Source organism: Lithobates pipiens, unplaced genomic scaffold (assembly GCF_037356315.1).
Source record: "Lithobates pipiens isolate NorthernLeopardFrog02 unplaced genomic scaffold, aLitPip1_a1.2 Scaffold_3, whole genome shotgun sequence".
Taxonomy (NCBI): Eukaryota; Metazoa; Chordata; class Amphibia; order Anura; family Ranidae; genus Lithobates; species Lithobates pipiens.
The window spans coordinates 74055827-74127915 of NW_027507790.1; positions in this window are offsets into that span (position 1 = coordinate 74055827).

Below are 72089 nucleotides of genomic sequence, written 5' to 3' on the forward strand. Positions count from 1 at the left end.
CTGATTGGCATCCATTACTATAGTATAACACCAATGCCGCCTATGAGTGCCCACCTGTGCCGCCTATGAGTGCCCACCTGTGCCGCCTATCAGTGCCCACCTGTGCCGCCTATCAGTGCCCACCCATGCCCATCTGTGCCGCCTATCCATGCCCATCTGTGCCGCCTATCCATGCCCATCTGTGCCGCCCATCTGTGCCGCCCATCCATGCCAATCCGTGCCAGCTATCAGTGCCAATTTGTGCCACCTATCAGTGTCCGTCCGTGTCGCCCATCCGTGTCGCCCATCAGTGCCGCCTATCAGTGCCGCCTATCAGTGCCACATATCAGTGTCCATCAATGCCACCTCATCAGTGCCACTTCATTGGTGCCACATTGGTGCCCATCAGTGCCGCCTTATCAGTGCCCATCAGTGTAGCCCCATCAGTGAAGGAGAAAACATACTTATTTACAAAGTTTTGAAACTGAAACAAAAAATAAATTTTTATTTTTCAAAATTTTCGGTATTTTTTTATTTGTAGCGCAAAAAATAAAAACCGTAGAGGTGATCAAATACCACCAAAAGAAAGCTCTATTTGTGGGAAAAAAATGATAAAAATTTCATTTGGGTACAGTGTAGCATGACCGCGCAATTGTCATTCAAAGTGCGACAGCGCTGAAAGCTCAAAATTGGTCTGGGCAGGAAGGTGTTTAAGTGCCCTGTATTGAAGTGGTTAAATAAAACTTTTTCTTTTTTTTTTTGTTACCTGTAATAACTGTCTTGGAATGTTGTGTGCCACATTTGCTACTAACATACTAAAGAAACCATAATAATAACCTTTGATTTGTAGGGGATATTTATAAAGGTCATTCACTGTCCATCAGGCTCTTCTTTAACCAAGCCCTGTGATTTTACAGAAAATTGGATAGTATAAACCTAATCATTTCCTTAAGAATCCATATAGTTAGAAGAAATGATGTAGCTTAGTAAAATGTGTTATCTTCTCCTGGAATATACAGCATGTCCTCAAAATTTCCTGGGTAGCTTTAACAGATTATTGTCTCTCGCATAAAGAAAACACTAATGTGGTTACCTGAAACCTAGGGCACATATACAAAGTAAACTTTTTGAGTTTCTTAAATGCGTGAAGTACATACATTAAAAAAGCAGACTATGCATAACGTACACCTCATGAATGCATTTACTGTATTAAGCATTAAGTCGCTGATTACCATCATTAGCAATATGAAAAAAAAAATTCTGGTATATATAGCATAGCTTGTAGACGCTATAACATTTGCGTAAACCAATCAATATATGCTTAATTTTTTTTTTTTAATTCCCAACATGTCAAATCTGATGGCTGCATGAAAATCATCCATTGCTGTGGCTCTCTAATGCTGCAAAATTTGAACGAAAATATTTTGATACTATTTGCAAAAGAATTTGACCCATGTGTGGCCAGGGGCACTCAAAATGTGCATTGTTATTAGAACAGGTGGGGAGCAACAAAAAAAAACTGTGGAAACATTTTTTCTCAGGAATTACTATCTAATAGACAATGTTTAAGGGTTTAAAGTAATTTGGAGATATTTCTTCTCACTTGTATCTAAAATACAGGAAGTTAAGGGAAATCTTTGAAATAGTACATAGTTAGCAGCCTACCACATATTTTTAATAATTTCTTCATATAAATACTTTAATTCCAGGTGTCTTTTGGCCAGGTAAGTAATGTAACAGGTCATTCATTTTCTGTTTTTAGCGGCAGCAGTGGGCAGTTCTTATTGCATAGCGCTGCGTGTTGTATATAATGTTTTTTTAATATTATTCAGATATTTATATGGCAGCTTGGTTTGAGGTTGGTTTCGGGAGATTGCAGAAATGTTTGAATTTGCTTATCGCAGCACAATAGGGTTGATTTACTAAAGGCAAATACACTGTGCACTTTGCAAAGTGCAGATATACTCTGCAAGAGCAGTTGCTCCAGCGCTTAGTAAATGAACCGAAGCTCTGCTGACTTCTGACATCCAATCATATGCAAGCAAAAGTTCTCCCTGGAGAAGAGATGCTATTCTCCCTGGAGAAGAGACACTTGAGAGAAGATATGATAGTGTTATACAAATATCTCAACGATGATCCCAGCATGATCCCAGCATAAATATGAGACTTTTCAGCGGCCATTCCGGCCGTGTGTATGCCAGTCCGCCGTACTTTTGAAATGAGCTGACTTTTCCCGCCCGGAGGAAAGTCCGCTCATTTCGAGCGCGTCTCCAGGTATTTATTAAAGGGGGCTCCCGGATTCCGATAAGCCCCCTGCCCGCAGACCCCGACAACCAACGGCCAGGGTTGTCTGGAAGAGGCGCTTGTCCTCATCAACATGGGGACAAGGTGCTTTGGGGTGGGGGGGCCGCGCGGCCCCCCCTTCCCCAAGGCACCCCCTATGTTGAGGGCACGCGGCCTGGTACGGCTCAGGAGGGGGGGCGCTCGCTCGCCCCTCCTTTCCTGGCCGGCCGGGTAGCGTGCTCGGACAAGGGTCTGTTGTGGACTTTGGGGGGACCCCCACGCCGATTTTTTTTGGCGTTGGGGTTCCCCTTTAAGTCCATACCAGGCGGCGGGGCCAGCGACGTCTCCTTCGCGGGCCCCGCCTACCTGGAGACCCGCTCGAAATGAGCGGACTTTTCTCCGGGCGGGAAAAGTCAGCTCATTTCAAAAGTACGGCGGACTGGCATACACACGGCCGGATTGTCCGCCGAAATGCGAGTCCGGCGGGAAGATTGGAGTGTAAAACTACATTCTAAGTCTGCCGTACTTTCGGGTCAAAAAAGTATGCCGGAGGCTACACACGGGGGGATTGTTTGGCGGACTTGAGTTTGCCAGACTTTTCCACCCGCTTGTTTGATCGTGTGTACGCGGCATAAGAGAACACAGGGCCACACGATTTTCACTGTCAGGGCGGTAAGAATGTGGAACTCTCTTCCACAATCTCTGGTGTCGGCAGGAACTATGGATAGTTTTAAAAGACTCTTGAACAGGCATCTTAGCAAAAACAATATACAGGGATTTGGCAAATGATTGGGACACCAAGCAGCTAAATTTCTTTTCTAGATTATCATTGAATAAATACACCCAGACAATATATTTGGATTACAGTATTAAATGTAAAATCAGTCAGCGCAAAACAATACCTTCTGTTTGGAATATGAGTAACGCAGCAGCTGAACACTAAAGGCAAATATAACAAAAACCTCAAGGTAACATCGTAAACAAAGCAGTGCAGGGCTGATAAAAACCCCCCTATTAGTTATACATAAAGTTTCTCAAAATGAACAACAGGAAAAGGAAAAACTATAAAAAGTTAATGGAGAGTCTCTAATGGTAGTAATCAACAATACTTGATTCCTCTCAATAGGTGAAAATGCATACTGATATCCTTAGCAATCACGGAAATCAGGTGCTCCCACCACCAGACAGCCAAACCGCTCACCTTAAAAAATAGACCTCTGACTGAGCAAATAGGTCAAATAGAGCATTCACCATTGCCAGTGGTCATACACCAGTATTCAGGTGGATCAAATGGATGTAGCTCAGCTCCTTGGATATCAAGGCGTTGTCATCAATAATGGCTCGGACTCCCCACATGGACATCTTGCAACATTTGTATCCTTGCAGATGGCCCTGATTTCTTGCTCTTAAGTTGAGATCCATCTGTTGTTATACTGAAGTAATAGCTGTTTGTTTATCTCTTTCCATCTCTTCGGCACATGGCACATCTCTTTGTACAAATAATTCCTGACCATAAGGTCGCACACTAAGATACTTTCTTAAAAGTTTAACTGGGCAAATTACTGGATTATTACAATTATATAAAGTAATCCATAAAACTTTGCCTAACTGATCGTTTTTCGATCTTTGCAATAAAATTCTAACACAATGGTCACTATTTTCCACTGCTACAAACCGAAGGCCATTTGAGCCTTTCTTGTTGTGAAATTCTCAAGGCTGCGAAAAAAATTATTGAAAAAGCCACTTTGGACAAACAAGCCTCAAATTTGGAAAAACAAATACTGTCTGTACTTAAACAGATTTTTTCTAATAAATCTCAAGAAATTGGGTGTCTGTCATTGACTGAAAATTTTGCTTTTCTATAACCTTTAATAGCTTGACGCATGGAAAAAAACTAAATAGTGAAGGAAATCCGTATAACTTGAGAAAAAAAATGAAACTCCAAATAATATTTGTATAATAATAATAATAATAATAATAATATTTGCCACAATACTGGCTACATCTTCAATCCCTATACTTTGCATAAGTCAGCCCCTTTAATGCAAATCCTTGTGACTATTCTAAGCAGGAGATTAACTTTTTCCCTCAAAGTTAAGTATTGATTACGGATTGGCCTCCCTTCATTGTATATCCCAGCATGGGATCCTTTGAAGTGAGTATGTGTAACACAATGAGATTTGGATCCCATTGTTTTTATTGTTTGTATAGACAAGCCTAGGCACTGACTTGTCTGGTCTACCAGAGATTTCTGTAAAGATAATATTTTATGTCCTACATAGATACAAGCTAAATAAAATATATTCATAATTACAATGTTTTACAGCTATTAATGGAGATTTCACATACACTAATAAGGCAACACTGACCAAGGTATAGTATGTGAAATAAATTCATGCTGCAATATGGTTCTTCCATTAAAGTGTTTCAAAAATGTTATCCACACAATAATGTTTTCCTTCATATCCGAGGACATGCGTATGTGAGAATAAGGACTTTTTAAACCAGCTATAGCAAAATAAAGCCTTCTGGAAAAAATCCTACCAACCAGTAAAATCCTTTTAGCAAAAGCTAATGATCCTAGTGACTTTTATTTCTTTCAATAACACCTTTTCTTATGAATTAGATTTATGAATAATTCAGAAATAGTTTCTAATTTTTTTTAGTGGGAGTTGAAATTCCAGAGATGTATTGACTGTAATTCCTAAAAATTCTAGGCCATTAGTGGGTAGGACTGTTTTTTCTTTTAGTAATGGAATTCCAAAATTCTCACAAATGTTAAAAAATAACTGTAAAAGATTCATACAATCTTCCGACCCATAGGAACCAAGAAATAAAAAAAATTGTCTAAGTAGTGTATTACATATGAAGACCCTGAAACTACCCATTCAATAAAAGCGGAAAATGCCTCAAAATACTGACAAGAATGGGAACATCCCACAGGTAAGCATTTATCAAAGTAGTGCATTTGTTCAAAATAAAATCCCAAAGAATTTAAACTGTTCCGATGAATAGGCAATAATCTAAAAGCCGATTTCACGACTTTAGCTAATAACGCATTTGAACCTAATTTTCTTACCAATTTTATCGCTTCTTCGATTGATGCATTCTCAACCGAACAAATCTCACCAGGTATTTGATCATTAAGGGACTTACCTTCGGGAAATTATAGATGTTGAATAACTCTAAATTTAGTAGGTTCTTTTTTTGGGTAATATTCCTAAAGGAGATATTCTAAAATCCAAAAAATGTGGATTTTAAAAAGGACCTGCAATTTTATGAGCTTTAATTTCATTGTTAATTTTTTTTCTTACTATATCTTCTATTGTATTCACCGATTTTTTTTTTGATTTTTTTTTACAACCCTTTCCATTAAATGATGGGAACTCAAAACCATCCATAAAACCATTATAAAGCATGAGTGCCATCTGCTGATCTGGATACTTGTGTAGCCATGGCAGTATGTTTTATATGATCACTGGCGATGGAGATTTTAAGAAAAGAAAAACTCCTTGCTCTATGATTGATTGGAAGCCATTTTTGAAGCATTTCATCAGAGTGTGGGCCAGAGCAAAAAGCACACTCATGTCTGATGACACACCATCTGAGGTTTTTGTGACAATAAAAGATCTAGTAATAAACTAACGTCTTTACTTGCCCATGGAAGCAGTGGCAGAACTACCGCCATAGCGACCCATGCGGGCGCTATGGGGCCCGCAGCCGAGGAGGGCCCATTGAGCACGCAACGGTTGAGCCGCCAAGCTGCCCTTTCCGGCGGCACTGGTACAGTCACACTGACTGTATGAGCGGACACAGCTGGGTGGCTCAGCGTGGGGGGAGATGACATCATCTCTCACTGCCTGGCACCCACCCTACATCCTGGCAGTTCCACCCTCACTCACTGTGCAGGCAGCAGAGAGATTACATTCTTCTCTGTGCTGCATGACTCAGACAGGGAAACGGAAGTGACTGACAATCCCCATTCCCCACCTTAGCAGGAAAGTGACAATCTGCAACTTGTGGCAGGTGATATGGCAAGTGGACAATCCGCAACTTGTGGCAAGTGATGTGGCAAATGGACAGTTTGCAACTTGTGGCAGGTGATGTGGAAAGTGGAGAATCCGCAATGTGTGGCAGGTGACGTGGCAAGTGGACAATCCACAATGGGTGGCAAGTGACATGGCAAGTGGACAATTTGCAATGTGTGGACAGTAAAAAAAATTTTTTTGTTGCGCTAGAGATATCAAACATAAGCAAGGCTGTATTATATGTGGGAAAGGGGGGAGAGGGGTTAAAAAATTGTCTGGGATTAGGGCACAAATAAAACAATGTAAAAAGTCAATGGAAGGTCATTCAAAAAGGACTGGTTCCTGATGTTAGTTCAAGTATTGGGAAGATTAAAGTCCCTAACCTGGGTGAATGACCACAGGGAGATGTAACTAACACAGACAGGAGTCAGCATGCTGAAGAGTAGAAAAACCTTTAGGAGAAATATAAAAACAGAAAACAAGAAGCGCCAACCTGAGTGTAGTAGTTTAAAACATACTTTTAATTATAGTTTAACATGCACTCACTCTGTGTAAGATGTAAGCAGGCATATCATAAAGGAAATCCAAATGGACAGCAGGATGGACAGCGGAGCTTCACAGGAGATGATCCTCTCAGGCTGTATGCTCTTGTCTGGCGGTGCTGGTGGCTTCCAGTGTCACAGATCGAGTAGGCAGGGCACAGCGAGAAACATTGGTCCGCAAAGTCCTGGGACACGATCAGATGATGCTAATGTCACGATCGTATGATACTAATGGCGTGCTGTCATGATCGGATAATGCTAATGGTGTGCATGCGTTTGGAACATGCGCGTTCCTTCGCCAGGCATAGTGATCCTCCATTTTGGATGTGGTATAAGAGGGAAAAGGGGGTGGACAGTTGAGCCAATCAAATCATAGCACCACCTTATCAATAGGTCACTGGGTTTGGCTAATTCAAATGAAATGAGAGACGGGGTGTTTTGGGCTATGATATATTATAGAATCTGTTCATTTGAAAACATAGTATAGAACAAGAAAAGAGACTGTGGGAAACAGTGAACATATATACTAATATTCAAATGGGTGGAATAGAAAGCATGCACACACACCTCAATTTATATTAAAAACAAACAGTTACTATTTTCTATTTTCTATAGAGGTAGATTATCTCCTAAGTCTTAAAAGGCTATGTGAAAAAACTAATAATAATAATAGGATAAAAGAATATAATGCTACTAAGATATGGCAGCAAATTATAATGGGCATTAAGAACACAAATATTCACTCAGAAAAAACAAAGAAGCACACACACCAGGCTGCCAACCATGGACAGAGAGAAAAGTGTGTGTGTGTGTGTGTGACTCTAAAGAGGGGGTTTTCCAAGCTTTCGCCACAGCTTGTTTTGCTGCTGTGAGAAAAAATACACATAGTTTAAATTGGGCATGAGTTAGACACTCTGGTTTTAGGCATAGTAGTGTCGTTGTAGGGTTAGGATGAAGGACAATATTAAACATTTTGGAGGCATATGTAAATATTTCTTTCCAAAATGTCTTTACTATTGGACAGGACCACCAAATGTGTTTATATGTACCTTTTTTCCAAACAGCCCACAAAAACATCTGAGTATACAGGGGTAAATTTAGCGATTTTGGCAGGTACTAAGTACCACTGAGTTAGTACCTTATAGTTGGTTTCCATGGCTCGTACATTAGGGTAGGAATATTTCATTGTGGACCAAATTTTAATCCACTCTGCCTTGTCTAGAATGTATTCCAAGTCTTCCTCCCATTTTCACACATAAGTAGGTATATCTTTATCAGAGTTTATTAGTAATTGAGAGTAGAGGGAGGAAATTCATCCTCTAGCATGTGGGTTGTTCTTGCATGTGGATTCAAAACTGGTTAAGTAGGTCAAAGGTACATCAGAAATGTTATTAGGTGTGAAGACATTTTTTATTTGTAAGTATCGGAGCAATTCCGATTGAGGAATACCGTGTGCTTCGCAGAGTGAAGGAAAAGGAATAAATGATGACGAGTTAACAAAGTTGTCGAAGTTCAGTATACCTAAAGAAGACCATGCTTTAAAAGAGAGAGGATAAATCCATGCTGGGTAAAATGTTGGATTTTTGAAGAAGGAGAGGAGGGGGTTGTGTGAAGATTGCAATTTATATTTGAATTTAAGCCTGTCCCAAAGCATGGGGAATGATATAGGGTTATCCTCCTCATAAATATCGGTAATGAGTTGAATTCCTCTATCCTGCCATTTAGTAATGGAAAGGTTTGGAATTACCTGTGAGAGGGCCATTAAAGGTATAGGGACCTCTACTAAGCTAGTAGAAGTTAATGATATTTTTTGGAGATTTCTCCAGGCAGCTAGTGAAGCTTGAATGGTAGGTGCATGGGGAATGGTTGTAGGGCGTCTAGAAATAAGAATAATTTTAAGTTGGTAGTAGGGCACAAAGCCCTTTCTATTTTGACCCACAGAGTTTCTGAAGCAGGGTTGATCCATGCTTTGAGTTGCGTGAGGATGGATGCATTGTAGTAGTCTTGTATATCTACAAGTCCCATACCTCCCGCTGCTCTATGTTTGACTAGAAGTGTTTTTGCACATCCTCGCCTTCTAGCACCCCAAACTAGCAGTTTAAGAATAAAATTTAGGGATTTAAAATAAGAATTACTAAGGGGGATTGGGAGTGTGCGAAAGAGATACAGGACCAGAGGCAACACTAGCATTTTAAACGTGGCTAGATATCCTGACCAAGTCAGCTCTGTCTTTGCTAGTCTCATAACTTCCTTCCTGAGTTTCCCTGTCAGAGGTGTCAGAGGTGTAAAATTGGCTTCAGCTAGGTGTTGTAAATTGGCTGTTAATTTTATTCCTAGATAAGGTATATTGTCCCTGCTCCAGATATATGGGAACTTCTTCTGTAATTTATTTCTGAGAGGGGGTGGGATACCCAATTCTAAGATAAGTGATTTTGTGGCATTAGGCCTCATGCACACAGACGTTTTTACAGCCGCTTTTTTGAGCTTTTTTTGCAGCTTAAAAAGGCCTGTCCATGTTAGTCTATGGCTTCATGCCCACCTAGGCATTTTTGAGCTGCAAATGGCATAGGCGTTTTTAAGCTGTAAAAAAAACCCAGGACCAGTGCGTTCCGTGGCGTGGAGCTAGAGCTGTAAAAACGCGAATTGCGGTAAAACGCGCAAAAACGCGCACAAACGCGCAAAAACGCGCATGAACACGCAACATATTTTCTTTGTTTTCTGAGTCCTATAGCCAAGAGATGTGTTTCTTAAAAAAAGCTACTTAACGCTAACGCTAAAAAACGCGCAAAAACGCCAATGCAAAACGCGGTAAAAATCACGTTTTTAACGACGATTTTTCCAGGCGTCGGAGCTAGCTTTGCAGCCAGTTTTTTAAAACGTCCGTGTGCATGAGCACTTAATCTTATAATATGAGACCCGACTGAACTCCTCCAGAGTGCTATGTGCCTGTTGTATGGAAGTGGCCGGTGAATTTAAAAACAAAAAATTATATCTTCAGCAAAAAGGTTCATAACATGTGTATCCCCCCTACATCAAAGCCCATGATATCAGGGTCTGTTCTGATCTTTTCCGCCAGTGGCTCAATGAGAAGATTAAAGATAGAGGGAGAGAGGGGGCACCCCTGCCTTGTGACATTTGTAATTTTAAACGTGATCGAGAGCATATTAGATGTGTACACTTGCGCACATGGTAATGAGTAAAGAGAGGATGAGTCCGGAAAAGCCAAACTTCTGCAGTGCGAGCCTCATGTATCCCCAATGAATCCTGTCGAATGCCTTCTCCACATCCAGAGAGAGGAGCAGAGAAGGCGTCCGACAGGCCCTCGCATACTGCATAATGTTGATAACCCTCCTCGTGGCATCGGAGGCCTGCCTACCCGTGGTGAAACCAGACTGATCGGGACTAATGAGAGAAGGAAGAATCGGGAGGAGTCTTTGTGCCAGTACCTTAGCGTATACGTTCACATCCATATTCAGGAGAGAGATCAGCCTAAAATTGGCAGGGGATGTACGGTAGGCTCTTTTCCTGGTTTAGGAATTGTGACCACGCTTTGAGCATCTCTGAAGGAAAAGAGGCTGAGGACACAGCAGCTGAGTAAACATCTTTCAAGTATGGGGTTAAATTGTCATGGAAAATTCTATAGTAATCGTTAGGTAGTCCATCGGGACCAGGGGACTTCCCCAATGGGAGTGACTTAATGATTTTTGTTGATCTCAGGTTCCAATATAGGGGAATTCAAACTAGAGAGAGTTGCTCGGAAGAGAGAGAAGGCAGACAAATTTTTGCTAGGAATGCCTGTATGACTTCTTCAGTTGGTTGGGGGGTATTAAGATCTTTCTCTAGATTGTATAGTGAGGCATAGTAGGAAGCGAAGGAATCTGCAATTTCCTTAGGATTACAATTTTTCTTGTTATCAGGGGACTATATCAAATATGGGATTTTAGATTTAGTGTGAACATCCCTAAGCTTTTGAGCCAGAAGCTTGCTGGCCCGGTTGCCAGAGGCATAATGGGACACTTTAAGTGAACGTATGTGTTTGTCATATTGTTCAATGAGTAGGAGCCTGAGATCAGATCGTGATTGGGCAAGTTTTTGGGCCAATCTAGTATCGGCATTATTTTTATTTAAGGATTCAAGGGCTTTAATATTTGCGAGAAGTTGGTTATGTTTTTGCATCCTCTGCCTCTTCTCCCCTGCACAAATCTTCAACATCACCCCCCTAATAAACATTTTATGCGCACACCACAGCACACTCGGATCGCCCACTGAGCCCTCATTTAAAGAAAAGAACTCTGATAGGTGTCCCACTATATCAGCGGCATGATTAGGCATCTGAAGGATTTTGGAATTAGCTCTCCATATATACGCAGGGTTGGGTGTGTGCCCCTCCACCACAGTAATAGAGATAGGCGCGTGGTCAGACCACAAGATGTTATGTCTGGTGGAGGAGGACAAAGCCTGCAGAAGGCATTTATCTACTAATATTAAGTCAATTCTACAGTACGATTTGTGTCTAGACGAATGGTAGGTATAATCACGTTCATTGGCATGTTGACATCTCCAGATATCATAGAAATCCACTGAATGCAGGAAAGGCTGCAGCTTGGGCAGAGGGCGATTGGCCAAAGAGGTAGTGTCCATTGTGTAGTCAAGTGATAGGTTATGATCACCACATATCAGAAGTGCCCCCCACTGAATGGAGGTGATTTTCTGGTAGAGCCTTTTTTTTAAATGGAGCTGATGTGAGTTAGGCACGTAGAGGTTATAAGGTTTGTTGTTCAGTTCACCCAGTAGTATTAAGAAGTGCCCAGCAGGGTCAGTGTGAACTTCTTTCAAGGTAAAAGCTACCGTATGCTTAATAGCTATAAGCACCCCCTTCTGTTTTGTAGGCGCAAAGGCCATGAAAATATATGGACATTTTTTGTGTTGAAAGCGAGGGATATTATTTACCATGAAGTGGGTCTCTTGGATACAGAGAACATCTGCCCGGACAGATGTCTTCCAGACAGAGGCCCTCTTTGCTGGATGATTGAGCCCATTAACATTGAATGACATTATATTAAGAGACATGGGTAGGAAATAAGAAACAGAAAATAGCAATAGTACCTTCCAAATTAACCTCCAAACCTTTTTGCCAAGATTCTGTAGTAAGGTGTTGATAGAGGAGATTCTTCGATGGTGGCCACCTCCGGACATTGGTTAGAATGAGCAGACCGTGAGTAGGAAAATAGGAAAAGGGAAGAATCAGAAGGCATATACAAGTCTGAAAAAAAAACATAGTTCAATAAGAAAAATAGGATTCAACATGAATCTGGGGACAGAGCATCCGTCCATTACTTCAAAAAGGAGGGGGAGGGAGCGCACTATACGCTCCTTAGTGCAATTGGGACCATGCAAGGTAAAGATGATTCCATATTCCAGTACTGTGTGCTTATGGCTTGCATTTTTTTATTTTTTTATTTTTCCTTGACACCGTTTGCCAGTCAGACTGTAGGTGTGTGGTTACCTTAGGGGAGGCAACCTCCGTTGTTTGTGCAGGAAGGATATCCAGGATTCAAAGGAGATCCAGCCCTTCTTCTAGGTTGAAATAAAAGGAGAACAAAGTTGGGACTTTATATGAGACCTTGGACATCCCGCACAAAGGTCTTTATCCCTAATCTATAAATACACAATGCTAATTCCACCTTTTGCGTACTGTATGGAGAGGGGTTCGGGTGTCTACAAATAGGCGGGTATCCTGCCTGTTTGTGGCTGCCTCCTCTCTCAAAGCACGGTACTACGTGGCGTTGGTGCTGACTATTGTTGGCTGGCAGGTTAGTTTCCCTTTTCCATCACGCATCCAGAGACCTTCTAAACTATTCACGGTGGCATTTTCACTTTCACCATTTCTATCTTAATTATAGGCAAACTCATTTTCTTTTGGGGCACATCTTTCCCTCCCTTGGCACTTGAATTTCAGTCTTTCTATATCAGAAGTTGTCCACTAATGCACCCTATCACACAATTAGTTCCTTCCCACCCCCTCTTGTTTATTCCCCCCTCCTCCACTTTTGTATTACTTTACCTATATGCTTACCATATATATATCATTATTTGTTACAGTACACCCTCATGATCTATATCGAATATTACTGCATTGGAAGGGGGATCCTGTCTACACACCTTTCTCTTTTTTGTCCCTTGGATGCCTCTGTCCTGCTGCCACATTCGTCACTACCTCAGCTCCCGGGTGGACAATGGTTTATCATCCCCCGATACATGTAATCCCAATTACTATTTATTATTATTTTTTACCTGTTTTTTACCATCACATTATATTACTACAGGTAAGAGGGCTAGGATCATAGGTGTTGCTCCCTCTCTTTCCTGTATCAATTGATTTTAAACCATTATTAACTTTTTGCATATAATTCATTGTAGATATTCCCAACCAGCTGCTCCTGAAGAGTTGATATAAGTCCACGAAACGCGTCAAGCTATTACCCTTGCTGCTATATCACAGTATCCATAGTTTATACCATGTGCTCTATTAAAGGGCGGAGACATTGATTTATTTATCATTTATTTATTTTTTATTACAATATGTTCACCATGGTCGTGTCGATTCTGGGTGTACTGCTGCTATTTATTTTTACTATGTGATATATTATTTATTATATTATTATGTTATTATACTTATTATTATTATTATTATTATTATTATTATTATTATTATTATTATTATTATGATATATTGTATGATATAAAATTATATTGTGAGATATTATACTAATCATATTTTATTTATTATACTATTGATTTAATTAATTACATATTAATATATTGTATTTGTATCAATTATTTCTTATTGTATATCTTACCGATTGATTTCAATTAAATACTCGATGAATTATTGCTTTATGCCCATTATTGTCACCTCAGAACACTATTTATACTATAATTAATGTCTCAGCCAACCCTGAGTGTTGTATTTCATATAAAGTCCCCTTGTCCCCCATGTCCCCCAGCTTTTTTCCCCCTTGTGCATCTTCTTCTAGGTTGGTTACCGCCGTGGTGTTCCCTTCATGGGTGACTGATAACTTCACTGGGTAACCCCAACGGTATGGGATGTTGTGGTTGGGCAATGCTTTTGTCATCGAAAGGAAAGATTTCTGTTTCTGCATTGTGAACTGAGAAAGATCCGCAAACAGTTGAATATGAGCATATTTCTCAGGTGGGTGTTGATGTTTATGGAAAGCTGACATGAGTTGTTCTTTAGTTTGGTAAAAGTGAACTTAAAATATCACACAGTATGTTGTCAGGGAGATGCGACGGCTTTGGCAGTCTGTGTATGCATCTCTGATTTGGGTACTGAGGGTAGATATTCTTTCATCAGCTCATGTGCATACTGTTGGAGTTGTGCAGGGAGGATCATTTCGGGGACCCCTCTAATTTTTACATTATTCCTCCTTGACCTGTCTTCCAGGTCTGCGATTTTGGCCTTTAGCGATGCGATTTCATCTGCATGATCGTTATGGGCGTCTATCAGCGTGTTGTGCGAAGATGCAAACTCCCCCATTTTATTTTCAATATGCTCAACTCTCCTTCCTATATCCCCCACTTCTGTTTTGAAATTATTAATGCATTTAAGCATATCTGCATGCATAGATGTGCGGAGTGAGACCAACATGTCTTTTAACGTAGTATCTGACACTGGCTGATTGTTGGTGGGGCACGCAGTAAAAGGATCTACAAGCTCCCTGGTGTCTTCTAAAGAATCCTGCTCTGTGCTCACTGTCTGATGTCTTCAGCCATCCGTGGCTTGGATTTTACAAGGTTGCAGGAGTTTGGCGTAGATGCGGCAGGAGAGCGGCAGAATTCTGCATTATGCCCTCCAGGGCTTGACGCTGCAGAGTGGGAGCTGCCTGAAGAGGAAGGAGAGGAGGCTCCTCCGCCGGCGCCATCTTGCTTGATGACGTGGCCCGTCGGCTTGAAGAAATCCACCAGTTTCTTTGGCTTAGATGCGTCTTTCCATTTGCGGGACATCCTCCCTGGTTCCCCGTGTCTTCGGGTAGGCTGCGGTGAGGTTTTTACTTAATGGAGCCGCCTGAAAGTCGCTCGGGACCCGTTGCTGGAGCGGAGCTGTCGGCTCACACTTCCATCCACCAGTGAGTGGTAGCCACGCCCCACAAATGCATTTTTTAACAAAACAAAATAAATAAAAACAAATTTTGGGAGTAACTAAATAAATGTATTTTTTGGACCAAAACAAAATTCCGAAACAAACTCCTATCCTCATATTGATTAGTGGTTCCAAATTAATAATAGCTACTGCAGTAGGGAACAGCAGACACAAGATATGCTCAGCATCTTTTCAATTAACTGTTCTCCTTTATTATGACGCAATTGAAGGTTTTTATAAACATGATTATGTAGGTATCACACTAATTACAATTGTACGTTTATGGTAACAAGGGGCGTTACATAGGCAGGCTAATTTTAATCAGGACTCGAAAGAATGCAAAACGTGTACTGAAAACATTATTAGTGCTGTGTGCACAGTGAGGGTATTGTGCAATACATACAGGCATACCCCACTTTTAAGTACACAATGGGGTTTATTTACTAAAGCTGGGAAGTGCAAAATCAGGCTCACTTCTGCATAGAAACCAATGAGTTTCCAGGTTTTATTACCAAAGCTTATTTGAATAAGCTGGTGTTAGAAGCTCATTGGTTTCTATGCAGAAGTGAGCCTGATTTTGCACTTTCCAGCTTTAGTAAATAAACCCCATTGTGCATTTAAAAGTGGGGTGTGCCTGTATAAAATAGAATACAATTATATACATAACTTACAAATTTTCATTACAATGTAATAATATAAATAATGTGTTTCAATCATCCTGACACCATAACAACCATGGTGCCATGATGATTGAAGCGCCAACATCAGCCATTGGCCCGATAAATTGCCCCCCAAAAAATAATAATTCTGGCAGTGAACCTCCCGAGACTAGATTCTGGATCCGCCCCTGGGTGAGGGTGAGGGGGGGCCCATACAACATTTTTCTATGGGGCCCTGTGATTTCTACTTACCCCCCTGCATGGAAGGTTTTTGTGCCATGCTAATTTCTGTCTAAATGACTCATCATAGACGAACCAACCAAATCCTCTGAAAATTTTATAAGCTTCTAGAATGATGTCTATGTAATGAAATAGGCCCATACTTCGCTCAGGGTATTTTTCACATATTATACTTGCATAAATGCAAAAGGCCTGAAGCCAGTTGTTAAAATTCCTAGCAGCAGGCCTTCTCCTATCATCTTCAGTTTTTTCTTTATCATTCCAAAGAAATTTTTGCTGGAAGGAATCAATGATAATAAATCAATGAATTCTTAATTTCATATTTTTTCTTTAACCATTGAACTTAAATGTTCAAATGTTAAAGTTTCTTTTATACATATTTAAGGTATGTATTTTAGGTAGCACAACTCCTAACTAAATGTTCTGAGTTAGATGTTGTAGCTTTATTTTTAACAGCTAATTTGGCATTAGAATATAACTGATCTCAAAAGGCACATTAAAAAACCCAAGCTAGCCATGTCCTTACTGCAGAGATCTAAGGAGATGGGCGGTCTAGGCCTCCCGGACATTCGTCGCTATTACAGAGCCATTGCGATTCAACATATACTAAACTGGCGCCACCACTCTGCCACCAAACTGTGGGTCCCCCTGGAAAAAAGCCTAGCTGGTCGCAACCTGGCATATGCCCTTTGGCTTCCGCGGGAACACAGAGGACTTTCACAGATGACTTTGCCACTGACCACCCATGCCCTCAGGGTATGGGATCGATCCAATGCTCTGTATGCCCTAGTGCCCCTGGGATCTCCATTGGCTCCTCTGGGAGGGTCCAGGTGGTTTCCCCCTGGAGAGCAGGTAGCTTTTTTGGGTCATGGGCCACTGATGGTAACTATAGCTGTGGCAAATTCATGGATAAGGGTAAGCTGATACCCCTAGACACCTTGAGGGATAGATATGGAAGATTTCCAATGAACCGGTGGAGACACAAACAGCTTCAACACTTCATTGCAAACCTAGGTGCTGCGATAAGAGACAAAGACACTCTTACCTCGCTTGAAAAAGTGTTTATAGAAGAGGAACCCACTCCCCATTTAGTTTCTGAACTTTACGAGCTCCTGGGGGCAGTCCCTAGCACCCATTGACCGGCCTTTATGAGGGAATGGGAACGTGATCTGGGGGTTGAATTCTCACCAAGCCAACAATCGCATATATATATAGACTCACACACTCCAGCTCCATTGATTCCCGGACACAAGAAACCAACTACAAACTTCTGACCCGTTGGTATCGGGTACCGGCAGTACTGGCACGCATCTATCCCTCGGTCACGGATCGTTGTTGGCGAGGCTGTGGTCAGAAAGGCACTCTCCTACATATATGGTGGGATTGTCCTGTAATACACCCATTTTGGGTTGAAATTCACACCTTTATAAAAAATGCTCTGCAGATCGAGACCCCTTTTTCCCAAACACATTTTCTCCTGCACCTCCCCGCCTCTTCCTCTGAGCCACTACAAGAGGAGCGTACTCCCTCACCTCTTAAATGCCGCTAAGCGTCTAATACCTCTCTATTGGAAACGCTTACAGATCCCTACCATAACTGATTGGCTTAAGAAGGTGGATGATATTAGGGAGGCGGAGGAATGGGTGGCGAGGTGTAAGGACATGAGTGACCGTTTCAATGGGATCTGGGTTCAGTAGCGGAGGCATACTGCTGACACGGGCCCAATGCCATCTAGCCTAGATGTTGCGCTGTTGGAGCTAGCGAAGCCCTCACTGAAGCTGAAGAGGCCAGTGAATAGTGATGTACATACCTGATCATGGTGTCTTACCGACCTAATCGCAATGAAATTACCTGTACCCTCTCTTCCTCTTTAAGGTTCTCAGGGCCCAAAAGGGAGAACTACCCCTAGGTGCAGCACACCCTTTGTGACCTGTCGACCCACACCTTCAGCTGCTGTCTTTTGGGCATTCTGATAGTTGCATCGGATGGAGGTCAGGCTGGTTGCCCCCAGAGCCAGAGCGGGACCCGTGCCCCCAAGAAGGCTGTGGTGGGGTTCCAGGGGATGCTCCCCCCCAGACGGAGGTATGATGGAGGCTCTTTGGCCCCACTCCGGGGGGGTGTTGGTCGGGACCCTGCCGATGGCCAGGGATGTTGTGCCCCATTACAGGTACTGACAGCTGTTGGGTGGCGTGAGCCTTGTGTCGGGTCTCTGGGGGGGTCCCCCCTCCATGTTGTAAATTGTCCTATTCCCCCCTTCCCCCTCCCGATGTTTTTCCAGTTGTATAGTTACTGTTTTTTCTTTTTCTGCCCTGATCTTACTCAGGTGTTATACAATGTCAGATCTCTTTGGCAAGATTAGCCACGTAACACCCATGATAAAGATACGTTGTCGACTTTATTGTGCATTATATGTTTTTGTACGTTTTACGGAAATAAAATAAAGATTATATAAAAAAAAAGAATCTAACTGATCTGGAACTGTCCAGACACAAGAGACATCCTGTGAATTACTATTATTACCAACTTGATTTGTTGATACAACTCTGATAAATGACAAAGAAGAAGCTAATTGAGAAATTGACCTATACAAAGTAGTTATCATATCAGTATTATCTAACTCACCTTCTACAGCAGCAGAAAGCAAAGGAATCTCATTTCTGCTGGGAAATTCATTGCCCCTCTCTGCTACTGATTGAAAAGATTTGTCTGTGCTGACACTTCTTCTGGGTATGTCTCCGCTGCAGCTACTGTTTGCCCTTGGTTCTTGTGTATTCGGTTGCCTAGCAGTCTTTCACATGTCTTCTGCACCTGCTTCTCCTTCTCTGCGAACACCGCTTCAGCATCTGTTGCTGCTCACATCTTGAGCCGATGCTTCAGCCTCCAGCAGTCCAGTAAGGTGAGGCACTGTGAGGCCAATCTTCTCCTCCTACTGTCTCCGCTCTCTCAATCAGTCTTCTTAGTAGCATCTTCATGTCACCTCAGGAGTTAGCAGCAATGAGTATTACAGCCCTTTTGCAGAGCACCACCGATGACCACTTCCTGAGGTGACTTGCAGTTGAGCTCTGACGGAACCCCCTTTATATAAGGGCCCTCCAGGCTTCTAGAAGCTTCCAAGACCAGAATATGGGTTTCAATGATCTAATTTTTTAACAGTTTCAAGGCACCTCACTACCTTGTGTGACCTACTTTCCAGGGAGAGCCCTGAAACCCGTTAGCTGTTGCTGTCCCCCTAGAAACTTGAAACCCCCTATTCCTTTTCTTTCACATTCTCTACACACACACACACACCTACACAGGTTGAACTAGGGTAGGCTGTTTATTCAACCTTACCAACTATGTGACTATATAAAAATGCATTTTCTTCATTTTCCTTGCATGTGATTGGGTGTTCTTTGTAAAGTGAAGCTTTACCTCATTTACTAAGCTCTGGAGCAACTGCACTTTTCAAAGTACAAACTCTATTGGCCTTTAGTAGATCAACCCGAATATGTCACCCTGTGAGTGGTGTCCTGTGCTGTTGTATTATGAGCTTAGGCTTGCTATTTTTATTATTTGAGATTTTATTACATAATATTTTTTTATTTTACTCACAAGATAAAATAAAGATATTAGGCTGCTTTCTTTTGGGTAAAATCTTTATGAAAATATACAACAAGGTTTGTTTTTGTTAGTCACCATCAGTACAGTCTATATCAGGTATGGGCAAACTTGGCATGCTAGCTGAACTACAAATCACACTATACCTCTGTCTTTTGAAATCATGCCTATGGCTGTCAGTCTTGCAATGATTTATGGGACTTGTAGTTTCACCGTAGCTGGAGTGCCAGTGTTCACAATGAAAAAGGTCATCCCTACAGGGTGGTACCGTGGATGCAAATAAGATAAGAAGGCACCACATCGTTAATTGAAGACAAATTTGGGGAAAATTAACTCTAGATGGACTTTATAGGCACCACAATATACACAGTCATCTAAAATAAAATAATTTATTGATACAAAAATATATAAAATTTACAAAGTTCAGTTTAAAATTCTCAGCAACTACTGTATATGCATCCCCATAACCACCCTTAGGCCACACTGTAGCTTAGCGTGAAACTTCTACAGATCTAATCATCAATATCAGAAATGGACCTGATGTAGGTGGATGTCAGTGGTAGGAGGGCTCAGCACTCTACATGTTTTGCTCTTGCATGCTTATTCAGGAACTTCAGGTAAGTACTATAGAAGGTAATAAAATGGCACGGGGAATCCTACTGTTGTAAAACGTACGCCAAGGAATATGGCGGCTAGGGTTTAGGTAGTAAGTCCACAGCAGTACTCAAAAATGTAGTGAGGCAAGGAATGGATAGTGGCAGGGAGGATGGGGGGATTGTCTTGTTAAGAAGGAATTAGTATGTAGATATCATATAGGGTAAATCAAAAGCACCAAGTACTTGTGAAATATCCTCTGCCCCAATAAATCTCAATAAACCTGCCGCCCACTCCAGAAAACAATGGAAATCCGTTTCACAGTGTATGAGGCAAACTCCTATTGTCCGCTCACCCAGGCAGCATACTTGGGGCTTTTTATTTAACCCATATGGTATCTACAGTATCTCACAAAAGTGAGTACACCCCTCACATTTTTGTAAATATTTTATTATATCTATGTGACAACACTGCGGAAATAAGACTTTGCTACAATGTAAAGTAGTGAGTGTACAGCTTGTATACCAGTGTAAATTTGCTGTCCCCTCAAAAATAACAACACTGCAGAAATAAGACTTTGCTACAATGTAAAGTAGTGAGTGTACAGCTTGTATACCAGTGTAAATTTGCTGTCCCCTCAAAATAATTCAACACACTGCCATCAATGTCTAAACCAATGGCAACAATAGTGAAAAAATCCAAATTGGGCCCAATTAGCCATTTTCCCTCCCCGATGTCATGTGACTCATTAGCGTTACAAGGTTTGAGGTGTGAATGGGGAGAAAGTGTGTTAAATTTGGTGTTATCGCTCTCACTCTCGCATACCGGTCACTGGAAGCTCTGAGGATCTATAAAAAATAATTATTGCTCTACATAAAGATGACCTAGGCTATAAGAAGATTGCCAAGACCCTGAAACTGAGCTGCAGCATGGTGGCCAAGACCATATAGCAGTTTAACAGGACAGGTTCCACTCAGAACAGACCTCGCCATGGTTGACCAAAGAAGCTGAGTGCACGTGCTCAGCCTCATATACAGAGATTGCCTTTGGGAAATAAACGTAGGAGTGCTGCCAGCATTGCTGCAGAGGTTGAAGAGGTGGGGGGTTAGCCTGTCAGTGCTCAGACCATAGGGGTCTGATGAGACCAAGATAAACGTATTTGGTTCAGATGGTGTCAAGCGTGTGTGTCAGCAACCAGTGTTTCTTGCCTACAGTCAAGCATGATGCTGGGAGTGTCATGGTCTGGGGCTGCATGAGTGCTGCCTACACACGGGAGCTACAGTTCATTGAGGGAACCATGAATGCCAACATGTACTGTGACATACTGAAGCAGAGCATGATCCCCCTCCCTTCGGAGAATGGGCCACAGGGCAGTATTCCAAAATGTGAACGACCAGAAACACAGTCGCCTCCAAGACAAGCACTGTCTTGCTAAAGAAGCTGAGGATAAAGGTGATGGACTGACCAAGCATGTCTCCAGACCTAAACCCCATTGAGCATCTGTGGGGCAACATCAAACAGAAGGCAGAGGAGCACAAGGTCTCTAACATCCATCAGCTTGATGATGTCGTCATGGAGGAGTGGAAGAGGACTTCAGTGGCAACCTGTGAAGCTCCAGTGAATTCCATGCCTAAGAGGGTTAAGGTATTGCTGTAAAATAATGGTGGCCACACAAAATATTGACACTTTGGGGCCAATTTGGAAATTTTCACTTAGGGGTGTACTCACTTTTTGTTGCCAGCGGTTTAGACATTAATTGCTGTGTGTTGAGTTATTTTGAGGGGACAGCAAATTTATACTGTTATACAAGCTGTACACTCACTACTTTACTTTGTAGCAATGTGTCATTTCTTCAGTAGGGATGAGCTTCGAGTTTGAGTCGAAATCATGTTCGACTCGAACATTGCCTGTTCGCCTGTTCACCGAATAGAGAACAACTTGGGGTGTTTGCGGCAAATTCGAAAAGCTGCGGAACACCCTGTACAAGTCTATGGGAGAAATCTAAAGTGCTAATTTTAAAGGCTTATATGCAAGTTATTGTCATAAAAAGTATTTGGGGACCTGGGTCCTGCCCCAGGCGACATGTACCAATGCAAAAAAAGTTTTAAAAACTGACGTTTTTGTCAGGAGAAGTGATTTGAATAATGCTTAACCACTTTCAGACCGGACCATTTTGCTGGTAAATGACCAGAGGTCTTTTTACACTTTGGCACTGCGCTGCTTTAACTGGTAATTGCGCGGTCATGCAATGTTGTACCCAAACAAAATTTGCGTCCTTTTCTTCCCACAAATAGAGCTTTCTTTTGATGGTATTTGATTGCCTCTGCGATTTTTATTTTTTGCGATATAAACGTAAAAAGACCGCAAATTTTGAAAAAAAATGATATTTTCTACTTTTTGTTATTAGAAAAATCCAATAAACTCAATTTTAGTCATACATTTAGGCCAAAATGTATTCAGCCACATGTCTTTGGTAAAAAAAAAGTCAATAATTGTATATTTATTGGTTTGCGCAAAAGTTGTCACATCTACAAACTAAGGTACGTTTTCTGGAATTTACGCAGCTTTTAGTTTACGACTGCCTATCTCATTTCTTGAGGTGCTAAAATGGCAGGGCAGTACAAAACCCCCCCAAATGACCCCATTTTGGAAAGTAGACCCCCTAAGGAAATTGATAAGAGGCATGTTGAGCCCATTGAATATTTTATTTTTTTGCCTCAAGCGATTGAATAATGACAAAAAAAAATTTTTTTTTTTTTTTACACAAAGTTGTCACTAAATGATATATTGCTCACACATGCTATGGGCGTATGTGAAATGACACCCCAAAATAAATTCTGCTGCTTCTCCTGAGTACGGGGATACCACATATGTGGGACTTTTTGGGAGCCTAGCCGCGTACGGGGCCCCGAAAACCAAGCAACGCCTTCAGGCTTTCTAAGGGCGTAAATTTTTGAGTTCACTTCTCACTACCTATTACAGTTTTGAAGGCCATAAAATGCCAAGATGGCACAAAACCCCCACAAATGACCCCATTTTAGAAAGTAGACACCCCAAGCTATTTGCTGAGAGGCATGTTGAGTTCATGGAATATTTTATATTTTGCCACAAGTTGCGGGAAAATTACAAACTTTTTTTTTTTTTTTTTTTTTCACAAAGTTGTCACTAAATGATATATTGCTCACACATGCCATGGGCATATGTGAAATGACACCCCAAAATAAATTCTGCTGCTTCTCCTGAGTACGGGGATACCACATATGTGGGACTTTTTGGGAGCCTAGCCGCGTACGGGGCCCCGAAAACCAAGCACCGCCTTCAGGCTTTCTAAGGGCGTAAATTTTTGAGTTCACTTCTCACTACCTATTACAGTTTTGAAGGCCATAAAATGCCAAGATGGCACAAAACCCCCACAAATGACCCCATTTTGGAAAGTAGACACCCCAAGCTATTTGCTGAGAGGCATGTTGAGTCCATGGAATATTTTATATTTTGCCACAAGTTGCGGGAAAATTACAAACTTTTTTTTTTTTTTTTTTTTTTCACAAAGTTGTCACTAAATGATATATTGCTCACGCATGCCATGGGCATATGTGAAATGACACCCCAAAATAAATTCTGCTGCTTCTCCTGAGTACGGGGATACCACATATGTGGGACTTTTTGGGAGCCTAGCCGCGTACGGGGCCCCGAAAACCAAGCACCGCCTTCAGGCTTTCTAAGGGCGTTACAGTTTTGAAGGCCATAAAATGCCAAGATGGCACAAACCCCCCCCCAAATGACCCCATTTTGGAAAGTAGACACCCCTAAATTTAGGGGTACACTAGTGAGACTAGGTAATAAATGGCGGGTGCCCTGAAACTATAAAAAAATAACTAACCAACCAGCGTCACCTGTAACAGTTATATGGTGATCACTGGTGAAAGGGTTAACTAGGGGGCAATCAGGGGGCTTTATGCGGTAGTATATGGGGGTCCCTGGCGCTATAAAAAGCTGCGGCGAACCTAAATACCTACCTGCCTAACTAGCGTCACCTGTGACACTAATACGGCGATCAGAAAAATGATCGCTTATTAGGCTGGGTTCACACTGGAGCGATGCGGAAACGCCGCGAATCCGCGGCGGGTTCCCGCATCGCATGCCTCCCGGCGGCAGTTCACACTGCCCTATGCGAACTGCTGGGAGTGTCAGTGAAATGTTACTGACACCCCCAGATCAGTTCGCATATCGCAGTGCGATCTGCAAACTCGGATCGCATGGTGTGAACACCCATGCGATCCGATTCTGCTGCGGGCCAAAAAAAGGGTCCCGTGCGAATTTGCGGCGGGTGCGGCGGGTGTGGCGGGTGCGGCGAATGGCTGAACTCGAATCGCACAGAGATCGGATGTGATTTGCACTGCAGTGCGGTGCGAATCACATTCGTTCTCATAAACCGCTGCAATGTGAACCCAGCCTTAGTGACACTGGCGACGGGGGGTGATCACGGGGTTAAACCTTTATTGGGGGGGGTTAGGGGGGCACATTAGAACTAAAGGGGGCTAACTCTAACTGCCCTAACAGTTATTACAGTCACAAATGACACCAATGCAAAAAAAAAAAAAAAAATGACATTGGTGTCACTGTGACTGGGGGGCAGGGGTAATTGGGGGGGTGATCGGGGGGTAAAGGGGGGGTGTGAGTGTGCCTGGCATGTTCTACTGTGTGTGTAGAGTGTTGGTGCAACTCACCGATCCGCTCTCCTCCGTGTCGGAACGAAAAATACCGACACGGAGGAGAGAATACATCACTTCCTCTCCTGTGTTTACATTACAGGAGAGGAAGTGATGTCACCGGGGATTTCCATTCGTCGAGAGCGATCGCGAGGGGGTGGCCATGAATGAATGGCCGCCCCCTCATCCCGGATCGCTCTCGAAGGAATGCCGACCGCCGCAGGCACCGGGGGGGGGGGCCCGATCGGGCCCCCCACCCGCGGGCAGGCAGGGACTTATATATACGCCCATATGCCTGCCCGTGCCATTCTGCCGACGTATATCGTCGTGCGGCGGTCGGCAAGTGGTTAAAGTGAAACAATAAAAATGTAATATTCCTTTAAATTTCCTACCTGGAGGGTGTGTATAGTATGCCTGTAAAGGGGCGCATGTTTCCCGTGCTTAGAACTGTCCCTGCACAAAGTGTAATTTCTGCAGGAAAAAAAGTAATTTAAAAGCACTTGCGGCTATAATGAATTGTTGGCTCCCCGTAATACAGATGACAGTCATTGAAAGTCATTGATAACCCCCCCATCCTCCCTGATGCTATCCATTCCTTGTCTCTCTGCATTTTTGAGTACTGCTGTGGACTTACTATCTGAACCCTAGCCGCCATATTCCCTGGTCTACGTTTACAACAGCAGGATTACCCGTGGCATGTTGTTACCTTCTTTAGTACATACCTGAAGCTCCTGAAAAAGATTGCAAGCGTGAAACATGTAGAGCGCTGAGCTCTCCTACCCCTGACATCAACCTACACCAGGCAAATTTTGTTTAGTTTCGGTTCGTTATCATTCGTAAAATACATCATTTCATTCTGTCATATTCGTTATGTTACTTTAATACGTTTTCGGATAATTCGTTATTATTCGTAGAGTGTCGAATTCATTCATTCATATTCATTAAAATTCGCTATTTATGTATGTATAGACATTCATGCTAATGATTCGTAGTTTGGAAAGTAGTTTGTTTATTGAATCTTTTAACACACACAATGACAACGTCTCTTCTCCTCGGCTCAAATACAATACAACACCCTTCTAACTCAGTTCTCATGAATGCACTTTGCCAGTAATCCATCCTGCGGCACAAAATTAATTAGCTGATTGAACTATAAGATTTACTTTGAGCTGACCTTTTGTTTCATTAGATCTTTAAAGAATTACCGAAACATGTCGAATTCATTTGAATTCATTTGTTATATTTCTTTCGTATTCGTTGTAATTCGTTATTTTTTTATTTGGACATTCAGATGCATCCGAATGTCCGAAAGATGCAAAATTTCCGAATTGCCGAATTTCGATTCGTTACGAAACGTATTGCACAAGCCTAGCATATGGTGCTAGGAATTTTAAACTGCACTTTTTTTGTCAATTTTACATATTTGTTTATCAATAAACTTTTACATTTTAATTTTAGATGACTATGTATATTGTGGTGCCTATAAAGTCCATCCAGAGTTCACTTTCCCAAAGGAGTGCCAATGCTGCCTATCCCTGGTCTAAATTTTACAGATTTCTCTTTTAACGTTTAAGTTTGTTGACTTGTTATGGAAGTCGGCAACTTAAGGCAGGAATTTATCACCACAATATATTGTTCACAGTAATCTAAAGATCAAAATATATACATGTATGTATGTGGATTTTTTAAGAACTACTTACTTTAGCAATAGAGCTTTGTGGCCATGGACAACAAAAATTATCCATATATGGTACATGTCTGTGTGTGTGACTGTGTGTGTGTGTGTGTGTGTATATGAAAAAAAAAAATGTGTATATATATATATATATATATATATATATATATATATATATATATGCGTGCATATGTGTGTGTATGTAAGCCATATATGTTCATCATTTTTGGTTACGAGATTCTTCAGTGGCTCAATATTGGTTTTTTTCCACAAGCAGTGGAAACAATGTTTTAGCCCCGGAAATGACTCTGTCACGAAAGGATTTCAGTTACTCTTATTACTGGCATCCTTTTAAAAAAAATCTTGTTTTCCTGGCTGTGTCTTGCTTATCTCTTGTTTACATTTGCTGGATGAACAGTTATTTTTTTTTATTTTTTTAGAATGTATATCATCATAAGAGATCTACTACCGTCCTGTGCCAGTGACTTCCTCATTAGGAATGTGTCACAGAAGAACTTTTCATTGACTTGATTATTACTATTGACAGTTACCTTACATAAACTACAGACTGGAGAGATCATTAGTGTACCATTCAAGTGTATCAAAAAGCTGACATAATATTTAACTCTCTAACCAAAACAAAAAATGTCTGGCTAAAGTTAGACTTTACGTGCCAGAAAGATCTACTAGATAGAATTTGTCTTTCATTGGCTTGACTATAATGTGTTGAAATCTAATTATATGACATGGCTTGTTGTTTTTTACCTTACTGTAAACGTTACATTTTACATTTTAATTATGATTGATTTGGCTGTTTAAAAGAAAATATTGCATTTAAATTTCTTATAATTGCTATGTGTTATTTTCAATGACTTGTACATTTATGTGATGTAATTTTCTTATTTGTACTGTATATAGTACATGCAGTATATAGTTACAGTACATGTATCATGTATTCATACATCTCAATATACGTGATATAAAAGAGAATTGCATACAGTGAATGGTAAACATGGCCAAATTGTATTGTAATTTACCTTGTGAAGATACCATAAAGCATACCATATCAAAAGAAGTAAATACAGTGGAACACTCTATTAAACATGTAGGTTTTGCTACAATACACTAGTGCTTGAACTTGTTCTGGGGTGTGTAATAAAAGTCCGGAAGATTTACAGATATAGCACATGGTGTCTACAGAAATATGTGTATGGGGACATAACACCAGAGAAAAACAGGCCAAGGATTAACAGCCCTTGAGAAAAAGTGAGATATGGTAACACCAACAGCGGCAACAGAAACAGAACATTAAAACCCTATGTGTAATAGCTTTTGATATTAAACTGGACCTGATATTGATTGGTCAGAAAGCTCAGCTGCAAAACATGTCCCAGCCTAACATACTTACAGGACAGGAGAGAGATCTATTGACAGCAACCTTTGTACTTTTTCAGTCTGGCAAGACTTTGATGAAACATGATAAGGAGAATGACAGTAACTTGGTATTTAGAACCACAACAAAAAATGAAATAGTTTTAATGCGTAATACTGCAAAAAAGTGACCTGACTAAAGATGGATAATGTTACAAAACATAAGAGCATTATGCATCTAAATGTTACATTTTTACTCAAAATCAGGCTGAACAGATCATTTTTTAACAAATATTTTTAATATTTGTATTTCATCCAAACAATGTGGTTTATTGCTTTATTTATCTAGCTTCTAATTTTTATTTCTTTAGCTTTGTACAAGGAGCTAGTACCAGTTCCTCAGCTGCTGGTGTAGTATCAACATCTGGCCAGTGACCACTGTGCCTCCCCTGTTAGGTATATTCCTCTCCTATACTAGCTGTAGCTAATACCCTGTACATATGCTTACATAAGCATATGCTCACTTTTGTTTTGACGCAACTGAAATATTATTTAAAACACAGTTGTAAAAGTCAGTGATATTAACATGAACGACAGTTAGTAGCATTGGTTATAAAAGAGGTAGGTCAACGTGCATCTGAAATGTGGAAGCTATGGCCAAAAAATATATAAATAACAAAGCACTAATCACCAGAATATTCTGAGGGCCCTCACCAGCTGATCGCTTCCCCATAACTGGTCTATCATGCCCTCTACTGAACTGTGTCTGTGTGGTTAATTCACTAAGAGATAAATACCACACACATTTTTGCCTTAATATGACCCATGCAGTAATTATATCAAAGGTATTAAATTCACAAAAATAAATAAATATTTATGGCTTGTGATATTTAGCATTTATTTATTTTGTTTTAGCTTGATTGTCAATTGTTTTTACAGGCTAACACTACACCAAAGGATGATTGTCCTGTGATTGAAGGAAGAAGGAATTATTTTAAAACTATGAAAGATTCTGCTGTGCCTTCATTCAACAAATGACTCTCTAGTGCAATGCTACAAATGAATTACATTCCTGAGCTAAGGGCATAACATTTACCACACCAATATGTGTTTTCTTTTAACTTACTGGTCAATGCAGAGTCCCCCTCATTGTTATTTTGTATAATCCTAATATATTGATTGCCCACGCCAGCCTTTTTCAAACAGGATGCTGTGGCACCCCGGGGTCCCTAAAAATTAGCCCCAAATCACCCAGTAGATCAAACCTGCTTTTTCATAAGATAAAGCCACAGGTTTTTTATTTTGAAGCAATACAACATTGGACATGGTGCAGGTCAGCCACTTGCATCCTAACAATCAATGACATCATCAGTTGATAAGGGAGAATGTCAGGCACCCACACAGTATCCTTGTCTGTCGTTCTCTCTCAGCATTGGGGTCAAATGAAAGCATTTGTTAACCCCCCAAAAATGGATCCTGCTCTTTTAAAGCATTTTATACATCACAGTGCTTGTGCTGTGTAATTTGGCCCCCTGTAACACCTGAAATACCTTGTTGATCCTGACAGTTTCTACCCTGCCCTCTGTACGCTGACCATGATATCTCAGGGCTGCTGAGCCCTGACACCATGGTCAGAGTTAATGCCTTTGTCATCCACAGCTATCTGCAGCTCTCCTCTGTCTCCCTCTGTTCTCCTCCCCCTCCCCTCCCTGCCTGTCAGCTCTCACTAGCACTGCTCTACTGCTCTCCCTGTTGCTTTAAAACTCTCTCATCTTTATATCACCCCCTTTGTCAGATGAAAGCTGGATCCTAGTATGTGTGCTTTATTAAAAAAAATATATTTCTACCTGTTTTAACAGCCTCTCCTAGCGATCATGTAACTCCAGGCTCTCTTTTCTTCTCCTCTCCGGCTGACAGCAGGGGAATTTCGGGCCCGCCCGCTGGAACTATCAGACAGGGAGAGCAGAGACTCTGGAGCTTACGTGATCGCTGGGAAACGCTGTTAAAACAGGTAGAAATCTTCTTTTTTTATAAATCACAGGCACTAGGATACAGTTTTTTATCTAACAGAGGTGATGATATAAAGATGAGATGGTGGCTTAACAACCACTTTAACAGAGAGAGGAATAGAAACTGAGGGAGAAGAGAAACCTTGGAAAATAAATTAGTACAAGGTCCATGTGTGTGGATGTCGCTGCTATATGTAAAGCTATTAGTTTCATTTTTACATTTTGGAATGGGATACTTCAAGATTATGCAGAATTTTAAAGGGTGCCCTGACTGACAATCGGTTGAGAAACACTGGCCTACACCATGACATAAATAAGGAATTTGTTTTTATTACAATGCATTAACTTTAATGATATATCTAAATTTTTATGCAGTATTTACTTTGCATATTTCCAGTTTCAGTATTTGCCACCAATTCAATATTTTACTTTGATGAATTGACTTTTTTTAATAAAAAAACAAAACAAAAAAAACACAAATATCTTATGCTCTAACCAATAATGAATTGACCCTTCTGTGTCTAGACAGCCATCTTGGTTGCCTCCTAATGTTCAGATCCCCCCTCCACCTATTATTAGTGGGGTAATGATCCAGAAATCACAGATCCACATAATGAATGAAGCAGAGACAGCAGTGCCACTGCCTTGGAATATTTTACACTGCAGATAGACAGTAACTGCTTATTCTGTGCGATTTGATTGAATATATTTGGTACGCTGATTTTGTATGGGGGGTTTTAATAAAGGTTTTAAAACAGTATCACACTATGTCAGTATGATTTTGTCTCCTTTATGAGTACTGGACCATCCTATTATGGAGATATCAAGCGACCAATGAATTTTAAAGTTTTGAAGGCTCCCATTTCTTTGATTTCCCACGACTAAACAACTCAGTGGTTTGGTTTATTGGAGGCTCATACATCCTTGATTTTCTGGTGAGTGCATCCCCTTGGGGGGTTTGTATTTGGAGAGCACATAAGGTGGAAAAAAGCGCCAGGTGGAAAGTGGTTTTGATCCTTTTTTCTTCTCTTCACTCATTGGACTCTATCACCAGTCTTTCAAGAGCACATATGAACTAATATCTGAATAAGATTTTGTATACTGAGCGCTGCTATATATATATATTTAAATTGTGGACTTTTTTTGAAGTTTTATCTATTTTTTTATGTATATATTTTATATGAAGTGCAATTTTTAACAAGCAGCAGCTATTATTTTTATTGTTCTATTATTTATTTGATTGAATCATTTAGTAATCATAAGGAGTAGTCTAAAGATTGCTATATTTTTCTTTTAAAATTAAATCCTCAAGCGCTGAGCAGTGTGCGATTTGTAGGTAGGTGACGATAAATTTCCAGCACGCTGGCCTGAAATACTCCCATACAACTTACTAATTAAACATATTTTGTAAACCTTATCACCAAATAATCTACATATTATCAAACCTTTGTGGGAAGTTCTGGAGTGTAGGGTGTGAGTCTATTTTTTTAGGGGGATAAATAAGAAAATATGATTTTTTTGACAGCCTTAAAAAAAAAGCAAAAAAAAAATGCAAAAAGGTTCACAGCTCATGAAAAAAACCCAAACAAACAAACAAAAAAAACCCAGAACAAACAAAATGGTCCTGTCTAACAATTTGCGTTAAAACAGAGGTTTTACTTGCACACATTTACAAATATATGAGGAAGCCAACTTGCCTCATCAAGACTCCTGTGCCCTGCTGATAAAGCAGTGAAAATGGTCCTATTGTACTAAGACCAGGCCCCATCAGCTAAACAGGGGGGACCCAGGGCAACTTTATTGTGCATTTCTGCCTAAATTAATAAATGGATTTTGCTAGACCACAACCAAACTTCTACTTGCTTACCAACTTAAATTACATTTAACTGGGCCCTATTGTTATTATTATAATACAGGATTTATATAGTGCCAACAGTTTACGTGGTGCTTTACAATATAAAAGGGAGACAATACAGTTATAATACAATAAAATACAAGAGGATTAAGAGGGCCCTGCTCAGAAGAGCTTACAATCTAATAGGGTGGGTCAGGTGGTACAAAGGTTTGTAGAATGAGGAATGAGCTGATGGAAGTGCTAAAATATTAGTTGGAGACATAAGCTTCCCTGAAGAGATGAGTATGAAGGGATCTCCTGAAGGTAGCCAGAGTAGGGGATAGCCGGAAAGGTTGAGGTAGTGAGTTCCAGATGATGGGAGAGGCTCTGGAGAAAACCTGGAAATGAGCATGGGAGGAGAAGACGAGAGAGCTTGAGAGTAGGAGGTCTTGAGAAGAGCGGAGAGGACGGTTTGAGTGATATTTGGAGACAAGGTTGGTGATGTAGCTCGGGGAAGAGTTGTGAATGGCTTTGTATGTTGTGGATAGTATTTTGAATTTAATTTGGTGGGTGATTGGGAGCCAGTGTAGAGATTGAAGGAGAGCGTTGGCAGACACTGAGTGGTTGGTAAAGTGGATAAGTCTGTCAGCAGCATTCATGAGAGACTGAAGAGGGGATAGCCTATGGAGAGGCAGGCCAATGAGAAGGGAGTTACAATAGTCAATAACAATAACAAGGGAGTGAATGAGGAGCTTGGTGGTTTAATTTGTTAAAAAGGGGCACATTTTAAAGATGTTATGGAGGTGAATTCTACAAACTTTTGGCAACAATTGGACTTGAGACTGAAATAACAAGTTATAGACTAGGATTACACCTAGTACCCTGGCGTGAGGGGAGAGACTGATGGTTGCATTGTTAATTTTGATGGAAAAGACAGGGAGGGGGCACATGAGGGGGGAATATTTTTAGCTCAGTTTTACAGAGATTTAGTTTAAGGAAGTGGTGCGACATCCATGATGATATGTCAGTTAGTAAGTTGGTAATGTGAGAGGAGACTGAAGGAGTGAGGTGAGGAGTAGACAGATAGATTTGGGTGTCATCGGTGTATAAGTGGTATTGGAAGCTGTGGGAAGTTATGGAGAGAAGGAGACAGAGTTGTAGGTAACACTGAAGGAGTGCTGTGATAGATAGGCAGAGAATCAGGATAGAGCATAATCTTGGAAGTCAAGGGAATGGAGTTTGAGAAGGAGCGGGTGGTCAACAGTATCAAAGGCCACAGAGAGGTCAAGTAGTAGGAGTATGAGTACTGACTGTTGGTTTTACCAATTAATAAATCATTAGTGAGTTTTCATAAGGCAGTTTCCGTGGAGTGCTGCGAGCAAAAGCCAGGCTGTAAGGGGTCACGTTCTAGAAGTTTAGAAGTGAATGGGGCAATGAGATTGGTCTTAATTTGTTCAGGTTGGAGGGGTCCAATGAGGTTTTTTAAGTATGGGAGTGATATGCGCATGTTCTAGAGGAGAGGGGAAGGTGCCACTAGAGAGGGAGAGATTGAAGATGTGAATGAGGGAGCATAGGTTAGAAAAAGAGGGTGACCATAATATTTGTGAGGGAAAAGGATCCAAGGGACAGTTGGTTAGGTGAGCACCTGAGAAATGTTTTGAAACCTCTTCAGTAGTAGCCAACTCAAAATAGGAGAGTGTTGAATGCACTGCTAGGCAAGGTATGTTGGGTTGGGGAAGACGTACACACAGTGGAGGTGTCCTCACGAATTGCATCAATCTTGTCTTTGAAGATATTGGCAATCTCTTGGGCAGTGAGTGAGTTAGTGAGTAGAGGGGGTGGGGGACGAAGCAGAGAGTTAAAGGTTGAGAAGAGCCGACGGGAACTGGATGACAAGGTATTAATAAGAGAAACAAAGTAGGCTTGTTTGGCAGCATGGAGCCAGCAATTGTATTTTAGAAGGGCAGATTTATATAGGGTGAAGTCTTGCAGGCATTTGATTTACTTACATATACAAATGTTCAAAACTGAACAGCTGTAATACAAAATCCATATTTTTCTGCACATTTTAATATATTAATTCTAAATTGGCTTTTATATTAACATTCATTGAATAGCAGCACTTAAAAAGGTTATAAACACTTGCCGTTTTTCACCTTAATGCATTCTATGCATTAAGGTGAAAAACCTTCTTTACTGCAGCAGTGCCCCCGAGCCCCCCTTATACTTACCCGAGCCCCAACATTCACACAACAGGAACGAGCGCACCAGTTTCGGCCGGTGTCTCGTGTCCTGGTTGGATAGATTGATAGCAGCACAGCCATTGGCTCCTGCTGCTGTCAATCAAATCCAATGATGTGGGTGTCGGGGGGCGGGGCCAAGACCTACATTTGGCGTCTATGGTCGCCGAATGCTGGACTCGGGAGCGCACCCATAAGGTTATGCGATGCGGGGAACCACGAGAGCCGTCAAGGGACCCCAGAAGAGCAGGTTCAGGGCCACTCTGTACAAAACTAACTGCACAGTGGAGATAATAATGACATTTTTGTTATTTAAAAAACAAAACAAAGCCTTACAATCACTTGAAATTGCTAAAGGCGATTCCAATTTTCTAAACCTATTGTAATTGGATACACAGTGATTTGTTACCTTTTAAGAATAATAACTTGCATTAAATGCTTAGATATCATTAGGTAAGCTGCAATGAATTTCTGGAATAATTTTCAAATTCGATATCTATATCTATGTAAACCAGTTTTTATTTTAAATGATTTCTAGGTGGAGCATTTATGTCCTGAGTTAGGAAGTTTTCCATACTTGGGAAGTCTGACAGTTACAGATTTGATTTTAGAGAGCTTCACTTCAACCTTTCACAATGGAAGTATTTAATTTGGTTCTCCTTCCCTGCTGAAACTCCTCACCAAGAACAGAATACATTTACTGTGATAGGAGAATTAGAAAAATGTTTGATGAAGCACAGAGCAAATGTAATGCAATTTTTCCCTAAAGCTGAGCAAAGACAATTGATAAATGTCATAAATATCATGTTGTCAGGTTTTGATGGCAAAAATTAATATTCACTCAGGTGACCACTGAAATGTTAATGATATACAGAAGGGTAGAATCCTATTGTGAGGAGGCTTGTTCACATAGGCTCTTGAAGTCTTATTTCTCCTCATCGAAGGGAATAGTGTACAATACTGTTTTTTTTTCCTTTTATTGTATATATATTGTTTTCCAAGATATATGTGGATCTAATACGTTTTAGCTTACAGGCATATTATTTTTGACGCTGTCTTGCTCTGACCTCCTTCTACCTTTCTATTGAACTAGTCTGGCTAATAGGGTATGTGAGATATGAATAAAAACCAAGGGATTTGACTTAGGCAAAATTAAAGTTTTCTTAAATAAAAGATTTACTTTCGCTGCCTTCTCAGTCCAGTGAAAGAAGATATTCTTTGCATGAGTTTCTAATAGTTTATTGGTTTGGTTTATCTCTTTTATACTATCCTACTTTTTCTGTGCTGTCTGTCTTTTCTGTTTTTATGTTTCTTTCCTCCAATCTTTTATTATTAATCCTGCTCACAGTAAAATCAAATGTGGGACAAGCAGTGATTTTAATAATGCTTTAATTGAAACAATAAAAATGAAATATTCATTTAAATATCATGCCTGGTGGTCCCTTAGGCCGTGTACACACGGGCGGACTGTCTGACGGACTTGGTCAGATTGGACAATCCGCTCGTGTGTGGGCTTCAGCGGACTTTTTCAGCGGACAGTCTGGCGGACTAAGTCTTTCGGAATTTCCGTAATATTGTCCGTCCAAACTTGGTTTCAGCGGACAGTCCGCTCGTGAGTAGGCTAGTTCGACGGACTAAGTATGGCGCATGCTCAGAAAGGATTTACACGGCCGAAGGTTGCATTGCAGTGTATTGGACGTCATATTTCTAGTCCCGTCGTACGTGCCGTACACGTCATTGCGCAAGCTTTCAGCGGACTGTCTGTTCATCGTGTGTGGTCAAGTCCGTTCATGCAAAAGTAGGACGGACTGTCTGTCGGATTGTCTGACGGACTTAGTTGGACGGATAGTCCACCCGTGTGTACGCGGCCTTAGTCTGCCTGTAAAATGGTGCATCTTTGCAATGTGTTTTACAGTGCCACAGCAAAAACACGTTTCTAAGGAAAAATGTCATTTAAAAATGTTTGCGGCTGTAATGTATTGCTGGCTCTCAGCAATATAGATAAAAATCAAGAAAAAAAAATCAGCGTGGGTCCACCCCCCCAGTCCATACCAGGCCCTTCGAGTCTGGAATGGATTTTAACCGCTTTAAGACTGGGCCTCTTTTTTAGATGTGATGTTTACAAGTCAAAAACAGGTTTTTTATTTGCTAGAAAATGACTTACATTTTTTTCTAACATCCTAGAGAATAAAATGGCAGTCGTAATAGAAAAAAGCATGACAGGACCTCTTAAATATGAGATATGGGGTCAAAAAGACCTCAGATCTCATATGTGGACTTAAATGCAAAAAAAAAAAAAATTATTAATTTTGAAAAAATAACAACAAAAAAATGTGCCTTTAAGATGGATGGCCCGGAAGTGATGTTTTGACGTTGCTTCCTCCCTGCTATGGTATGGGGATGGGTGGGGGCCATCTTTCCCTCACTTTTCTCCATACCTAGCAAAGAAACAGATGCGATCGACTCCACCACTGCCGACGGCTCCAGATCCCTTCACCTGGAGCAATTATCTCTGAGTTCCCAGGACCTGCCTTTGAGCGGTGTGTATATCTCTCTTGTGATTCTCTGGACTTTTGCATCTATTTCCACCAGCGCAGCATTTTTCCTAGAGGTATTTTAATTTGCTCTTTGGATTTTACTTTTGATCCCTTCACCTGGAGAAATTATCTCTGAGTTCCCAGGACCTGACTTTGAGCTGTGGTGTATATCTCTCTTGTGATTCTCTGTACTTTTGCATCTATTTCCACCAGCCCCGCATTTTTCCTGGAGGTATTTTAATTTGCTCTTCGGATTTTACTTTTTATCCCTTCACCTGGAGCAATTATCTCTGAGTTCCCAGGACCTGCCTTTGAGCGGTGTGTATATCTCTCTTGTGATTCTCTGGACTTTTGCATCTATTTCCACCAGCCCAGCATTTTTCCTAGAGGTATTTTAATTTGCTCTTCGGATTTTACTTTTTATCCCTTCACCTGGAGCAATTATCTCTGAGTTCCCAGGACCTGCCTTTGAGCGGTGGTGTATATCTCTCTTGTGATTCTCTGGACTTTTGCATCTATTTCCACCAGCCCCGCATTTTTCCTGGAGGTATTTTAATTTGCTCTTTGGATTTTACTTTTGATCCCTTCACCTGGAGCAATTATCTCTGAGTTCCCAGGACCTGCCTTTGAGCGGTGGTGTATATCTCTCATATGGCTCCAGTAAGTGGCAGAGGGCATCGCATCACGGCTGGAGGGGAGCCCCGCTCCCGCCACCGAGAAAACCTATCTTGTGGTGAATCCGCCACAGAAACCACTGTTATCTTATAGCCGACCATTTTACAAACGCGGGAATACCGGGGTTATGGCAGCTAGCTGCTGCCATCAACGATATCCGTCCCCAAAGTAGGGTTGTACATCGGCGTGTAGCGGTCAGCAAGTGGTTTTTAAAAAAAAAAATTGCGTGGGGTCCCCCCAAAATCCATAACACACCCTTATCAGAGCATGAGGCCTGGAGGGCGAGTAAGCCGCACCCCTGAACCATACCAGGCCACATGCCCTCAACATGGGGAGGGTGCTTTGGGGCCCCCCCAAAGCACCTTGTCCCCATGTTAATGGAAACAAGGGCCTTGTCCCCACAACCCTGGCCCAGTGGTTGTGAGGGTCTGTGGGCGAGGGGCTTATAGGCATCTGAAAGCCCCCTTTAACAGATTTTTACATTGTACCCCTACCCATTCACCAAAAAAAAAATCCACAAAAGACAGTTTTTCACAATTCCTTTACTAAAAAAGTAAAACAAAAAGTGTCCTGTGATCTACATCAATCGTCAATCAGGCCACCTGACGGACCCAAAAAATTGAAAAAATTATGAAAATACTCCGCCTCCATGGGAGAGCTCCCACCACCTGCTGTCTTATCGCTATGACAGCTGTTATATAGGCAAGGGTGGGGCCACCCTCTGACGTAACAGGACACACATGCCGTCAGAAGGGGCAGGGTCGCTCGGTTATGTCACCCGGTGGCCCCACTCTTGCCTATATAACAGCTGTCACAGCCAAGAGACAGCAGTCGGCGGGATGCCTCCCATCGAGGCAGAATTTTTTTTTCCTATTTTGCGGGTCCTTCAGGTGGTGAGATTGAAGATGAATGGACATTGCGGGACACTTTTTTTTTTTATGTGTGTTAGAAAAATGGCTAATTGAGTTCAGTCCAGCCAGGAAATACATTTTAGGGCTTGTTGGCCCACTTTTAGAAATAAAGTAAAAGTTTTACAAAAACAAACATTTGCCCATGCAGAGGTTTCCACCATCACTTCAGAACTTGAAAGAAAATTTACCTTAAGGTGCTTTACTTTCTTTGGTGCACCGCTGCTCAGGCCTCCTATGTAGACCTTTGGCTGATCCTTTGTACCATTACACAGCACTGCTGTGCTCATATACAATGCTGTACCTCTTGCATCTCCCTGCTTCTCTTTCCAATGTCCTGGCCTTTGAGCAGGGACCTAATTTATTCTAGGTGGAACCCTGAACTGCAGACAGCCCCTTAACTATAAGGGGTATGCATCCCTGCACACAGCCAGCTGGACTTCGGTAATGCCTGAGTATAGGGCTAGAGGCCTCATCCCTCTCAAGACTCGCTGAAGTCTGCAGACTCCAAAAAAAAAATTTGTGAATTTCAAAGATCAGAGAAAACTGAAGGATCCAGTTTTCTCCACTTAGAGCAGCCGTTATGGAGCCTCTCAATCTGCATTCATGAGAACCTTGTGTGTCTTTTAACTCTTTTTCCATAGTAGCAGGGCCCAGCACTGTCACAATATTGTGAATATGTGACATTCTGATATAGCGGTATTATTGCAACAGACCTGAAACATTATCCATTCATCACTACTCTCTACCCCTATCCTATTTCTTCATAACTTATTCTGGTTATTTTACTGCAACATGAAGTATGTTTACATAGTATCACAAAAGTGACATCTAATACTGCTTTCTTTAGTTATAGATACTTTTATGTTAGTTTATGCATAGAAAGATGCATTACAAGGTAGGGAAGAGTCCTGGTAACAGGTAGTTCACATGCTGGTGCTTGCATTTTTTAGCAGAGATTTATTGTAGTTACAAAAGGAATTCGAATTGGGAAGAGTTAATGCACTTTGTTTATTTCTCTTTGCTATAAGACAAAAATACTCACACATCTGCATTACACAGATTTATCCACAAAACTCCCTACCTCTTGCACATATTGCAGGAATATTTTTTTACCTGTTGTGAGAAACCGTTTTAATTTCTCACATGGACAAAATAAAAAGGTTTGTAATAGTCTTGTAGCAGCAGATGCTGGGAACTTATTTCCTATTGCTGTAGGCTTGCCCCCAGAACTACATCTCCCAAAAGCTCCCAAAAAGATGTATGAATGTAGAGAGAGACTGAAATGGTGAAGATTGGGTGTTTCTGTGGTCTAGCAATTGGGGCTAACAATGCTGCTCAAAAGAGTGTGGCAGATAAAACTGATGCATTTTTTTTATTTTATTTTTTTGTACAAGCAGCTTAATAAAGGGTATGTGGTAAATGTGCATGTGCAGTGACAAACACTTCAAGTATTGCTTTATTGTATCCCATGGTCCACTTCAGCCATTTGACAGAACATGTGGAGGGGTCTATTGACACCCCATTGTGCTTCTCTCTGTCAGTGTGACCCAATGGCCAACATCTATCTGTAAACAACACAAGATTTCTTATCAAGCTCTGAATCATGGAAAATGTGTAATAGGAAACAAATTGCAATGAGGGGAGTTGCCAGAGGTCAATATCTGAAAAGGACTAATGGTGCTGATTACTGTAGATACTAAGGGCAGAAAAGAATAGTTCTGGTTCCACGCATTATTCCTCTGCTATGCACACATTCTTTTTAATTACCCTAACCATCTAATAGACATGTGCATTCATTTTTGTCTGAATGCATTTTCGTCCAAATTTCAGGTATTTTTGTTATAGTTTTGACAAAGTCAGAGTTCGAAAAACAAAAGATCCGTCATAAATAAATGCTTTATTTTCGTTTTAGTTTTGACACAGTTTGATACAGATAGGAGATTCAATGTGACTCTGACAATAACAATCTGTGTCTATTGAGCTTGTATCATAACAGTCCATTCATTCACACAGGGGCAACACGACTTTCAGCACGACTTTGGGAGGCAACTTGGACACGAGTGTGAATCACAGTGTGACTTACAACACGACTTTAATGTAAAAAAAAATGGCATGGGTTCCCCTTCAAGTACATACCAGGCCTTTCGGGTCTTGATTTTAAGGGGAACCCAGCGCCAAAACAAAAATGGCATGGGGGTCCCCCTCAAAATCCATACCAGGCCCTTCAGGTCTGGCATGGATATTAAGGAGAACCCCGCACCAAAAAAAAAATGGTGTGGGGGGTCCCCCTCAAAATCCATACCAGGCCCTTCAAGTCTGGCATGGATTTTAAGGGGAACCCCGCGCCAAAAAAAAAATGGCATGGGGTCCCACTCAAAATCCATACCAGACCCTTATCTGAGCACGCAACCTGGCAGGCCACAGGAAAAGAGGGGGGGCAAGAGAGCTGTACCAGGCCACAAAAGTACCCCTACAATTTCACCAAAAAAGTGACAAAAAAGTGTTAAAATTACAGGAGACAGTCTTTGACAAGTTCTTTATTAAAGTCTTCTTTTATCTTCTTTTTTCTGGTCTTCTTCCTTCTTCCTTTCTTCATCCTTCGGTTTCTTCCTCCATCTTCTTCTTCTCTCAATGTTGAGGGCATGTGGCCTGGTACGGTTCAGGAGAAGGGGCGTTTTCTCGTCACCCCCTCTTTTCCTGTGGCCTGCCAGGTTGCGTGCTCGGTCTGGTATGTATTTTGAAGGGGACCCCAACGCCATTTTTTTGTCATGGGGTTCCCCTTAAAATCCATGCCAGACCTGAGAGGCCTGGTATGGATTTTCAGGGGGACCCCCACGCCATTTTTTTTACACGGGTTTGCCCTTAATATCCATACCAGACCCGAAGGGCCTGGTATGGAGTTTTCGGGGGACCCTCACGCATTTTTTTTCTTTTTTCTTAATGCTAATGACCTGCGTGCAATGCAAATAGCCTTAAAAAAAAAACATAGTTCCAATTAGTGGACAGAATGAGTGATGCGGAAGGGAGATATTTGTTCCTGAAGGGTACACTAGATGAGATGGAATGTACACTAGTTAATGTCTACGCCCCCAATAGCAATCCTATCGGTTTTTTAAAGACGATATTAACTAAATTAATTACATTTAAGAAGGGATATGTGATAATGCTAGGAGATATCAATTTTTGCTTAAATCCGGGAGTGGACAGTACGTCTGGGGCACAGAGGACGAGAAATGATCAGCTAAAAAATATTCAGCAAAAATTATATTCTAGTCAATTGGTGGATGTATGGAGAGTTATGAATACTCGTTTTACTCTCCGGTACATGCGACATATTCCCGCATCGATTATATATTCATAGACCATGGTCTGTTAGACCATGTGGCTGAAGCCAGCATAGAAACAATCACTCTATCAGATCATGCCCCAGTAAAGTTAAGAATGAATATTTCAAGGAATGAGACAAGATCTCAGACATGGTGGATCAATGAAGATCTGCTTTGTGATGAAGAGGACAGAGCCAGGATTGGTAGAGAAATTGAATATTATTTCGCATAAAACGATACGCCGGAAATAGCAGGCCATACACTATGGGAGGCACATAAAGCCTATATCAGAGGAATACTGATTTCAGTAGGGTAAAAAAAAATAAAAAATGAGGGCCGAGAAGATTAAAGTACTAACGGAGGAGATACATAATTTGGAACAAGAGCATAAAAGAGGCCAGAATCAAAAGGATAAACTATATAAAAAAATTAGTAAACACTAGAGAAGAACTGAAGGGCCTGTTGGAACAAGAAACCAAGAGGGTTTTTAACGGCTTGGCCCATGAAAGCTATTTGGGGTGGTAAGACGGGCAAACACCTTGCTAGGATGTTACAAAAAAAAAAACTTTATTGGAAAAATGTTAAACAAAAACGGTAGTATGGTATTTACAATGAAAGAAATTGCGGAAACTTTTAGGAAATACTACGAGGAGATCTATTCAGATAGACATCAGAGGGCACAGGATGAGGCGCGAGACAAGAACATCGCGGCCTTCCTAAAAAAAGCTAGACTACCTAAAATTAGCACCTTAGACAGGGAGACACTCAAGAGGCCAATTTCGGTAGAAGAAATAAATAAGGCACTGACAAAATCAGCCCCGGGAAAATCCCCCGGACCTGATGGATTTACAACGCTTTATTATAAAACATATAGAGAAATCCTTACGCCAAAAATATGTCAATACTTGAATGGGTTGGGAGAGGCGTATAATATGAGCAGCGAAGGCTTATTGGCTACAATCACGTTAATCCATAAAGAGGGGAAAGACCCAACACAATGTACCAGCTATAGGCCAATCTCGTTGCTTAATACGGATACAAAACTATATGCAAAGGTCTTAGCAGAACGGATGAGGGACCTGATGAAGATATTAGTTCACCCAGATCAGGTGGGGTTTGTACCAGGACGGGAAGGAAGAGATAATGGTTTAAGAACACTTCTTCTGCTCCAACAGATGCAACGGAGGGAGACCCCCAGTCTGCTCTTGTCAACGGACGCGCAGAAAGCCTTTGACAGAGTAGACTGGGGGTTCATGTTCCTGACAACGAAGAGATGGGAATAGGCCCGAAAATGATGCAGATGGTGAGAGTCTTATACAATCAGCCTACGGCACGGGTAAAAGTCAACGGACAGGACTCTGCCCAATTCGAATTGAAAAGGGGTACAAGACAGGGATGCCCATTGTCGCCCCTTTTGTTCGTATTGTCATTGGAACCCCTCCTTGCATCGATTCGTTATAGTCCGGACATATCGGGTGTAAAAATTGGGAAAGAAGCACATAAGTTATGTGCCTTTGCGGACGACATATTATTTTACATAAGCAACCCTAAGATGTCCATGCCAAATTTAATAAGGGTGCTGGAACAGTACGGAGAAGTATCCAATTTTAAAATAAATCAACTTAAATCTGAAATACTGAATATCAATATCAACAAAGTCGAGGCGCAGACACTCCAGCAGAAATGGAGCTTTCCGTGGTGGAAGGAGCTTAAATACCTGGGAATAAAATTGGCTAAATCAGAGAAGAGACTTTACCGCGTTAATTACATACCGCTACTGAATGAAATCCAGGCGGAGCGTAAAAGATGTGGTAAAAGATCTTTATCATGGTTAGGGTGTATAAATACAGTGAAGATGACAATATTTCCAAAAATCCTGTATAGATTTCAGATGCTACCGATAGCACTGCCTAATGTTTATTTTGGTAAATTAAAATCGGTGCTAATGAAATTCATATAGAAGTATAAAAAACCAAGACTAGCCCTCTCCAGTTTGCGACAACCAAAAAATAAGGGTGGGTTGGCGATTCCAGATATTCAGACCTACTACAATGCAGTGGTTCTGTCTAGGGTGAGCGAATGGACCAAAAGGGATACTAAGGAAAAGAGGTGGGTAAATCTTGAACACGAAAGTTGTGGAGCACAATTAGGAAAACAAATATGGAACCCCCCACATAAGAGGCTAGTGCCTTCGGTAGGGAATAATATAACACGTAACACTTTTCGAATTTGGGACAAGGTATATAGGCACGTTAATGTGAAATATAATTCACCCCTTATAGCACTCAAGGAAAATGAATACTTTTTACCAGGTTGTAAAGAGATAGGAGGCAACTGGGTGAAGGAGGAAGCACAGCTTAAAGATGTAATTAGGGATGGAGGTATAGTACCTTTTCACGAAATAAAACAAAAAACTGGTATAATGGTGATTGACGAATGGAGATACTCCCAACTCTCCCACTTTGTAAAAAAACTATCGCAGCCGATTAGAGCGGCTGAAGAATTGACTCCACTGGAACAACTATGTATAACTAAGAACCCCAAGGGGATCATCTTAAGGTGGTATAAGTTGTTGTTGTCAATGGGGGAGCTGGGAGTGCCTCCATTCATAAAAAGATGGGAAAGGGAATTAGGCACACAAAAAGATAACGTAACGTTAGGTAAAATATTTAAATTGGTTCATAGCTCAGCCGTAGATTCTAAAACTGCAGAGATGAGCTACAAATGTCTGACGAGATGGTACTATACCCCAGATAAGAATAGTAAATTCCAACCTGATGTGTCCGGGGAATGCTAGCATCGATGTGGGGAGGTAGGCACTATGGCACACCTATGGTGGGGGTGCCCGAAGATTAAGATCTATTGGAACCAGATCTTATCTTACATTAAAGTCATAACAAAATCTGGGGTGATTGCGGACCCCTGGGTAGTTCTATTTCATGGTATAGGGGGCGGGGTAAAACAGTATAAGGAGTCCTTAACCCCACATCTATTAAATGCGGGGAAAAAATGAATCCCAAAAAAATGGCAGGAGCCGGAGGCGCCTTCAATATGGGAGTGGGTGGACGCTGTAGAAGAGATATATAAGATGGAATGTCTAGGTGACAGTTTGGAGGGGAGGAGCAATAAACACACGCTTGAGAAATGGAAAAGCTGGCAAGAATTTAAAAGGAGATGGAGTGTCACAGAAGGGTTAAGGGCATAAACCCTAAACGGGTACAAATGTGGTTAACTGATAGCTTCAAGAGGTGGTCTACTGGGTAGGAGGGGGGAGGGGTGGGGTTAAATGGCGGGAGGTGTGTGGGGGGGATAATCGGGTTAGGGGGTGTCGGGTTGGGTGAGGAATATGTTAAGTTAGCAGAACAGATGTGACATGTTAGCAAAAGGTAACTGTATGGGGAAGTTAACTTTAATATATAATAAAAAAAAAAAAACTGCCACAATGATGTGAAGATATGAGAGGTAACCTGAGCGATAAGCGGATGAGAGGATTTTGCATCCTTCGGTTATTACTGGTTTCACTGAGATGGCAAAAAAAAAAAAACGAAAAAAAAAAAAAAAAAACCCCATAGAAGACGTACAACATTAGAATCCTACTATAGCTTGTAGTCAAATATTCGACCAGGAATGTATGATTGCAGCCTCATAAGTGAGTTTCGCTGCTCTGTCGAATCTTTTTTAAACATTCGACAGACACCATAAGCCTTCAGTGACAGATTCGACCGTAATTCATTTGGATTTTCGACTAATGCAATTTTTTAACGAAAAACAAAATAAATAAAAACGAATTTCGCGAGTAACTAAACAAATTTTATTTTTCGGATGAAAACGAAATTCCGAAACAAAATATTTCAGTCTGCACATGTCTACTATTTAATATGACCAAAGGTACACTTTAAATATTATATAATGCTGTTGCTTTGATTCCACATCCCAGGAACTGAATGTATCTGTTCACTCCCTACCCTTCTAAAAAAAAAAAATTACAAATTAAATTTGCTACAGTTGTCAAACATCGATTTCCAATGAATTGCATATTTGGTAGGTTTGTGGGGGATGTAAATATGTAAGAACGAAACTGAACAAATAAAAGGACATTGTGTTAGGATATAAAATATAAAATGAATATTAAAAAAAATGGCATAATACTAACTTGACTGGCTTAGTTACATTTTTATATCTACTGCCGATATTATTGTCAGAAGATTGAGAAATTTAGCACCCCCATCTCTCTTTGCCCTATTTGCACAGGTTGTCTATTTGGTGATAGCTTATTAGGAAGGAAACATGTACAAAGGGACAGAATGGTACATTGACAACACCATCTAATTGATCATGTACAATGGAATGGAAATGTCATATCTTTCCTCTTCCATTATTGTTTATGACATGATCCTCCTATTGCACAACTGCTCGCTATGACAGATTTGGGAATGCTCTTAAAACCAATTAACTGTGAATTATTTATATTAACAGCTGCTGTGTGGCTTGTCCCAGCTGTTATTTTACACTTAAAAGTATCTCTTGAATTTAGCCCTAGGACTACATAAGTGCTTGTATTTGTCATCAAATTTAAAAAGATTATTAATAAGTGTGAACATAGAAAGAAGCCAGCAAATCAGAGTTCTATGCATGTTTCGTCCTTGCTGTCAGCTGAGAATTGAGTTGAGGAGGATTACATTTTCCGCAAGAGAGAGACAATTATGAATTGACTGTTCTGTTTGGACCAGAAATAAAAAGTGACACATATTGGAAGCATTTGGCTGCAGATATGGATAGCAAAGGATGCAAAAGAAGTAAATCCTGCTTGGGGCAGTATGAGTCTGTGGAATACAGTCTGTGAATCCTAGGAAATGGTGCAGATTTTGATAAATGTGTTAGCACCCATTTACAGTGCCGATCTTGACCTCCCTGGGGCCCTAAGCAAAATTCTGCTAAGGGGCCCTCTACCTGACCCATAATGCCATGAGCATGTAAACCATTTGCCTTCGCCACACAGTCACACATGACACTTCAGTGCTCCCAATACAATTCTCCCTCCTTTAAACAAAACAGTCAAAGAATAAGTACAACAATATAGAACAGATATATATGATATATACGTGTTTGTATATATATATATATATATATATATATATATATATAGTTACATATGAGTGCGGATCCACCACTTACATCAGGGTTCCCAGAAAACCTCCCCCTACATCAGGGTCCCCAGAGATCCTTCTCCTACATCAGGGTCCCCAGAGAGCCTCCCCTAACACCAGGGTCCCCAGAGAGCCTCCCCTTACATCAGGGCTCCCAGAAAACCTCCCCTTACATCAGGGTCCCCACAAAGCCTCTCCTTACATTGGTGTCCTCAGAGAGCCCCTCCTTACATCAGGGTCTCCAGGGAGCCTCCCCTTACATCAGGGTCCCCAGAAAGCCCCTCCTTACATCAGGGTCCCCAGAGATCCCCCCTTATATCAGGGTCCTCAGAGAGCCCCTCCTTACGTTACGATCCTCAGAGAGCCTTCCTACTTATATCAGGGTCCCCAGAGAGTCTCCCCCCAGAAACAGGGCTGGACTGGGAATAAAAACCAGCCCTGGAAATAATTTCATACAAGCCTCATAGCATTATTATACCAGCCGAAAAACATAGCGTCATTATTTTCTTGTTCACAAAAGACGAGTGAGGAGAAGATGGCCCCCATCTGTCTCCATAACATTGCAGGGCAGAAACAACGTCAAAACGTCACTTCCGCCGATAGCTCTTAAAGGGCCATTTAAAAAAAAAATCTTTTTTTAATTGCATTTTAGTGTAAATATGAGATCTGAGGTCTTTTTTACACCAGCTCTAATATTTAAGAGGTCCTGTCATGCTTTTTTTCTATTACAAGGGATTTTTACATTCCTTGTAATAGGAAAAAAGTGAAATTTTTTTTTTGTTGTAAAAAAACTGTGTAAAAATAAATGCTAAGAGGTTAAGTAAATAAGATATATTTTTTTTGTGCCCCGTCCCGCGGAGCTTGTGCGTAGAAGCGAACGAGTGAGAACAATAATTCTAGCCCTGGTCCTCCTATGTAACTAAAAACATGCAACCTGTAGAATTTTTTTTAAGGGTAAGTTTTTTTTAAGGGTAAGTTTGTTGCCATTCCAAGAGCGGGCACAATTTTGAAGCATGACATGTTGGGTATCAATTTACTTGGTGTAACATTATCTTTCACAAAAAAATTGGGATAACTTTACTTTTGTCTTATTTTTTAATTCAAAAAAGTGTATTGTTTCCAAAAAAAAGTGCACTTCTAAGACTGCTGTGCAAATACGGTTTGACAGAAAGTATTGCAACAACCGCCATTTTATTCTCTAGGGTGTTAGGAAAAAACATTTATAATGGTTGGGGGTTCTAAGTAATTTTCTAGCAAAAAAAAACAGTTTTTAACTTGTAAACAACACATTTCAAAAAGAGGCTTGGTCCTTAAGTGGTTAAAGCACTACTACAACACATACTGTAAGTGTGCTCCTTCATTGTTCAATCACATACTATTGTGGGTCTTGTATAGGGATGCGCTCGATGTTTGGGTGGAACATCGGGTGTTTGCATGTTCATAGAACAGCAAACATTATGAGGCGTTCGCAGGAAATTTGAGCACCGCGGAATGCCCCATAATGCACTGCAAGATCACAGTGCATTGCTGTATGATTATTATATTATACACCATTTATATAGTGCCAACAGTTTACGCAGCGCTTCACAAAGTAGAGGGGGGCAACACAATTACAGTACGGTTCAATATACCTGTAGAAGGTGCAGGAGTCATAAAGCTTACATTCTAAAGGGAGGGGGTGGTGTTACAAAAGGTAATAGATGCAGGGAATGATTGGATGGGGGTGGCTTGGGGACAGTTGTTAGGTGGGTGTTGGATAGGCTTCCCTGAATAAGTGAGTTTTCAGGGATCTCCTAAAGGTGGCCAGGTTACTGGCTGATCAGATATACCAGGGCAGGAAGTTCCAGAGGATGGGAGAGCCTCTGGAGAAGTCCTGAAGGCAAGCATAAGGAGGTAACAAGGGAGCTAAAGAGCAGGAGGTCCTGGGAGGAGCAGAGGGGACAATTAGAGCGATATTTTCACCTGACCTGCATGTTTTGGGAAATCACAGCGCTGCTGAGAGAGCCATAATTGGCCAAATGCAGGTTGCCTTTGGCCAATCATGGCCCACACTATCCAAGGCTGCTTACACGGCGGTCGTGTGTAGTGTTGTTGGCATGGACAGAGAGATAGTTTGAGTTAGATTAAGCAGGCAGGTTATTCAGTTAGTGGCAGTGTATTTAATATATATATATATATATATATATATATATATATATATATATATATATATATATATATATATATATATATATATATATATATGTATGTATGTATATATATATATATATATATATATATATATATATATATATATATATATATATATATATATATATATATATATATATATATATATGTATGTGTATATATATATATATATATATATATATATATATATATATATATATATATATATATATATATATGTATGTATATATTGTGGCAGCAGGCAGGTAAAGTCACCTGGTTGTATCCAGGATGGGAAATATGTGTGTCCCAGATTCAGGCTTTATGCAGACTTTTACAATTAGAGGGGAAGAGTTAATGGGCCCACACTATCCAAGGCTGCTTACACGGCGGTCGTGTGTAGTGTTGTTGGCATGGACAGAGAGATAGTTTGAGTTAGATTAAGCAGGCAGGTTATTCAGTTAGTGGCAGTGTATTTAATATATATATATATATATATATATATATATATATATATATATATATATATATATATATGTATGTATATATATATATATATATATATATATATATATATATGTATGTGTGTATATATATATATATATATATATATATGTATGTATATATTGTGGCAGCAGGCAGGTAAAGTCACCTGGTTGTATCCAGGATGGGAAATATGTGTGTCCCAGATTCAGGCTTTATGCAGACTTTTACAATTAGAGGGGAAGAGTTAATGAGCCCAGCTGTAGTAAGTGGGCTCATTAAGACCTCTACAAAAAAACCCAGCATGCTTAGGGAGATGCTCCATCCTGGAACCAGTTTTGTGTTGTATAGACTGGGGAGTGTGTCAACTGTACTGTGCGGTGAGTTAACGCCTGTGTGGCAAAACCTTTACAACAAAGGCAGGGACTGGTACAGCACAAGGCTGTACCCAGTTGTTAGACAGGGAGTCTACGTGTGTAGTTAGAGGTCAAGCTGACCAGGATTTATTTTCTTGTTTTATTTTGTTTGGCTGTTATATGTATCACTGCATGGAGCATAAATAAACCGGATCTTTTGTTTTTTGAACCTACACCGCTGTCTGCTGTGCCTGACTTTGTGTTGTGAACCCATCCAGGGGGTCACACACACCCGCTGCCGAGCTAACCCCTCACAGTTGGTGGAGAATTTTGGCACTTTTTTTTTTTTTGTTAAGGCCAGCATGGAGGAGATACTGAGACAGCTGGCTCTAGCAAATGCAAACCAGCAACAAGCAAATGCAAATCAGCAGCAAACAAATGCAGGTTTACAAAAGAGCCTTGCAGCCCAGCAGCAGATAAATGCAACTTTGCAGCAGAGTTTGGAAAATCAGCAGAAGGCTCACCAGCAGAGTTTGGAAGCTCAGCAACAAGCCCAGCAGCGATCTGAAGCCCGCTTCATAGACCTGTTGCAGAAGCAAGAGCAGAATTTTCAACAGAAAATAGAGACATTAATACAGCAACGTCCGCAGACCAATGAAGCAAGTGGTTACAATAATACTGCATCCTTTGGTGTGAGCCGTTTACTGACAAAAATGACTGGAGAGGATGGTCCGGAGGTGTTTTAGACCACATTTGAAAGGACAGCTGAAAGGGAAAAGTGGCCTAAGGAGCAATGGGCTGGACTGGTGGCCCCTCTGTTAACTGGGGAACCGCAGAAAGCTTATTATGACCTAGAGCCTGACCAAGCAAAAGACTATGTGGTGCTAAAAGCAGAAATATTGGCACGGCTGGGTGTCACCCTGGCCGTCCGGGCTCAGCGTGTGCATAATTGGACTTTTCAGGTTGGAAAACCTCCCAGGTCTCAAATGTATGATCTCATTCACCTGAGCAGGAAGTGGCTGCAGCCAGAGACTTTGACTGCACCAAACATTGTGGAACGTGTGGTTATGGATCGTTTCCTGAGAGCTCTTCCTACTGCCATCCAAAAATGGGTAAGCCATGGAGACCCAGAAAATGCAGATAAACTTGTGGATCTGGTTGAGAGGTACTTGGCTACAGAGAACCTGACCACCTCTTCCAGGGACTCACGGACTTTCCCCCCTAAGACCAGATCATCCCCAGTGGCGGGTAAGATGACTCCAAGGGGTGAGGGTGGAGAGAGTGAGAGGGTGGGAGTTCTACCTAAGGTCTGGCGGGAGCAGCCCAGGAAGCCCATGCTGCAAGAGGCAGTGAAAAAGATTATTTGCTACCGCTGCCGGCAAGAGGGACATATTGCAGCCAATTGCCCAGTTGTGGATGAGCCTATGCAATGTGACTTTATAAGGGAGAGACGTCAGTCGCTGTTTGCGACAGTTGCATGCACTGCCATTCGGGGACCTGAGAAACATTTATGTAAAATGTGTATTAATGGTAGACATGTTGATGTGTTGCTAGATTCAGGTAGCCTGGTAACGTTGATAAAAGCTGAATTAGTTACTACAGAGGTCTCTGGGAAGAACAGGGTGGCTGTTATTTGTGTGCATGGGGACACCCGAGAGTATCCTGTAACTTCAGTGATTTTTGAGACCCCCAAAGGTAACCTCTCTCATCAGGTGGGGTTAGTGGCTCACTTACCACATGATGCTATTGTGGGAAGGGATTTTCCAAAATTCTGGGAACTCTGGGATTGTCCTGAGGCCCCCATTGGTGCCCCTATAAACCAGGAAGATGACCAGAATTCCTCTGGGAGTGGTGAGGACTCTCCTGAATTTCCCTTGTCGGTATTGGCGGGGGAAACTCAAGAAACTGGGGAGGAGCCAACATCCTCAGATGAAAACATGCCGTCTGTGGAGTTTTCGGATCTTGAGGTTCACAGGGAAAATTTTGCCACAGAACAGTTAAAAGACCCCACCCTAATAAAGGCACGGGAAAATGTGGTGAAAATAGATGGCGAGTTAGTGAACCCAGATAAGACTTGCACTTACCCGTACTTCACTGTGGAAAGGGACCTGCTGTATCGAGTGGCTCAAAGGGCAGAAGAAACCATTGAGCAACTTGTGGTGCCCAAACCTTACAGGAAGTTGGTGTTAGAATTGGCCCATGGGCACATTCTGGGAGGTCATCTGGGGACCGAAAAAACCAGAGAGAGGGTACTGCAGAGATTCTATTGGCCTGGGGTCATGAAGGAAACAGAAAATTATTGTTCCTCCTGCCCTGTGTGTCAGAAGTCGGCACCTATGCCACATTTCCGTAACCCGCTGGTACCTCTTCCTATCATTGAGGTCCCCTTTGAAAGGATCGCAATGGATTTGGTAGGTCCGATAATGAAGTCCGCTAGGGGGCATCAGTATATTTTGGTTATATTGGACTATGCCACCCGTTATCCGGAAGCAATTCCTCTTCGAAATACCTCGGCCAAAACCATAGCCAAAGAGCTATCTCTTGTTTTTAGCCGCGTGGGTATTTGTAAGGAACTGCTTACGGACCAAGGTACACCCTTTATGTCCCGGGTTATGAAAGAATTATGCAAGTTGTACAAAGTGAAGCAATTGCGTACATCTGTGTATCACCCCCAAACAGATGGGTTGGTTGAAAGATTCAACAAAACCCTAAAACAAATGTTAAAGAAGGTGGTGGATAGAGATGGAAAGAATTGGGATTGTCTAATACCCTATCTGATGTTTGCCATTAGGGAGGTACCCCAATCCTCTACGGGTTTCTCACCCTTCGAGTTGCTCTATGGGAGACACCCAAGAGGGCTGCTGGATATCGCCAAGGAAACTTGGGAAAATGAGAGTTCTCCTCACAGGAGTGTGATTGAGCATGTTGCCCTGATGCAAGATAGAATTGCACAGGTAATGCCAATTGTAAAGGAACATTTAACCCAAGCGCAATTAGCACAGCAGAGAGTGTACAACCGTGGGGCCAAGACACGTACTTTTTCCCCGGGGGATAGGGTCTTGGTGCTAGTCCCTACGGTTGAAAGCAAATTTCTGGCCAAATGGCAAGGTCCATATGAAGTAATTGAAAAAATTAGTGAGGTGAACTACAGGGTTAGACAGCCAGGAAGGCGAAAGCCGGAGCAGATCTATCACGTCAATCTGCTGAAAGCCTGGAGGGATAGGGAATCCCTAGTCGCAGAGACTTTGTCACAAGTACATCCTGATTGCTTAGTTCCTGAGGTTGGAATAGCAGACACCTTATCGAAAGCCCAACAACAGGAGGTTAAAGAGTTTGTACTTCGTAACAAAGAGATTTTCTCTGAGCTTCCGGGACAAACATCTGGCGTAGAGCATGACATTATCACCCCGCCAGGAGAAAGGGTAAAACTAAAACCTTATAGAATACCAGAGGCCCGACGGGAGGCAATACGTGGGGAGGTTCAAAGGATGTTGGATTTGGGTGTGATAGAGGAGTCCCAGAGTGACTGGTCCAGTCCTATCGTACTAGTGCCCAAACCTGATGGGAGCTGGCGGTTTTGTAACGATTTTCGACAATTAAATAAAGTTACAAAATTTGACACCTACCCCATGCCGCGTATAGATGAGTTGATTGACCGGCTGGGAACAGCCCGATATATGACAACTCTTGATCTCACCAAAGGGTATTGGCAAATTCCCCTGCCCGAGTCGGCCAAGGAGAAAACTGCGTTTGTAACCCCAGATGGGGCATTCCAATATAAGAGAATGCCGTTTGGGTTACAGAATGCACCGGCAACATTCCAGCGGAAAATGGATAAGATTCTGAGGCCCCATCAGAAATATGCTGCAGCTTACCTGGATGATGTGATTATCCATAGCACAGACTGGGTCTCACATTTGCCAAAAGTACAAGCAGTCCTAGACTCTATCCGGGAAGCTGGGTTTACGGCCAATCCAAAGAAGTGTACCATTGGACAGGAGGAGGCCAAATATCTTGGGTACACTATTGGGAGGGGGGTGATAAAACCCCAAGTCAATAAAGTCGAGGCCATACAGAGTTGGCCACGTCCCAACAGCAAGAAACAGGTACGAGCCTTTCTGGGAATCGCTGGCTATTATCGACGATTCATTCCCCATTTTGCTTCTCAGGCTGTGCCCCTCACCAACCTGACAAAAGGGAAAGAGTCGGTTATGGTTAAATGGTCCCCAGAGGCTGAGGAAGCATTTCAGTCCTTAAAAACAGCCTTATGTAGCCAGCCAGTGTTGTACTCACCAGACTTCTCTAAGGACTTTGTTGTACAAACTGATGCATCAGACGTTGGGTTAGGAGCAGTGTTATCCCAGGTCTGGAACGGGGAAGAGCACCCAGTCATTTACCTCAGCAGGAAGTTAAAGTCCCATGAGGTAAATTACTCCACGATTGAGAAGGAATGTTTAGCAGTGAAGTGGGCTCTAGATTCTCTTCGGTACTATCTGCTAGGTAGGCACTTTGACCTGGTGACTGATCACGCTCCTTTAAAGTGGATGGCTCAGAACAAGGAGACCAATAGAAGGGTAAATAGGTGGTTCCTGGCCCTACAGGAATTTAACTTTACAGTTAAGCATCGCCCTGGTGTTAAAATGGGGAATGTGGATGCTTTGTCTCGGATACATGCGTGTCTGACTGCTGGTGTTACAACCCCAAGGTTGAAACAAGAGGGGGGGGTATGTGGCAGCAGGCAGGTAAAGTCACCTGGTTGTATCCAGGATGGGAAATATGTGTGTCCCAGATTCAGGCTTTATGCAGACTTTTACAATTAGAGGGGAAGAGTTAATGAGCCCAGCTGTAGTAAGTGGGCTCATTAAGACCTCTACAAAAAACCCCAGCATGCTTAGGGAGATGCTCCATCCTGGAACCAGTTTTGTGTTGTATAGACTGGGGAGTGTGTCACCTGTACTGTGCGGTGAGTTAACGCCTGTGTGGCAAAACCTTTACAACAAAGGCAGGGACTGGTACAGCACAAGGCTGTACCCAGTTGTTAGACAGGGAGTCTACGTGTGTAGTTAGAGGTCAAGCTGACCAGGATTTATTTTCTTGTTTTATTTTGTTTGGCTGTTATATGTATCACTGCATGGAGCATAAATAAACCGGATCTTTTGTTTTTTGAACCTACACCGCTGTCTGCTGTGCCTGACTTTGTGTTGTGAACCCATCCAGGGGGTCACACACACCCGCTGCCGAGCTAACCCCTCACAATATATATATATATATATATATATATATATATATATATACACACAGTCAGTCTAAAATATATACTCTACATTTAGCATAGACTATATATTCAGTGTTTACTCGATATTCAGTCCGTGCGGGCAGTGTATTAATATAAATATTATTATTATTATTCAGGATTTATATAGCGCCAGCAATTTACGCAGCGCTTTACAATACAAAAAGGAGTCAATACAGTTACAATACAATACAAGTGGATTAAGAGGGCCCTGCTCAGAAGAGCTTACAATCTAATAGGGATAAATATATATATATATATATTTATTTACAGTCTCATATATATATATATATATATATATATATATATATATATTGTGATAGCATGGTTACCCCACCAGTGTATGGACGCAGGATTCTCAACCAGGCAGGTATAGAGGCTCCAGTTTATTTTCTTATTTGGGAGGAAACTGGCTTTCCAGTTTCCTAATTATTTACTAAAGTCCAGGACCTGGAGCCCGGGAATTTTGTAGCGATCTGGGTAGGGTCCCCAGTCCTGGGTCTGGGTTTTGAGATCCACCAGCCTACTGACTGGTCAGTATGCAGTCAGCAGTAAGGTTCATATTACCTCTGACGCAGGCATGGGCAGGGATGTTACCTTTCCTTCATGGCACACTGGGTAACTCTGCTGGCAGCTGGGAAGGATGCAGGACAGGGTTAAGTGTTGTTGCCACTTGTTCCCGCCACCACGCCTCCAAAATGCTAGTGGTGATTCTGCCACAGCTCTCTCCTCCATCCCTCCTCTTCTTCTTCCTCTATGGCCTCTTCTGCAGATTTGTCCTCTTAACCAGCTGTGTTCCGTAAGCATTCAAGGGACTATGCAAGCAGGCTAAAAGATGCCATGCAGCGCTTGAGTTGGTCTGCCTAGGGGACAGGAGCCACACCGGGGCAGAGATTCTATCAGCTCTGCAGGGGCAAGCTCAAAGGTGGTTGATGCCACGTCAGCATCAGCCAGGAATGGTGGTATGCAAAAATTTACACCAATCTTCCCTCCACCAGCCAATAGGAACACTTGATCCATGTTTGGCACTAGGGATGAGCCCAATGTTCGAGTCGCATGTAATTTAGACTCGAACATCGGGTGTTCACCCATTCGCCGAACAGCGAACAATATGCAGTGTTCGCGGCAAATTCAAAAGCCGCAAAACGCTGTTAAAGTCTATGGGACACTAACATGAAAAACCGAAAAAGTGCTAATTTTAAAGGCTTATATGATTATAAGCCTTTAAATGCTTTTTATTGCCATAAAAAGTGTTTGGGGACCCGGGTCCTGCCCCAGGGGAATGTATCAATGCAAACAAAAGTTTTAAAAATGGCAGTTTTTTCGGGAGCAGTGATTTTTTTATTGAGAAATAAATAAAGATAACAGTACAGATGCAACAAAGACATGTACGATATTGTGGGACCATCATCACAGATGAGGCGCATAAGAATGAGAGCAGATTGTAGCTGTATCATAATGAACTTATACCATAGACTGAAATACTTGAACTAAACAGAAGGTAGTGAAACTAGTAGAACAAAGCAGCAATCTGACAGTAACTGGATGGATCCTGAGTTAAGAGTTAGTTGCAAAAGTAATATATATATATATATACCAGGATAATAGCATTTCCCAAGATTAAGTAAAGTAACATATCATAGGATCAGGGGTAGCTACTGAATGTAGAAAAAGGGGGGGGGGAGGGGAAGAGGGGACACATACATAAAGAAATAAAAGGGTGAAGGGGGGGGGGAATGAGGTTTTTGTATATAGTCCCTGAGGTAGGAGGTTCCAAGGGGCAGTCCCGGAGATCAGTAGGTTGCTGGGCGCAAATTAGATAGTAGATGGGGGGGGATCTGTCCCCGAGTTCAGTTGTCGAGCGCCGTAGTAGAAAAAGGTGGCAGATATGAAGGGAAGCCACAACGCATAGAAGCGAGACTTCGCTTTTTCGTCCCGGAAATTTGCGTTACATCGGTCCTTGTATAAGAGTGAAAGGAGTTCTTTCTGCGTCTGAGCGACGGAGGGAGGAAGAGATGAAGTCCAGCTCTTTACAATGGATTTCCTGGCTAGTAGTAAACATAGCAGAGACCAATCCACGTGGGAGGGTTTGTATGGCGTGCAGCTTGTGGGCACGCGGCTTCTGATGGAAGACCATGGAAGCAGGAGGGGGTCCCAGTATCCAAAGATGAGGAGGAGGGGGTCCTTTGGCAATTTCAGCAGGGTTACTTTGAAGATATAGGAAAGGATCCGGTCCAAGAAAGATGAAATAAAGGAACAGGACCAGAAATGGTGAGCCAGTGAGGGCCTGTTCTGGAGACAGTGGGGGCACTTGGTGCTGTCCTGATCGGTGTTGGATGGAAGGAAGGGAAGGTATGCCCTGTGGGCAATTTTTAGTTGCGATTCTCTCCATAACTCGTTAGGGGTTAGGCGGTAAACTTTGTTAAGTCCTTGCAAAAATTTTTCTACTAAATCCGGGTCAGGAAAGTCTTTCTCCCAGTTGGCGACTGATGAGGATGTCAGTGGAGAAGAATTCCGCTGGAGCAAGGGTTTGTAGATGTCTGAAATGTTATAAGTATCGTCTATGAGCAGTCGATCCAAAAAGGTTAGAGGGAAACGTTTACGTTCATCGCTGCAGATATCTTTTAAGTAACTGACGCATTGCCTGTAGTGAAAGGCGTGAGCTGGCGGAACGGAGAACCTTTCCGCTAGGACTGAAAAGGGCAGAGGGTGGCCAGAGTCCAGATCACAGAGTGCAGCAAAACTGGTGATGCCCTTCTCTTTCCAGATGTGGAATGGCTTGTGGAGTAGGCCAGGGGAGAAGGTGGGGTTCCCCTGTATCGGGAGGTGTCTGGAGACAAAAGGGGGGAGTTTGAGGCACTTCCTGGTTTCCCTCCAGGCTATGGCAGTGTCCCTGAGTAGGAGATTATGTTGAAGCAGCGATGGTAACGACTTCCACCTGCAGTGGAGGAGAGCTGTCAGCCAGAATGGGGAGACCATGGCGGCTTCCATGGAGTAGCTGGAGTATCTGGAGGATTGAGAGATCCAGTCCAGGCCAGTTCACAATAAACATGACAGATTATACAGTCTTATATTAGGCAGGCTGATACCCCCCTCGTGTCTGGGAAGATGCAACTTTTTTAAGGCTATACATGGGCTATACATGGGCGTTTGCCCTGCCATATACAGGAAGAAAAAGCCGATTCCAGAATCTTGATGTCCTTGTGAAGAAGGAGCAAAGGGATGGTTTGAAGCGGGTACAGTAGCCTGGCAAAGCTAACCATTTTTAGCAGGTGGCATCTTCCCAGAAGTGAGAGAGGCAGATCCATCCAGTTTACCATTTCCTGAGAGATTTTCGTGATCAGGGGGGGATAGTTAAGGTGATAAAGGGAGGAAGGCAACTTTCCAATTTTAATACCAAAGTAGGTGATGTAGGAGCTGGCGGTCGAAAAGATAGAGTGTTGCGTCCAGGGGGGTTTGCGAGAAGACCCTATCGGGAGAATTTCGCTTTTACCATAATTTATACGAAGCCCTGAGCAGGATCTGAAGATGTCAAAGACCTCTTTAATGGTGTGCATGTCGGAAGCGGGGTCCGATGAGAAGATGAGCACGTCATCAGCAAAAAGGGAGGTGCGCAGGTCATGTTGGCCAATGCGGATACCGTGAAGAGGGGCTTTTTGGGTCAGATATCTGGATAGGGGTTCTAGGGCGATATTAAAGAGGAGCGGGGAGAGTGGGCAGCCCTGGCGAGTGCCTTTATGCAGGCGGAATTCATCTGAGAGAACTCCAGCTGCAACTAATTTAGCGGCTGGGGAAGAGTACATGAGTTTGATGAGGTGACAGAAGTGCCCCGAGAAGCCCATTTCGGATAGAGTCATAGAGAGCCATTCAAAACTGACATTGTCAAAGGCTTTCTCCACGTCTAACGTTATAATGGCAAAATCCCCAGCCGGGTTGTTTTTAGCATGTTCCAGAGCAAGCATAACCTTACGGATATTCAAGGTGGCAGTTCTGCCTTTCACAAAGCCAGATTGGGCAGGATGGATTAGGGAGGGTATAATGGCAGCTAGTCTTGTGGCTATGATTTTGGATAGGATTTTGACATCCAGATTGAGGAGGGAAATCGGCCTATATGAGCCTGGGTCAAGGGGGTCTTTCCCTTTCTTGGAAAGGAGTTTTATAACAGCCTGGTTTCCAGAGGGAAGATATGGGCCACCTAACCAGATGCCATTGTACACCTTAAGGAGAGTGGGTTCCGTGATGTAGGAGAGGGTTTTGTAGAATTCACTGGTGAACCCATCGGGGCCTGGTGCTTTGGACGGGGTTAGTTTGCGGATCGTGGAGGAGATTTCATCAAGGGAGATGGGGGCATTGAGAGCTTCTAGTTTTTCAGGGGTAACTGTAGATAGGAGCACACTGTCTAAGAAGGAACGAGCAGCAGTATTATCTATGGGGTCCGGGGCGTAGAGGGCCGTATAGTAGTTTAGCATCACCTTGTTAATTGCTTGTGGGGTGGAGTGCATAACACCCTTCGCGTCTTTAAGGGAAGTGATGTGCGTCGGGTGAAATGAGCCCTTGCACAGCCTCGCTAGGAGCTTGCCCGCCTTGTTTCCAAACTTGTGGAGCATTGCATCGAGTTGGGATCTTTTAGTTTGTTCGAGTGTATCAGCCCAAGTGTCAAAGCTTTTCTTGGCTGCCTGCCATTCGGCTCTATTGTCGAGGGAATCGTTAGTGGAGAGGGATCTTTGGGCTAGATGTAGTCGCGCACTGGCCCATTTGTAATGGGACAGGGCGTTTCTCTTAAAGGAGGATGCATAAGAGATGATCCGGCCCCTGAGGAACGCCTTACCGGCATCCCAGAAGAGGTTCGGGGAGTCCGAGTGGGGGGAGTTTGCCTCCGAGTATTCACGCCAGGAGTCCGCCATAAAGTGTTGAAAGTCAGGGTTGTTGTGGAGATACGAGGGGAAGCGCTACAGTCTTGGGTGAGGTGGGAGATCTAGGTTGTCAAGTCTAACTGAGATCGGGGCATGGTCAGAAATAGCTATGTCAAGTACTTCTGCTTCAGACAAATTGGGGATGAGATCGTTAGAGCCAAAAAAATTGTCGATTCTCGAGAACATATTATGGCGGTGTGAGTAAAAGGTGTATTCCCTGTCCGCTGGGTGGGTTAGGCGCCAGAGATCACGAAGATGAAGAGATTCCATGGTGGAGGCAAAGTGGGAGGGAGTAGAGGGAGCACTTTTCAACCTGTGGAGTGGGGGAGGGGATCTGTCGTCCGTATGGTGCAGGATGTCATTAAAGTCACCGCCAACTAAATGGGGGGTCTGGGTGGTGCGGAGGAGCCAGGAGGTCAGGTCGCTATAAAAAGACTTGCTAGGGTTATTGGGAGCGTAGACGTTAGTGATCACTAGTTCTTTGGTTCCCAGGCGGGCATGCAATGAAAGGAGCCTTCCCTGAGAGTCTGAGTGCGTGGACAGTACCTCGCAGGGGAGGTTTTTGTGGATCAGCAGGAGAACACCCGCTTTACCGCTAACGGCATCAGATCCTAGGACTTTGCCGACCCAGAGTTTCTTCATGCGATGAAAATCTGGAGCGGATAAATGGGTTTCCTGCAATAGGGCAATATCCGTTTTCAATCTTTTTAGGTGCCGGAGGACTTTCATTCTCTTATTAGGATACCTAAGGCCTTTCACGTTCCAGGATACTATTCTCATGTCAGGGGGGTCGAGAAAAGGAATTGGGACGATTTTAAAGATTTGTCGCCAGCCGGTGGGCAGGGCAGGAGAAACTTTTGAATAAGTAAGAGGGACCTGGTGGGGCTGTGGGACACGTTAAGCATGATGATCAGAAAGGAGACGTTGTCTCCGACAAAAGGTAGGGGGAGGGGACAGGGGAGGTGGGGAGCAAACTTAAACACATACAAAAACATAAACACTTGAGCGAACTTCGCTTTTTTCCGCATGGAGTCACTGTGTAGGCCAGCCCCCAGTGCACGACCCAAAGGTATAGGACAAGAGCGTCCGGGCGGTGAGCATGAACAAGGGTGTGGCTGTAAATTAAGAGCCAAAGAGGACACGCGCCAGGGTGTAGCATTAGTCATGCACAGTGAGTCCAGGGGGAGTATAATACAGTCAAAAGACATGTGAACAAAGAGTTTCATACATACGTGCAATGTAAACAGTTCAGTATAAAGACCCAAGAGAGTGGATTGATCCACAGGTATAACATATAAAAATATAAACTATAAAGTTTAAAATATAAAGTATAAAATACAAAAGTACAAAATACAAAAGTATAAAGTGCACCACTTCTAACTGAAGCCAGGATGCCAATCGAGGCAGAGGTGGCCAAGAACGACGTTAGTGCGTCTGCTAAATGGGAGCAGAGCTTAAGGCTGATCAAAACTAGGAACAATAGGCATAACAGTGACCGTGCCTGATCGGAAACAGTAAATAATAAAGTAACTTACAAAACCAAGTCAGGCTGGTGATCCTGGCGAAAGGGTCACCGGTGAGGTGAAGAGAGGAGGATCCAAGGGGAGCGACATGTCATCACCGAGGGGTACCACGATGATGGTGGTCCGGGGCAGAAGGCCTGAAGTGTTTGGGCGAGTCCTTTCGGTGGCTCCTTTGGTCCAGGGAGCGATTGAGCGATGAGGACTTGGATGGGGTGTGGGGGTGCGTACCCTGGTGAAGAGAGCGTAGAAATGCCTCCGCTTCGGAGGGATCTTGGAAAGTCAGTTGGTCGCCATTCGGAGTCTTGAGGCGAAGGATAGCCGGAAAGGCCAGGGAGAATTTGAGTTGCATTTTGAAGAGTTCCGAGCACACCTGCTGGAATGCTTTCCGTTTCTTGGAGACCTCGATAGAATAATCAGCAAAGATTAGGACCTTGATTCCATCCAGTTGGAGAGAGCGAGTTTGCCTGAACTTCTGCAGGATCAGGGCCTTGTCAGAGTAATTGAGGTACTTTGCGATTATGGGTCTAGAGGATTTGCATTGAGGTGCGGGGGGACCCATACGATGGGCGCGTTCAACCGTGCATGGGCCTGGAAGGCCCAGGGCTTCTGGGATGTGCACTGCACAAAAGTCAGATAGCTCGGAGGACTGTAGAGACTCAGGGATGCCTACGAATCGCAGATTGCTCCGTCTGGCCCTATTTTCCAAGTCATCGAGTTTCTGTAGAATGTATTGATTTGTCCTGTCCTGGGAGCGCTCCGTGGCTTGGGCCTGGTAAAGTTCCTCTTCCATATCTGACAGACGGTGTTCCAGGTCATTTAGTCTGGTGTGGTGCTCGCCTATTTGGGCCTTGAGCTGTTGCATGCCTGCATTTACAGCCTTTTCCACAGATGCCGTTATCATGGGGGATAATAGAGCAGCCACGGCCTGGGCAATGCGCTCTGTAGTGGAATCCCAAGCTGGCTGTGTGGAGAGATTGCCCTGGGATGGAGGGGCTGGAGATGCTGGTAGGGGTTGTGGAGAGGGGGGGAGGCAGGGTCACAGATCCCCTCCATGTCCACTGAGTGAGGAGAAGGGAGCCGAGTAGGCCGAAGCCGGGGCCTCGATTTGCAGCCGCGCCGTGGTCACGGGCGGCGCCGTATGCGCTCGCGAGCCGTTTTTTTCCACGAACCGGTCCATGGCTATGGGGGTGATTCCAGAGGGTATTTCGATGGGTGCCCGGCCGCTCAGCGGGATTTAAACACCGATTTTAGGGTCGTGATGCGGGAGCTGATGAGGAGAGCAGTCACTCCATGCGGCGCCGGAACCGGAAGAGCAGTGATTTTAATAATACATAAAGTGAAACAATAAAAATGAAATATTCCTTTAAATATTGTGCCTGGGGGGTGTCCTTAGTATGCCTGTAAAGTAGCGCATGTTTCCGTATTTATAACAGTACCACAGCAAAACGACCTTTCTAAAGGAAAAAAGTAATTTAAAACTGCTCGTGGCTATTCACTTCACTGAGTAGATGAGAGGGTTTACAACCACTTTAAACCACTGTGGTTTAGTGTGCGACCAGTGCAAAGGGCTCTTTGAAAAGAATGTATGTTGTTTGCTTTGTTGCAGATAAAGGCATAATGACAAGCATAAGAAGAGTTAAAGCGGAGGTCCACCCAACGCTCCAAAAATTTAAATTCAGCAGCTGCACATACTGCAGCTGCTGGCTTTTAATAATCGGACACTTACCTGTCTTGTAGTCCAGCATTGCCAGCGCCGCAGCTGATATTTGAGGTCTTTTCTCATAGCACTGTTTTGTATATGCATATATTTTGGATATTGTAGTCCTTGTGTTAGAGATTTCTGTACTTAGGGTGTTTTAAGGAGTAATAAGTATAGAGCATAGACAATGTGTTACTTTTTATCCCTAAGTAAAACACGAAATGTGATAGATCTCTTTGGGCAACAACTCAACTTTTTTACTTATTTTCCTCCTCTTTTTGCTACCAAACGGGGTCCTAAGGGAATACAGTTACTGTATTGTAAGCAGGGAGTATTATGCTGGGGACAAGACAAGATTGGTCCATTAACACCTTGAATAAAAAGCTAGTCTATTTTTGGAGAACTACACTTAACAGTCATTTTCCCATATGAATCTTTAATAACTTATTTTCTTCACTGAACTTCTAGGTGACAGACATCTGATGTTTTGAGCTATTTTCTGCTTAAACAACTGTGATAAACAATATCGACAGGTGAATGAGAACTTAATCAGAAGAATAAGAAAAATGCTCTGTGGAGTTTTAGTGCTAAACAATCAAACTTTCACAGTTCATATATCTGAAAACACTAACTTAAAGGGAAAAAAGTATTTGATAATATAAAAAACAATACTTTACTGCTGCCTTGAGTTAAGTTAGGTTACTTTCACACTATATTTTGTGCCACTTTAACGTCGTTTTCGCCCAGTTAGCGGCCTAAAAAAGGGTTAAAACTGCCTGCAAAGCGCTGTTGCAGTGGTGCTTTGCTGGTGGGTTTATGGAGCTGCCCCATTGTTTTCAATTGGAAGGGACGCTCCTATAGTGCTGCAAATATACTGCTTGCAGGACTTTTTTGACTATCCTGCAAGTGCAGCTCTCCAATGTGAAAGCCCTCGGTGCTTTCACATTGGAGTGAATTGAGCGGCTCTTTCAGGGCGCTTTGCAGGTGCTATTTTTAACGATATAGCGCCTGCAAAGCGCCTCAGTGTGAAAGTAGCCTTACTGTCCTTTACTAGAAACAGGCAGGAATACTGTACTTGAATATATTGTGGTTTGTCGAAAATGAATGCAATAGATCTAAAGATCATACCTCCAAATAATCTCACAGGCTAACTCATCCCTTTTTTATTATGTTAAGTGTTTTATACTGACTGTTCCCTTTTCTGTAAGAAAAAGCCAAACAAAGCTTTTACAAAAACATTTAGTCCATGTTGCATTGTCAGGAGTCCACCAATCTTATTGTTAAGCTTTAATTACATCAGTTTGGCGATTAACTCTAGGCAATCATTGCATTGCCTAAATCAGCCCCAATCTGTGTAATGCATTTGTTGAACCAAAACTAATATGGGAGGATCACCCATTTGCATCTTTATCTCTTTTTTTTTTTTTCTTGAAATAAAATAAAATATGTGATAATTAAAGTGCAATAAGTGCCATCAACTGTGCAACTGTGCTAAAATTCAGCTGGAGTTTAATTTCAAACATAAATACCAGTGCAATATATAAAAAGGGTGCAGATCTCTACAAAAAATGTTGGACTGAAGTCCATGTGTAAAGTCCATTGCTAAACCATGTTGAAATGATGATCAAACACCCAGCTGTGTGACACCCATCACCATAGTAAAAATGGAGGCTTACCAGAAAGCCTGTGACCCCCCCCCTTACTCCCTTATTTATGAAGGTCATACAGCACTTGACCAGATCCCTGATCCACTGAAGAAAAACCCTGGTGCTCACCCAGGTGTCCTTAATTGCTAAACCAAAAGGCTCTCAACAGGCCAGGAAGTAGTGACAAAAACCATCAGTAGATCAGCTAGCTGAAGTATATATGGAACACAAATCTCCACATAGTGTGATACTGTATCAGCTTTGAATTTAATACAAAAGTAATGCACTTACATCAGATTAGTAGAAACCAGGCAGATAGATCCATAAATCCAAACTAACCCGTTGTAAATGGCCAGATAGTGATCGTGCATGCACAGTAGTGTATGTACGTATCAGTCCTGACAATCGTTTCGTCATAAATTACATCATCAGGGGTATCCCTGATGACGTAATTTATGACAAAACGATCGTTGGGACTGATACGTACACAAGCTACTGTGCATGCACGCTCGCTGGGCTTTTCTTCAGGTGATCATAGATCCAGTCAAGCACTGTATGACCTCCCTGAGTAAGGGTGGGGTTGCAGGCTTTCTGGTAAGCCTCCATTTTTACTTTGGTGATGTGTGTCACACAGCTGGGTTTTTGATTATCATTTAAATACGATTTAGCAATTTACTTTACACATGAACTTTAGTCCTACGCGATTTTTTCCAGAGATCTGCACCCTTTTTATATATCGCACTGGTATTTATGTTTGAAATTCATCTCTAGCTGAATTTTAGGTTTTGCACAATTGATGGCACTTATTGCACTTTAATTAGTACGTTTTATTTTATTTTTTTGCATATTTCTTTTTTATGCAATATTTTGCTATTAATTTCCTATATTGTTCATACATTACTGTTTGCACTGAATGAACGTTAGTAATCTTTGCACCTGTTATATATTGCAAGTATTTTTAGCGCTGTACTTCTTATTTACATCTTGTTTGTGCCCGGTATCTGGGTTATAGTGGGCAGCTGCTGTTTTGTTTTAGTTTCTAAGCGCAGATACAATTTTTACACTTTTTTTTTCTTGAGAAGCGAAGGTGATCCTCAACAAGTACTGGATTTTAGTGTGTAGAAATTTTTGGGGGAGTGTTTCTGTGATGTTCTCTGTGAGGTCATTGGAGTGAAATCTTATTTGTTATTAGGGATGAGCTTCGTGTTCGAGTCGAACGTACGTTCGACTCGAACATTGGCTGTTCGGCCGTTCGGCGAATTCCGAACGTTTGGGCCGTTCGCGTCAAAATTCGAGTGACGCGCGCGCGGACCACAATGCACTTCGGTGGCGCAGTGCATTGCTGCCCCATGATTGGCCAAGCATGCACTCTGACCCCGCATGCTTGGCCAATCGCAGCGCCGGCAGCGAGGAGAGCCATGATTGGCCACAGGCATCCTGCCTGTGGCCAATCATAGCTCAGGCTGTGTAGTGCACGCCCCACACTATATAAGGCCGCCTTTGAGGCGGCCTCGTGTAGTGTGTTACTTAGCATCTGAAGCAGTGGGTGTTCTGTGTACCTTCAACACAGTACACACCGATCGTTTTTGGCTGATTTCCTATCTTGCTGCTGTGTAGTGGTTGTTGTCTGTGCCCTGACTGCAGTATACACCACTATATTCACCTCACCTATATAGCTAGTGATCTAGCTTTAACCACTTAACAACTGCCCATTGCCGATTAACGGCTTCAGGGGGGTTGTTTAACTCTGAGAGGCCGTTAATTAACGGCCTCCCAGAATTCTGCTCTCGCGTGCCCCGAGGTGTGCGCACTCGAGAGCATCCGTGACCGCCGGGTCGCATCACGGATCACGGTAAACGGCCGCTCATAGCGGCCGTTTACCACGTGATTGCTCCGTCAAATGACGGAGTGATCACTTGGAAACAAACCGGAGCCATGTTATGACGCCTGTTCCTCCCTCCCCTCTCTGTACCGATCGGTACAGCGGAGGGGAAAGAGATCGGTGTCAGCAGCGATGTGGGCTGCATCTGCAGTGCCCACATTGCTGCTCCCCGAATTTAACCCCTCAATTCCCTGCCAATACTCTGCAATACCAGTGCATACTCTGCAGTACCCTGCCATTACTCTGCAGTACCCCGCCATTACTCTGCAGTGCAGTACCCTGCCATTACTCTGCAGTACCCTGCCATTACTCTGCAGTACCCCCCATTACTCTGCAGTACCCCCCAATACTCTGCAGTACCCGCCATTACTCTGCAGTACCCCCAATACTCTGCAGTACCCTGCCATTACTCTGTAGTACCCCCCAATACTCTGCAGTACCCTGCTATTACTCTGTAGTACCCCGCCAATACCCCGCCAATACCCCGCCAATACCCCGCCAATACTCTGTAATACCCTGCCATAAATTGCCATACCCAGCCATACTCAGAGATACCCAGCCATACTCGGTGATACCCTGAAATACCCAGCCATAGACGCCCCCCACCCCTCACCGCCCTCCGGTGCTTCTACCAACTCGCCAGTACGATCAAAGCCAGAATCTTTTTTTTATTTTTTATTTCAGGCTTCCCAGCCTAGAGGTGAGATGTGGGGTCATATTGACCCCCCAGATTTCACTGTAAAGAGGACCTGTCACCCCATATTCCTATTACAAGGGATGTTTACATTTCTTGTAATAGGAATAAAAGTGATCAAAAATATATTTTTGGGGAAAAAAATGTCAAACTAAAATAAATAAAGTAAAATGAACAATAAAAAAATAAAATAAAAATTAAAGCGCCCATGTCCCCATGTGCTCGCATGTGCCACACATGTGAGGTATCGCCGAGAATGTTAGAGAGAGAGCAATAATTCTAGTCCTAGACCTCCTCTGCAACTCAAAACATGTAACCAGTAAAAAAAAAATTAAAGCGTCGCCTATGGGGATTTTTTAAGTAGCGACGTTTGGCGCCATTCCACAGGCATGTGCAATTTTGAAGAGTGACATGTTTGATATCTATTTACTCAGCATAACTTCATCTTTCACTTTATGCAAACATTGGGCTAACAAGTGGTTATTAATAGAGCTTGCAGTCAGTAGTGTTAGGAGATAGTGCGTGCTGTCTGCGTGCTCTGTACCCAGTACATACCGCTATAATATAGGGCAGGCCCCTACTTTCAAACATCCAACTTACAAACATCTCCTACTTGCAAACGCAAGGAGACAGCTGCAAGTGAGATGAAAAAAGATGGACGACAAAACAAATTATACAGGAGTGATAACCCTTCCCTATGTTTTCCAAAAAGCTTAAAGATAGTTTTTTTGACTGGAGCTACACTTTAAAAATGTACCGGTTGAAAATGACAAACAGATTCAACTTAACACAACAAACCTACACAGTCCCTGTCTTGTTTGCACCGCCTGTATACTGCTGTTCTGAGTATATAGGGCCTGGGGGCCACACGCATTTCCTTTTTTTAATATGGGTACGGGGTTCCCCTTAATATGCGTACAAGACCCAAATAGGCTGGTAATGGGCAGGGAGGGCTACCCATGCCATGTTTCTCAATGATTTTCAACCATATTGCAGGAACCAGATATAACATTAAAACCGCAAGCAGTTTTAAATGGTGTTATTTCCGTTTAATGTCATTTTGTACAGGGACTGTTCTAAACACGGGAAACACGTGGCACTTCACAGGCATACTACAGACACCCCCCAGGCACCATATTTAAAGGAATATTTCACTTTTTTTTTTTTTCACTTTAATCGTAATTAAAATCAGTGCTCCCGCCAAAACGGCAGTTTTTAAAACTTTTTTTTGCAGTGACCCATGTCCCCTGAGGCAGGAGGCAGGTCCCCAAACCCTTTTTAGGACACTACCTTGCATATTAGCCGTTAAAATTAGCACTTTCCAATTCGAACGTTCGAGTCCCATAGACTTCAATGGGGTTCTAACGTTCGTACCGAACGCGGGGGTCGTTCACAAGTTCTGGTGCGAACCGAACCGGGGGGTGTTCGGCTCATCCCTATTTGTTATTAGTCCAACAATGTAACTATTACATGCTGAAGGACATATAGGCTGGTTTAGGCAGGGAAAGGAGCAGGCAATACATTCACTACAATAAGATTGTTAGGCTTTAATGCTGCATACACATGACCAGACTTTCCAGCAGACTAGGTCTGATGGCCTTCCTGACTGACTTTTGGCGGAGTTCCAATGGACTTTCCGAACGAGTGGATTTACGCACACATGAACGGACTTTCCGGAGTTACGACGGACTTCCGAATGAACGGAATTGCCTACACACGGATTAAAGTCTGTTCATTTTGAAAGTGACTCCAGGTATGATGGGACTAGAAAAGGAAGTCAATCTCACCACTTTTATCAGTGAGATTGACACCTTGCAAGCCCCGTCGTGGGAGCCGGAGCCTGGTATGGATTTTAAGGGGAACCCCCTACGCATAAAAAACGGCCTGAGGGTCCCCCCAAAATCCATACCAGATCCTTATCCAAGCACGCAGCCTGGCCAGTCAGGAAAGGGGGTGGGGATGAGCCATACCAGGCCGCACACCCTCAACATGGGGGGTGGGTTTTTTGGGGAAGGGGACACCCTGCGACCCCCCACCCCAAAGCAACTTGTCCCCATGTTGATGAGAACAAAGGCCTCGTCCCGACAACCCTGGCTATTGGTTGTTGGGGTCTGTGGGTTGGGTGTTTATCAAAATCCGGGAGCCCCTTTAATAAGGGGGCCCCCAGATCCTGGCCTCCCACCCTATGTGAATAAGTATGGGGTACATCGTACCCCTACCCATTCACCTAGAGGAAAAAAAAGTAAATAAAAAAACCACACTAGACAGGTTAAAGTAATTTATTAGGCAGCTCCGGGGTTCTCTTCTGTTGTCTCCAGTTCTTCTCCCGCTCCCTGGCCTCTTCTCCCACTCTCCGATTCCTCTCCCAGGCTCCTCTGTTATTGTCTGCTCTTTTGCCACTCTTTTGCTAGTGGTGGCCTGGTCTCTTCCATCGTCTTCTTCCCTATTCTCTTTTTCCGATCTTGACTCGATGCTCTCTCTTGCTGTAATGCTGTGTACACAGTGCACAACTCACCCGGTGACCCCGCCCCTTATGACGGCACAGCCCCAGCATGCCCCGGGACCCCGCCCCTTATGACGTCACCGATCAGGACACCGAGCTGGGCTTGGTGGGAGAGGGCGTTGTGTCTACATTGGAAGAAGAGAACAGGGAAGAAGACAAGGGAAGAGACTGGGCCACCGCTAGCAAAAGAGCGGCAAAAGAGAAGAAGCTAGCGGAGGAGCCCGGGAGAAGAATCAGAGAGCAGGAAAAGAGGCCAGAGAGAGGGAGAAGAACCAGAGACCGGGAATGAAGACCGGAGAGCAGGAGAAGAGGCCAGAGAGAGTGGAGGAGTTGGAAGAGACCCCCGAAGACGGAAGAGACCCCTGGAGCTGCCTAATAAATTACTTTAAAAACCTGTCTAGTGTGTTTTTTAATTGACACTTTTTTTCCCCCAGGTGAATGGATAAGGGTACGATGTACCCCATACGTATTCACATATTTCATATACAATACTTATTACTTATTAAAGGGGGCTCCTGGATTCAATAAGACCCTGCCCACAGACCCAGGCAACCAACAGCCAGGGTTGTCGGGAAGAGGCCCTTGTCCTCATCAACATGGGGACAAGCTGCTTTGGGGTGGAGGGGCCGCAGGGCTCCCCCTTCTCCAAAGCACCCATCCCCATTTTGAAGGCATGCGGCCTGGTACGGTTCAGGAGGGGGGCACTCGCTCATCCCCACTCCCTTTCCTGATTTCCTGACTGGCTGGGTTGCGTGCTCGGATAAGGGTCTGTTATGGATTTTGGGGAAACCCCCATACCAGACTTAAGGGACATTGTCGCTTATCTCTAGCGCTCGCTGCCATAGGAAAATGTGTTTTTCCTATTGCAGGGAGCATGAGCTGTACAGTACCCTGTAGCTGAGAACCAGCGCAATTGGATTGCGCTGGAAACATTCTCGCAGGCAGGTGCTGTAGCTACCCTTGCATCGTATTTGGTCTGTCAGACCAGCATACAGACGAACAGGCTTCCCGATAGGAACTGGGTCTGGCGGAGTTCCGGCGGGAAGATTTAAAACATGTTCTATTTCTAGGTCCGTCTGATTTTTTGAAAAAAAAGTCAGATGAAGCCCACACACGATTGGAATGTCCGATGGCATCGTTCTGTCTGACCTATTCCACTGGAAAGTCCGGTCGTGTGTAAGCGGCATAAGAACAATCATTAGGTCTTAAGGGAAATGTTTTTTTTTTAAAGAAAAAAAAATTAAAAACAAGTTACATAGTCTATCGTCTCCATTAACAATGCCTTTTCAATAACGTGGAATGTTTTACCATCTTAGCCTGGCAAAAGTTCAAATGAAATTCACCCCAATATACACAGAGCAAATTTTACAGTTAGTTCCATTCCCATTGAAGATTGAATACTTTTTGACAAAGGTACTTTGAACATTACTAAATATCACTGTGAATATTACTCTGAATATATGTATAGCCAATGTTCCAGCAAATCCTTTATAATAATGCCTAATTTGCATTTTATGTGCAAGCAAAAGTGATTTCTTGAGACGCATAATAGAAAATTAAAAGTTCTTTCTTTTTGCACAATAAAACATTATAATAAATATTACCATGAAAAACATCAATAAATTACATTTACATACAGTGAACAGGACTGACCTTTTAAAGAGTTAATAACCTTGATGGAATTGTACAGTAAGGCATTATCTAAATTAGAATTATGAATAAGCAGGTTATGAACAAGACAGTTACCAAACTTACTTAATACACAGGGGTATAGTAGTATCTGCAAGTGTTGAAAACTTAAATATCTGTGAGTCAAGAGGTTAAAGAAAGGCAAAACATCCTGAAATACATAATTAAAAGGGATACTGTGTAGAATACTTTGGAAATTAAGAAAGTGATGTTTTGTTGATAGTTCTAGAGAAAAAAAAGGCTCAATTATCTACAAAGAAATACTGTATTATAAGAAAACCAGTAATACACATATTAAATAGAATCAGAAATAAAAGATAAAAAAGAGGAATGTTTTAGGGAAGTAATTCAGGAAAAACATCAGTCCCGGAGCAAGAGGAACTTAGTGCAGGGGCCGCATGATTGGGGGAAGCTGGATTGATGCACCAGGAAGTCTTGGTGCTAGGAGTTCATCTCTGTGTTTAGTAAGGAGGGGCGGGGTGAAGACGGCCATTCGGGCGCAAATCTAGGAAGAGGTAACACACAAGCTTAGTGATTTGTGCTCTTACCTCTTCATGGATAACTTGAACCGCATCCTAGAGCAGTTGCGCTCCGTGGCCATGGTCCATGGGCCGGAATGGTTCGCTGCACAGTTGGCTGAGTTGCTACCGGGGTCGGGGGAAGGTACGTTTACTCCATTTCCACACTGCACGCGCAGAGGTCTCTGTTTTAGCCCAGAGCCA